General features: G+C 36.3%; 2 protein-coding genes and 1 long non-coding RNA gene across 3 annotated transcripts; 2 read left to right on the top strand and 1 right to left on the bottom strand.

Annotated features, from left to right (window-relative positions):
- Positions 1 to 23,187: 23,187 nt before the first annotated feature.
- LOC141403536 (uncharacterized) lies at positions 23,188 to 35,853 on the top strand. Its single transcript, XR_012412833.1, has 2 exons — positions 23,188 to 25,413; positions 25,522 to 35,853. It is a non-coding gene; the product is annotated as an uncharacterized lncRNA (long non-coding RNA).
- A 10,455-nt stretch (positions 35,854 to 46,308) lies between these two features.
- Positions 46,309 to 62,229, top strand: LOC141402965 (uncharacterized). Its single transcript, XM_073985092.1, has 2 exons — positions 46,309 to 46,578; positions 46,641 to 62,229. The coding sequence occupies exons 1-2, from the start codon at positions 46,309 to 46,311 to the stop codon at positions 47,235 to 47,237; spliced, it is 867 nt and encodes a 288-aa protein (XP_073841193.1). The 3' UTR covers positions 47,238 to 62,229.
- A 2,706-nt stretch (positions 62,230 to 64,935) lies between these two features.
- CaMKI (Calcium/calmodulin-dependent protein kinase I) lies at positions 64,936 to 67,436 on the bottom strand. The gene has a single exon (XM_073986103.1). The coding sequence runs from the start codon at positions 66,388 to 66,390 to the stop codon at positions 65,032 to 65,034; it is 1,359 nt and encodes a 452-aa protein (XP_073842204.1). The 5' UTR covers positions 66,391 to 67,436; the 3' UTR covers positions 64,936 to 65,031.
- Between the last annotated feature and the right edge of the window lie 4,653 nt (positions 67,437 to 72,089).

Below are 72,089 nucleotides of genomic sequence, written 5' to 3'. Positions count from 1 at the left end.
TACAGTTCGTGGTTCATACGACGTCGATATTCACCGTCAACTCAGATTGGTCCGTAGATCTTTCGAAGAATTTTTCTCTCAAACACGCCAAGCACTGCCTTATCTGCTTGCTCAAGTACCCAGGCTTCGGAACCATACATCAGCAATGGTAGTATCTGTGTTTTGTAGAGCGTTATTTTTGTTTGACGAGTTGTGGCTTTGTTTTTTGAAGTGCTTACTTAAGCCAAAGTAGCATCTTTTGGCCAATAGAATTTTTCTTTTTATTTCACAGCTGATGTCGTTTGTTGTGTTTACGGCGGTGACGAGGTATACGAAGTCTTTTACTACCTCAAAACTATAGAAACCAACTTCAACAGTTGGTCCGATCACAATGAAGCATTGCGCGTCGACACCAACAACTTGGTCTTCTCGCCGTTTACCGCCAGACCCACTTTAGCAGATTCTCGACAAATCGATTAGTTGTCAATGAGAGCCGTACCTGAGCGACATTTTTCCAGAACATTTCGAAGCTGAAAAACATCATCTTGTGGTACTTTTATAGCTGGTCTTAAAATAAAGGACGAAAAGGACATTGAAGGAAGCGAGTTAGAAGGTCGAAGTGCTGTACGAAAATAATACTCATTCGTTTCGACTGACGACATGTAATCTCAAAAATAAGCTAAAACAACAGTGAACAAAGATATAACGCTAATTCCTGAGGGCTTATAGGGTCTCCAGCAGAATATTCATCACGCCATAACTCGGAAGTTCGACTCACGGCGGATCTGTCCTTTGAGGTTCTTAATATACGCACCAAAGACATCTATCTCCAAAATGAATTATCTATTCCCCAGACTTTCAACTCCATTTCGTTGCACAGTGTTTTAACTGAAGATCTTGTGTCAGTTAGACTCATTTTACAAAGCCGAATTAGTTTGCGGGATACCAAATTCAGACATGACTTGGAATACCTTCGAACGTAGCGGGCTGTCGAATGCTGCTTCATAATGGACAAAAAGGTGGTAGGTGTCGATCTGCATCTCTTGGGTCTTCTCCAGGATTTGCCGCAGGGTAAATATCTGGTCAATGGTGGACTTGCCAGGTCTAAAGCCGCATTGGTATGGTCCAATTATTTCGTTGACCATGGGCTTTAGCAGTTCGCACAATACCCCTGACACTATCTTGTAGGAGATAAGGAGAAGACTTTTGCCCCTATAGTTGGAGCATAATGTCTTATCTCTTTTCTTGTGGACGGGATACAGGATGCTCAGGTTCCAATCGTCGGGTACGCGTTCTACCTGCTAGATGAAGCTAACTAGCTGATGCATACACCTTATCAGCGTGTCGCCTTCGGTTTTAAACAGCTCCTGCTGCCTTATTATTCTTCATCGGGTTTATTGCTGTTTTTACCTTATCTTTGTCGGGTGGTATACATTCAATACCATCTTCTGGGATTGGATCTGTGGTATCTTCGTCGACTTCGCTAGTATTGGATAGCAACAGTTTGGAAAAATGCTCTTTCCATATCCTTGGCACACTATCTGTATCAGTTACCAGATTACCTTGCTGGTCTCTACAGGAGGATGTGCCAGTTCCAAAGCCATCACTTTGATGTTTCACTCTTTGTTAGAATTTTCGGTCTTCATTCTGTCTCCTGTACATCTCGATTTGTTCACACTCCAGCTTTTCCATCTCTCTCTTTTTCCTGCGGAAAAGACGTTTCCCCTCTCTCCTTTTCTCCCGATACCTTTCGCGTGCGCTACGCGTTGCTACTGATTGTAAAGTAGTCCCATATGCCGCATTTTTTTGTTCGGTAGCAGAACGACACTCCTGGTCATACCATGGATTCCTTGGTGGAGGTCTGAGGTACTGATTTTGCGGCTGTTTGCATAGAGTGGGCAATGTTTTGCCATTGTCCTGATATGTTATCGGGACGAGGAGTGCTTTGATTAAGCAGTTGGACCAGTTGAGTGGAATATGCTGTGGCTATCTGTTGTGATTGCAGCTTACCGATGTTCAACATCCGTGTTGTGTCTGTTTGCACTTTGTTTGCTACGTTTAATCTGGTACGTACCTTTGATGCAACTAGGTAGTGGTCCGAGTCTATGTTTGCACCTCGGAACGATCGTACATCCAAATAAAGCTGATGTTGAAGAATTTTGCTTTTGATCGAATTGCAGCGAGTCTTCATTTACTGCACAGTGGTCCCACTTGAATGGAAAGGAGTGCCAAAAATAGTTCTAATCGAGCTAACGAAATTTTAAACATAGTTTTATAACGAGCCCAAAAGAGAGAGAAACAATTTTAATGGACGTAGGTCCACATTTGGGTTTAGCCCCCATATAAAGTTATAGCTCGATTTTTTTATATTTGGACGATTTTAGCCAAATTTTCCAATAGATTTGGCTGTAATTTTGCATTTTGTGTTCTGAGGGAACAACATACCACCTTGCAAGAAATGTTCAATATAGGTCCACGTTTAGGTATAGCTCAAATATAAACGTACCTCCCTATATTCGGCATTTTGACGATTTTAAACAGATTTTCTAACCGAGTTGGATGTACGTCCGTGAAAAAAATGTTCAATATAGGTCCAAGTTTAGGTATAGATCCCATATAAACGTACCTCCCGATATTCGGTATTTTGACGATTTAAGCCGAAATTTCCAACCGATTTGGCTGAAAAAATGTTCAATATAAGTCCACGTTTCGGTATAGCTCCCATATGAAAGTACCTCCCGATTTTCGGATATTTGGCGATTTTACAGGCGTGGTATAAGGGGAATAACTTACAGGGTGGCAGATGGTGACAGCTGGATTTCTTTTTATCGTAACCTAGAGACTTTCGCCTGTTTTTTAAAAAAATATGGACTTTCCCTTACGGGGCCAACATTAGTAAAACTCAACATAAATTTATAGCAATGATATTAAAAATAGCACAAAAGAATTTATTTTTAAGGAAAGAATTTTTAATTTGTTTATTCGTAAGAATATTGTCAATGCCATCAACTATAAGTATCATTTTGGAAATTGTACATTTACCTCTTAATTTTCTTATAATTTCACTCATAAGCTACGAAGGCTTCGCGGATCTTTTTTTTCGTTTTTAAGGCACCACATACAAATCTCAACTTCTTCGACTTACCTTGGCATATTACCGCTGTAAATTGGCAAAAATAACACTGGATAATAAAAATTTAATGTGTTTAGAGAATATTTATTTCAATCGCAATCAAATTTGTCGACATAATTTTTTCGATTTTTGTACACGGGCGGAACCACAGTGCACTGGGGTAAAGCTGGAGACCAAATGTTTTAACCTCCGACCAACTACAAATCCGCAACCAAACTCATGCTTTGAGTCATGGCAGCTACAATACAGTGCGTTACCTTTAGGTGTTGTTGTGACGCCTTTCCCGTTCCATCGTATTTCCTGTATGGCAGTAATGTCGGCCTTGTACTTTTCAAGTACATCTGAAAATGCGTAAACGGCACCTTCTCTATAAAGAGTGCGATCATTCCAGGTGCAGATTCGCAGATCATGGTCCTTAAAACGTTTGCGGGGTTCGTCTTTTCTTTCGTTTTTTCATAGTAGGCTGTTTTTCTAGAGGAGGGTTACTAACCCGACGCCCAAACCCAAGTTTTTAACGTTCTTATGGGTGAACGCGCAGCACATGTTAGCTTACTACCTTTAACGGGTGTTAAAGGCATTTCCCCAGGTGACACCACTGGGAGGTCAGTATCCACTTGAAAGAGGGACCAAGGTAAATCCTGGGCTTTGCCATGTTAAAGCCGGTCAGGACCGTTCCTTCGTATCTTCCATCCCCTACGTCATCCTTTTTGTACCCTCCACCATAGGATGGGGGTATATTAAGTTTGTCACTACGTATGTAACTACTCGAAATAATCGTTGTAGACCCCACAAAGTATATATATTCTTGATCAGCGTGCAATTCTACATCGATATAGCCATGTCCGTCCGTCTGTGGAAATCACTCTAGCGTCCGAACGGATTGACGTAGGTTGATGAAATTTTGGGAAAATATGTTATATTTACGTAGGACTTTTGGTATTGAAAGCGGGCTATGTAGGTCCACGCTTTCGTATAGCCCCCATACAAAATGACGCGTGACGCGTCGTCGTTTTAAGGAATTTTTAAGATATTTGGCCCATTTTACCACCGAATTGGTTGTAATTTGGTACTTTGTGTCTACAGAGGCCAAAAAATATCCCTACCAAAGTTGGGTTATATACATAGGTCCACGTTTTGGTAGGTATAGCCCCCATATAAGGCCCCATATAAAGTACGCGTCATTTTAATATATTTTGAATGTATTAGACCCATTTGATCACAGAATTGGTTGTAATTTGGTATTTTGTGTCTTCAGAGGCCAGAAAACATTCCTACCAAAGTTGGGTTATATAGGTCCACGTTTTGGTATAGCCCCCACATAAGGCACCTTATAAAGTACGCGTCATTTCAATACATTTTGAATGTATTAGACCCATTTGACCAAAGAATCGGTTGTAACTTTGTATTTTGTGTTTCCAGAGGCTAAGAAACATTTCTACCATAAAATGTTTATATAGGTCCACGTGTTGATATAGCCCCCATAATACAATATATCCCGATTTTCGATATTTTGAACGTTTTAGCCTCATTATCACACCGAGATGGCTGAAATTTGGTATTTAGTCTTCTTTAGGCGTACAAAACTTTCCCCCAGAAATTTGTACAGGATTTTAGAACTCGCTGTTCTGATTTATTTGATATATGTGTCGTGAATGTAGCCTACACAGCTTCACAGAAATCTGCATCCAAATACGAAAATTTTGTGCGAACATTTTTCTAAAAATCATATTTTTTCGGGCCTAATTTTTACAACTGACATTCGATTTACTCGTACTTGATTGCAAATTTTAGATTTTTACGTTGCGGATCTAATAAATCTTTACTCGTGAAATCCCATCTACTAAAACGCGAGATACGAGAAATTCCAAGGTAGGAAAATCGCCTAAAATTGTTTTCGAAAATATCGCGTATTTTATCGCGTATTCTGGGGGCCGTTTCCACTGCAATGAAAAAGCTAGTGCAGCATCTTCGTTTTTGCGGAAACAGTGATTTAAAAACTTCACTGATAAGGGAGCTACATTAATTTTATCCCAAAAAATAGTGTGTGATGCTACATCCACGGTTCCCGATTGATCGCCTTGAAATAGATATACATACGAGTATATCGATGTAGACTTTCGTGGTGACACTGAAACCGGATGCGGAACAAAATTTATTGTACTTTGCGCAAATTAGAGATGTTTTATAGGTTTTTTAATGCTTAGATGCAGCCGATGCTACATCTAAGCGTCCAAGTTATATTTCGAAAAATATATACAAATTAAAAGATATGGTCTTGCTGTACATGAAAATCACATACGGACAAAACGATTTTCATAATTACGCGATTTACACATATTTTAATAATGCATATAAGTTAAAAAGGTTTATTTGAACTCTATTTCCGTTTAAGAAGTCTAATGATTTATTTCAACAACCCGATAACTTTCCTCAATGGTAAATATTCTATGTGAATGTAGATAAAGCAAAATCCGCCAATTTTCTTGGCAGTTTCAAGAAAAATAAAAAAAGTACTCCTATAGAATTTTTCCAATATTTTCAACTCTAGAATGCATGTGAAAACTATTATTCCAAACCAAAATTTGTTTTTTGTAACACAAATATGTGCTTATTTTGGCTATAATATCCTAACTACTATCCCGATGATTATAAGTTTGATCTCATTTGATTCCCCGTGGAGTCTTTATTTAAAAATGTTATTTTTTTTGTAATTTTTGATGGGTAAATGGACCTTTATTTTAAAAAAATTCGGATTACATTTAAAATTTTGTAAATTTTTTCTAAATTCCGCGAATGCTGATAACATTTTACAAACATTATGCAATCTACTTAATGACGTTACTTCGTGATAACATTTTAGTGACAATTGTGCTCAATAAAATAATTAGCGTTTTTATAATAATTTTTTCTTAAAAGCAGAAGTAAAACCGCGATAACATTTGTCCGCAACAACCAAAAATTTGCACGCGAGCGGATTTGTACTGGGGAATTTTTTCTTAACCTATGTACCAAAAATCGTTTATGTAGCGCGAAAAGAAAAAATTCAATTTTTTGGAAATGGAATATGAAATAATTGGCAACATTTCCCATATACATAAGTCCCAATAAGCGGGAGAATTCGACATAAACATTTTTAACTTTAACTTTTAGTATTAGATCGCTTTATACCCTAGACAGACGGCAGAGTTGATTTGCGTTAAAAATTCCTTAATTTGAATTAACTTTTTACCCTGACAGACGATAGTTTCTGCATTTATGAAACAGCTGTTTGTGTTGTTTGTTTGTACCCAGCAGACCATTTCATAAAGTTTTACAAAAGTTCGCCAAAATATGCGAAACAAATATACATTCTTCCATTGACTTTTTCACTACGATAATGCAAAAATAAATTTAATTTATTCGCGATATTTGTGAGTCTTTTTAATATTAAAAAATGTCGCAAAACTCTAAAGGAACATTTGAAGAAGATATTATTTTCGATAGAATTGGTATGGTGGGTAATGAAATGCTTGTGAAAATAATAATTTTAAAAATAGATTTGATAGAAGGCGCGAAAAACGATTAGCTGCTATTCTATTCGAGAAAGACCACTACTCATTTGAAAGAAACGTTAAAAATTTCTGATTTGTTTTTCTTTTTTATTTTCTTAAACTTGGAAATTTGACAAAAGACAATTGATTTTCAATGTAAATTGCTCTCTCTCCTACATAAATATGGGCTCTCTTTTACAGAATTGCCATATTGAAATACCTAATTTCAGTTTAAATTGCCTTTGATTTTGTGCATTAAGAATGTGGATAATGCACGAATTAATTTGAATTAAGGCTGTTAATGCAAATTAACGCTGCCGTCAGTCTAGGGTATTAGGATAAAAATAGGGCATATGGACGATAATAAATCCTAAACAGCATCAATGGGCGAAAAATCCGACAATGTCCGTAAGAGAAACGAAAGGTTACAGACAAAATCTGTTGATAAATTTAAAATTCTCCTCGGTTTGACAATGGACCGAAGAAGTGAAGTAGAAGATACATATTTTGATTGTCAAGCATAAAGTCCATAAAAAGTTGTAATTTAAACTCATTACGACGGACCAAAAACAGGCAGGCTTGGATAGCATTCACACTGATATGGTTGCAGCACAGAGATACAGTGTGAATGTCGTACTTGTAGACCACCCCCCATCCATCGCAGCAGAAGAAAGCCAGCTGCCAAGGCAAACACGAATGGTTTTCGCCCAGTTAAGACCCAGACGATGCAGCCGCCTCAATTCATATTGGGCCCGAATTGACGCCACGATACCCAACACATGCCCAGCATGGGACCAAACGACACACTGCTTTTGTTTAGCTGCCCAGCTAACCCCACTAACCTGTCTCCTGATTAAGGACGCAATCAGTCCAGGTTGCGGAATTCTTGAGTCTGGATGCAGAGGAGTCAGAACCTGATAACAGAAATAATACAAGAACGAACATATTTGCGTTGCAACAACAACAACATCGACGGGCCAGCAACGCGGAACGGGGTCAGCTGGTATAAAATATTAACAATTAAATATTAAATATTTAGTATTTAATATTAAATATAAAAATAAATGTATAAAATATAAAATGTAGCTTATGGTTTACAGCCAAAAAATAAATGTATAAAATATAAAATGTAGCTTATGGTTTACAGCCAAAGCTTCTCGCTCCATATTAATATCATATTCACTATAACATTTATATCAATATATAAATAAAATATAAACATATTAAATGTATAAAATATGTATATAAAATATAAAATAAATAATATATTTTATATATAACATGTAAAATATACACATATAAAATATTTATAATTAAATATAAGTATCCGTTTTGGATTGATTTTTTTTACAAATAGATAATTTCTAAGTTGTTTTTGCTCGACCTTTCTCAATATTTAAGGGTATAAACGTTATTTTAGTCATAATAAGCAAAATTGTTTTTCACAGACAAACATTTTTGAGAAAAATGTCGAATTTTAGACTGGTCATGCACAGTTTTGTAAATTTGTTCTGCGCTTGTAGTCCCCAAATTCGAATATGTCTTGAGGCTAAATAGATTTATTGAAGACGACTTATTTTTCTAACTTGTATTTTACCTACCTAGGTTGTAAGCAATTTATAATTATGCTTAGGTGGTATAAACTTACTACTTATGCCTTCGAATGATTTTGCAGAGACACATCATCGTTGTCACATTTTGATACCAAAAACTTGGTCTGTCGAATTATTGTTTTACTCTCTGGCATAATATGGCATGTGACGCTTGTGTTCACATTCAATTTGATCTCCCCTCTGTAATGTCCCCCTTACCACAGTTTTACTCCACATTCCGCCGTTGGTATGAGAGAAATCACACCTGGACACAGTGGATCCACCCATTGGCCAAAAATAAAAAAATGAATGTCAAAATTTGGGTCCAACATCTGGCAAATCTGACAGCTATGACATGGACCTTTCTAAAAATTTATTAATTATTGTTTCATTCGAACGCGATCTTCTTAAGAATAGCTTCAAAAGTCGGAACATTTGACTAATATTTTTTGCTGTGAGCACTACCTATTTTTATACCCTCAGCATTTATGCTAACGAGGGTATATACACTTTCATACGGGCAAAATGTGCCTCATCGAAATAGTGGTTTTAGACCCCAAGTATGTTTGGACGAAATGTGTTTCAGACAATTTGGGGTTGATTGAGCAATGTCCGTCCGTCTGTCTGTCTGGCTGGAGCGTACGATAACTCTCGAACGGATGAACCGATTCGGTTTAAATTTTGGCTTTCGTAATATTTTGCCCAAACTTAGTTTATGTTCGAAGATGGGCTATATCGGTCCACTCCTTCCGGTACCTCCCCCACAAAAGTTCGAAAATGTTCGAAAAATTTGTGCGCACGATAACTCTTGATGGGAGTGACCGATTTGTTCCATACTTTACACATCCTAATATATCTACCAGATATACATACATAAGGTTCGAATATGGACTATATTTGTCCACTCCTTCGAGTACCTCCCACACAAAATTTTGGATAAATGTACTTTAAGACCCGCTCTCGAATCACTTTGATTTTTGTTGAAGCAACTTGCATTCGCTGCCTCATTTACGATGGTAAAAGTTTTTTTTTAGGGGCAAGTCCATACTTCTTGAGCAAACAGCCCGAAGTGTGAAAAAACCCCCTGTGGCACCATATGTTGCGGCTGGAAATCCACTTCCATAACGGTCAATGTCGGTCCATTCCTTTTAGTATCTCCTCCGCAAAACTTTTGATCTTTAATCCTAATCAACATTTTTGTCTGTTCAAACTCCCAAAATTTTTAATACCCCCTAAATACATACGTATTTTGGGAAAAAATTGCTGAGGGTATATCTCTATCGGCAAAGCCGACTGATACTTTTTTACTTGTTTTTAAGAATATCGGCTGTCGTTGTCGTTGCTATGTTTCCAAATGAAAACATTAAGAAAAATTTAACATTTTTGGAGATATGGTGCGAAATGTATACAAATTATGGAATTTTCAGATATATTATAAAATTTCTTTTTTTTTTTCATTTCTCCAAATATTTTATTTTGGCCCTTATCTACAAATTTGCTGCAAAGGTCAGAAGAAGATTTGCATTGGTTTCAGAGATATAGCCCCGAGTTGTTTAAAAAGTCGATATTTAACAATGTTTAGATGGGGCCATAAAATCCAAGCTGTATCTGACTCAACAAAACGGAACTAGGGCCTTTGTACTTTGGGTCTGTACTTTCAAAAAATCCTCACTTCAAATTATTTGCACAAGATTACCTTAAAAATGTTGCACAGTGTTATTTACCGAAAGAGATAGATTCTGATACCAGGATTATTTTTTGCTTTTAATATTATGTTACAAAAGAAGCGTTATAATTTGTTTTCTTAATTGTACGATTAGAAGTTTTTGGACTCGATGACAAACACTTTGATGGACTTAGTCCTATATAGTTTTGACAAATAACAATCGATCCATATTGAACCCCACATAATTATTCACTAATAATTATTTGAGAGACACTCCTCTCGATAGTTACCGCGCCCATAAGCTTTTTAGTTGGCCACCGTAGTATTTAGAGCTTTGTCAGGAAGCATAAACTTGTCCACGAAAAGTAGGATATCGCTGTAAACAAGACTACAAAATGTCCAAAGAATCATCGACCAGTCTTTAAACTGCAGTTATGTTAGACTTGTATAAGAGACCTGAAGATGTTGTCGAAACATATTCTCTTGGACCTTGATGCACTTTTGGAAGTAATCTTGCGAACCATATTAGGTTCGATTTTAGACCGAATCGGTTAGTCCCTTCGACCATTTTAGTGAACATTTTTGAACTTTTATGGCGGAGGTACCGATATGAGTTCCAACCTGCCAGACAAACAGAGATACAGACGGACGGACGGTGGTAAGTACTTCCATCTTGGCTGAAACGAATATCGTCCAAACATATGTGAAGTCTTAAATCATTATTTTGATGAAATCTATACGATACAATCCTAGTTTATATAATCTCGTAATCTAAAGTCTGAGGTTACAATTATACTTAGGTAATGATAAGTAAAAATCAAGTGACGCACAAAAATTCATTTGTCTTCATTATTTTCTCATACTATTTAGCAGCAACTTTGTCTTAAGCAGAATAACAAAACAAATTTCTAATTGGCTTTCAATATGTAGTCCACGAAGGACCGACCCTTCATACATTTTATTCAATAGATTTTTGTTTTATATATTTCCATTCCCATAATACTGAACTCGTTATTTTTGTTATAACCGGATGAGTTTTAAGCCTCGAGAGCTCTATACAGTTCGAATAAATAATAGACATGGGGTATATCCATTAAGGAATTAGCATTTGATAGTGGTATGATATGACATGAAGAAGTAATTCAGATTTTATTGGAAGTTTCTCTCAAAAACAGCATACAAACAAAAATTTTTAAAATATTTTCTTACAAAACTTGTTAATGATGTACATTTTCTGTTCAGAAACTTAAGAAAATATAAGTTTTAATTTGAAATCTTCAAATATACACACATTTTTATGAGAAAAAAATATAATAACTAGTTAGAGTAGTTTAAAAAATTTTGTTCGACCAAACCACGGCCCCCACCCCCTGCGTACGTCCCTGCTTCTTCCTTTTAAAGGGGCGAATAATATCTTTCGAACAAGTTATTATTTTTTTAATCGGTTCACAAATGGCTAAGTTATAGTGGTTTCTGTCTGAAAACCCCCACAAAAAAACTATAAGTGACGGTTTGACAATGGACCGAAGAAGTGAGGTAGAAAATACCTATTTTTGAATTGTCAAGCATAAAGACCACAAAAAGTTGTAATTTAAACTCATTACGACGGGCCAAAAACAGGCAGGCTTGGATAGCATTCACACTGATATGGTTGCAGCATAGAGATACAGTGTGAATGTCGTACTTGGAGACCAGCCCCCATCCATCGCAGCAGAAGAAAGCCAGCTGCCAAGGCAAACACGAATGGTTTTAGCCCAGTTAAGATCCGGACGATGCAGCCGCCTTAATTCATATTGGGCCCGAATTGACGCCACGATACCCAACACATGCCCAGCATGTGGATTGGGACCAAACGACACACTGCATTTGTTTAGCTGCCCAGCTAACCCCACTCACCTGTCTCCTGATTAACGACGCAATCAGTCCAGGTTGCAGAATTCTTGAAATAATATACGAGCGAACAAATTTGCGTTGCTACAACAACAACATCGACGGGCCAGCAACGCTGAACGGGGTCAGCTGGTATAAAATATTAACAATTAAATATTAAATATTATATATTAAATATTTAGTATTTAATATTAAATATAAAAATAAAAATAAGTGTATAAAATATAAAATGTAGTTTATGGTTTACAGCCAAAGCTTCTCGCTCCATTTTAATATCATATTTACTATAACATTTATATCAATATATAAATAAAATATAAACATATTAAATGTATAAAATATGTATATAAAATATAAAATAAATAACATATTTTTTATATAACATGTAAAATATACACATGCACAGTTTTGTAATTTTTTTCTGCGCTTGTAGTCCCCAAATTCGAATATGTTTTGAGGTTAAATATATTTATTGAAGACGACTTATTTTCTAACTTGTCTTTTACCTACCTAGGTTGTAAGCAATATATAATTATACCTAGGTGGTATAAACTTACTACTTATGCCTTGGAATGATTTTGCAGTGACACACCATCGTTGTCACATTTTGATACCAAAAACTTGCTCCTTCGAATTAGTGTTTTACTCTCTGATGTAATTTTAGGGATTCCTTGTGACGCTTGTGATCACATTCAATTTGTTCTCCCCTCTGTAATTTTCCCCTGTACTTCAGTTTTACTCTACATTCCGCCGTTGGTATGAGAGAAATCACCCTGGGTCTTGATTCTTTTTCTATGAAGTGAACAAGTAAAAAAGTATCACTAAAAAAACCATGTATTTACGGGGTTTTCAAAACGTGGGTGTATGCACCGACAAAAATATGGATAGGATTAAAGCTCAAAAATTTGCGGGGATATCGATAGATAGGGCCTTTTTACCATACTAGCCTACGAAAAACATAATATCGCTGTAAACAGGGCCACTAGGAAAACCTTCGGTAAAAATGTCCACAGGATCCTCGAACAGACCATTAACCACACAAAAATGTTGAATATTTGTGTGGTGGTACCCCAAGGATTGGACAGATAGGGCCCAAATTTGGACATAAACTAAGTTTCGACAATATTTAGAGATCCATAATTTGGATCAAATCGGTTGCTACGTCTATGAGATGCGCCTACCATTTTAGCGAATATTTTCGAACTTTTGTGGGTGAAGTACCGGAAGGAGTGGACCTATAAGCACCACCTTCGAATTACATCTAATATTCGAAGAAATATTACGATATCCAAAGTGTGGACGAACGCAGTATTCGGTTCCAGCCATTACATATTTGTCATAGGGGTTTTTTTGCAACTTTCGGGCTGTTTTCTCAAGAAGTATGGACTTGCCCCATGGGGCAATATTTTTATACCCTCAGCATTTATGCTAACGAGGGTATATATGTACACTTTCATACGGACAAAATGTGCCTCATCGAAATAATGGTTTTAGACCCCAAGTATGTTTGGAAGAAATGTGTTTCAGACAATTTGGAGTCGATTGAGCAATGTCCGTCCGCCTGTCTGTCTGGCTGGCTGGAGCGCACGATAACTCTCGAAATGATGAACCGATTCGGTTAAAATTATGGCTTTCGTATTATTTTGCCCAAACTTAGTTTAAGTTCGAAGATGGGTTATATCGGTCCACTCCTTCCGGTACCTCCCCCACAAAAGTTCGAAAATGTTCGGAAAATTTGTACGTACGATAACTCTTGAAGGGAGTAACCGATTTGGCCTATACTTTGCTTTCGAATCGCTTTGATTTTTTTTAACTACTTGTATTTACTGCGCCCTATACGACGGTACAAGTACATCAGGGGCAAGTCCACACTTCCTGAGAAAATTGCCCCAAAGTTGCAAAAAAAAACCCTATTACACCGTGTGATGTGGTTGGAGCGCAAGATAACTCTCGAATGAATCTGCCGATTCGGTCCAAAATTTGGCCTTAGTAATATTTTGTCCAAACATAGTTTAAGTTCGAAGATAAGCCATATCGGTCCACTCCTTCAGGTACCTCCCCCACAAAGTTCAAAAATGGTCGGAAAAATTGTTCGTACGGTAACTCTTGAAGGGAGTGGCCGAATTGGTCCATACTTTACACATCCTAATATATCTACCAGATATAGATCAGGTTCAAATATGGACTATATTTGCCCACTCCATCAGGTACCTCCCACACAAAATTTCGGATAAGTGCACTTTAAGATCTGCAATCGAATCACATTGATTTTTGTTGCAGCAACTTGCATTCGCTGCGTCAATTACGATAGTAACATTTTTTTCAGGGCAAGTCCATACTTTTTGAGCAAACAGCCCGAAGGGTGTAAAAACCCCCTATGGCACCATGTGTAGTGGCTGGAGATCCACTTCCATAATAGTCAATGTCGATCCATTCCTTTAAGTATCTGCTCCGCAAAATTTTTGATCTTTAATCCTAATCAACTTTTTTGTCGGTTCAAACATCCAAAATTTTTAAACCCCCTAAATACATACGTTTTTTGGGAAAACATTGTTTCAATATACACAGGCTGAGGGTATATCTCTGTCAGCAATACTTTTTTACTTGTTTTATTTGAGTTGTACTGACGATGCACTTGACTGCGTTTCAACAAAAGACCTGTACTAATGAAGACATTCAGAGCAAAGACGCTAAGCTATCCCAATTTTAATATTTTTAATTTTACCAGTCAAAAGCTTATACACAGGGGTAGTGGTGTAGGGTATCACATAGTCGGCCCCGACCCGACTATAGCCTGGGCTCACTTGTTTTCCTTTATAAAAGTTTTCATTTCACATTTTCATCGAAACTGCATTGAGCCCCTGCTCTGTTTGGATATTTGCGGGAAATTGTTTTTTAAGCATCCATTAAATATTTGTTGTACATCAACAATAATCTTTAAATCGATAGAATACCAAATATGGTGAAACCACCTAGCTCATAATCTGATTATTAATGCGATAAGTACGAAAGTTATCTTGATATAATGATATAATGCGCAGCAAACTATACCTGGAAGTAAAAATAAATAAATAAATGAGTGAAATTTTAATTGTTCAAAACTGTTTCAAATCACTAGAGAAGCCAGAAATCAGACCATTTGGTCCGTAAATAAATTTACAATGTCTACCTATAAGAGAAAGTATTGACCAAGTATGGGCGGTATGTCGACGCTGTTAATGTCGACAATAACTGGTTACAGCCTTGAAATTTGCCGTCTCCCTTATTTATACCCCTTGTGACCTAAATTGCAAAAAAAAAAGAAAATAGTTCACAATTTGTTACTAACCGATATATTAATGGGTATCTGAGGAGACACCACTGCGTCCAATTAGCAGCCATTAATAATATGCTGTTTGTCCGGACTACTTGAAGCGTTATTTAGAAATACAGTTTAAGTTCCTCCTTCGATAGACGAACATACTATACTTTTAGTAGTTTTTTTTTGTTTTTTGTTTGTTTTGTTGTTCAAGTACAAAATCAACCGCAACAGCAAAAACAAAAGTGGTAGCAAAAGCAACAAATACCACATACAATGAGGAGTATTTTATGTATTATTAAAACGTGTACTGCTATCAGTTAGGGGTCATAGTTAATTGGTGCTGTTGAACAAATATGCACATATACTTACCCAGTCAGACCGACCAGCCGACAGACAGACACACAGAAATCAAAAAATACACACAGATATACATCTATGACTAACTTTTTCCATACAAATTGATGGGTGTATGTAGGTTGGTTTGGTAGGTAGGTAGGAATATTTATTCGTTCCAGTGTTCATAGTACTTATTATAAACATCAACATCATCAATACTTGTTCGGCGTTGGTATTTATGTGAATATTATCGGCCGCAAACATTCTAGACATTATATGCCGCGTTACTATTCTTTCCTTTGTTTTTGCTTCAGTTTTTCTATTGATTATTTTTTAGATGTGTTTCATTTATATTTATTGAGATTTTTTTCCTCTCAACTGTTGGTTGGCTTCAGACATTGGCTGAATGGGCAGCTAGCTGGCAAATCAGCAAATACTTTGAACTCAAGAACCACAATAAATATAAACAATGTGAATGAATATTTATGAATTTTAGAAAAGGCCAATATTAAAGATGATAAGATAGAAATAGAGAAAATATATTAATAAAGCAAGAACGGAGTGCCATTTAGGAATTCCACAAGGAAGCTGCTCGGAAGAAGAACTTTGTAAGCACGCTTTATCTACGCTGTGACGACAAAAAACCTTGAGAGCTTTTAATGTCAGACCATGATCCTTAAGTATGAAAGTATACAAATTAAGTTGGCTGCGCTTAAATGGAAAGATGGCAAAGATCAAACAATTGAGCTCCAAGCAGGATTTGATGATTTGATTAAGATAATTTACAAATCACCGCCTCAGAGAACTGTCCATCAGATTCTCGGAGAACTGGGAGAATTTTCCAGGACAATATTACAGCTTTTGCCGCTCGCTACATACCAGCTGCTCGAATACCCGAAGTTGGACCAAATTTCCCAGCAGAGGCGACGGGACTAGCAAATGAACTTTGTAAACTTCGTCGTACGAACCCTGAAGACCCAAGAATTGGGGAACGAACTCTTGAAATTAACAGGCAAAATTGGTACTCGATTGAGTAAATTGTGGGCAATACGAGCTGAACTAGAAAAGTTTACGGCCAAGGTAATAAGTACTGTTGCCAGACGCCATTAGACATTTTTTTTTTTTTGAAAGTTTGACCGTTTTTGCCTAATTGTTCTCAGGACAGTTTGACATACGACCATGTGTTGTGTTGTTTACAGTGAATTGATTAAGACACCTCCAAAACAGGTTTTTGGAAAGCTTCAGCAACATCTTCTGGCGACGAAAATAATTGACCGCACCTTTTTTTCTTGATATTCGGAAATCAAATGAAGTCATTGGGTGTCAAGGCAGGGCTATAGGCGGGGATGACCCATCAATTCCACGTTTTGTCTGGTCAGAAAGGGGCTGCTTTGAAGCGATGTTTGAGAGATCGCATTGTCATGGTGCACAATGAGTTGTCTTCTCATCTTCGTTTTTTGAATTTCTCGAGAGACTTCAGGCAAGCAAATTGTAGTGTACAGCTCAGAATTAACCGTCCAAGTTGCCAAAGCTGTTTTGTTCGGGCTCATACGTATAGATCTAAAATGCATCATCTGTGACGATTTTATAAACGTCGATTGAAGCACTTCGATCGTATTTATACACAATTTTTTGCACAAATCGACATGAGCCTTTTTATACCCTCAGCCTTTAGTCTACTCGTAAAGAGGGTATATAAACTTTGATACGACCAAAAATGTGCCTCATCGAAATAATGGTTTTAGACCCCAAGTATGTCTGTACGATATCCGTTTCAGAAAATTTTGAGTCGATCTAGCAATGTCCGTCTGTCTGCCTGTCTGGCTAGTGCGCACGATAAATTTCGAACGGATCAATCGATTCGGTTTAAATTTTGGGTATATAAATATTTTGTCCAAATTTGATTTAAGTTCGAAGATGGGCCATATCGGTCCACTCCTTCAGGTACCTCCCCCAAAAACTTCAAAAATGTTCGGAAAAATTGTCCGCACGATAACTTTTGAAGGGAGTAACAGAATTAGTCCATACTTTGCACATCGTGACATTTCTACCAGACATAGATGAGGTTCCAATATGGACCCTATTGGTCCACTCTTTCGGGTACCTCCAAAACAAAATTTTGCTTACGTGCAGTTTAAGGCCTGCTCTCGAATCGCTTTGATTTTTGTTGCAGCCACTTGTATTCACTACCCCCATTACGACGATATATTTTTTTTTTCAGGAGTCCATACTTCCTCAGAAATCAGCACGAAAACTGCAAACAACCCATATAATACCATGTGTCGTAGTTGGAGCGCACGACAGCTCTCGAACGGATCAACATATTTCGTTCAAATATTGGGTCTTTCAATATTTTGTCCAAACTTAGTTTAAGTTCGAATATAGACCATATGGGTGCACTCCTTCCGGTACCTCCCTAACAAAGGTTCAAAATTTTTCGCCAATATTGTGGGCATGGGAGTAACCGAATTGAGCCAAACTTTGCTATTGGTAATATTACTTTCAGTCATAGATCGGGTTCTAATATGGTCCACTCATTTGGGTACCTCCCACACAAAATTTGGAAAAAGTATAGTTTAACAATTCCTCTCTGATCTTATTAATTTGTGATGCAGCAGGTAGCACTTGCGGCCCCTGTTACGACGTTGTAATTTTTTTTCGTGGGCAAGTTCATACTTGCTTAGATAATGACCCAAAAAGGTCCAGAAAATCCTACCGGCACCACCTAAACTGGCTAATGTGTAAAATAACCCTTTAAGACAGAAATCGTCTTGGATCATTCTGAATTTTGTTGCTACATGTAGTTTTTTGCGGCCCTTTCCATCCTGGAAAATGTTCCCAACAGCTAAACTGACAGAAGTACTGTGTTAACTTCTTTTCTTCGGGTACGTGGCTGAGGGTATATCTCTGTCGGTTCAGCTGACTGATACGTTCATACTTTTTTAAGCAATATTCAAATTGTGCTGGATCTAACGAAAAACCCCCATTTTTGCGGCTAGGTATTCATGCAATATATGTTAGTTGGTGGAAGAAATGCCCAAGGATGCCTCTATCTCACGGAATAACATGGCGATCTTACTGTGTCTTCAATTTATCCTTAACCACCAATGTTGTAGCAGAAGCCTGGAAAGACAGCCTAAGGCGAATGGTACAGGCCGATTTATCTTCTGTGATATCTTTTCTTCATAATCTCGAAGATTTTCTTCATAATTTAGAGAAAGAGTTTCCAATGGTACAAAAGGAAACCTCTGGTTTAACGAGCAGGCAGTACAAACGTACAGTGTGAACATCGTACTCGGAGACCACCCTCCATCCGTCTCAGTAAATGAACGAAGGCCCGATGCTAAGGCAAACAAATCGTACAATGCAGCCGCTTCAGTTCAAATTGGGCCCGGATTGATGGTACGATACCTAACACATGTCCTGCATGTGGATTGCGACCGCTCGTTACGATGTATTTGTTTAACTGCCCAGCTAATTTTAAAAGTAATATATAAAGTCCAGCTTGCAGAATTTTTGAATCTGGACCAGGCCTATGCAATGGGAGACCCTTTTGTAGTAGTGTGTGTAAACAGTTTTCACACCGACAATAAAAAAGAGTTCCAACATTTGTTCGTAATTTATTTAACAACGAAAAATTTGTATATTGGGAAACTTGAAAAAATCTTTATATTTTTAAACAAACACAATTACAAAATGTGTATGTATTCGGTGCCGAGGCCTGATCTGGACACAGAGAAACAGGAAGGAGACAATTGAATTCATGGTATGACCAGGAGTGTCGTGTTGCCACCGGAGAGAAGAATGTGGCATATAGGACTAGCTCTGCAATTAGTAGCAACGCGTAGAACACGGGAAAAGGAGAGAGGAGGAATGTCTTTTCCACAGTTAAACTGGAGAAATACCGGTGTCAGAATGAGGCCCGAAAATTATACCAACGATTGAAACATGGAACTGATGGTTTTTTTATAGGCAACATATGGTAAAAAGCAAATTTCTTTTGCAATTCCATTTGAAAAAAAATAAAAAAATGCGTGCACATCAACGATTTTTGGTGTAGAAGTAAAGGAAAAAAATTCTGGTTTCAAATCTGCTCGCGTTCACAAAATTGGACAATGTAGGTAAAAGATATAGCGGTGTTTATTATACCCTACACCACTATGTGGGGAGGGTATTATAAGTTGGTTTGGGCAAAAAGTTTGTAACGCACCGAAATACTGGTCGTAGACCCATACTTATATATACCAAAATGAATGTCTCGACGAGCTGAGTCGATCTGGCTATGTGTGTCCGTCCGTCCGTCTGTCCGTCTGTCCATCTAAACCTTGTAATCACGCTACAGGTCGCAATTTTGATCGGATCGTCACCAAATGTTGGGTGTTAATGAGGATCCCGGAGGGGAAGAAGCCTATTGTTTTTGGTGATGGTCGGATAATATTCAGGGGTCGGAATGGGCAAAAAACTTATTTGCGAAAAAAGTTAACGTTTTATTTCAAAGCGCATATCTCCACATCTATAAGGGGTATATCAAGCAAAACCTGCTAATGAAAGTAGAAAATATCTCCTTTACAACGATGTATAGTAGGTTGTCGTAGGTGGTCAAACATCGAAGATATCGCAATAGTCGCTAATACAACCCAACTTTTCATTTTTGCGATTTTAATTTTAATGACAAATATCACAGCTTTGGATGAAGAGCTTCCAAAAGCAAAGCCTGGCTATGAAAGTAAAATATCCCACCTTTACAATAATGCAAAGTAGGTTGGCGTAGGTGGCCAAATAACGGAGATATAGCAATAGTTGGTAATACATCCCATTTTTAAATTTTTTTCGAAATCGTGCTACAGGTCGTAATTTTGATCGGATCGCCACGAAATTTTAGTGGTTAATGGGGGTCTTATAGAGGAAGAAACCTAAAGATTTTTATCATGGTCGGATAATATTCAGGGGTCGGAATGGGTAAAAACTTATTTGGAGAAAAGGTCAACGTTTTATTTCGAAGCCAATATCTCTGTTTCTTTAAGAGGTATATCAAAAGCAAAACCTGGCAAGGAAAGTAGAAAATATCACCTTTACAACGATGAAAAAGAGGTTGTCGTAGGTGGTCAAACAACAGAGATATCGCAATAGTCGTTAATGCGTCCCATTTACCGATTTTTTTTGTAATCACGCTACAGGTCGCAATTTTGATCGGATTGTCACGAATTTTTTGGGAGTTGATGCGGGTCCCTCAGAGGAAGAAGCCTATTAAGTTTGGTGATAGTCGGATAATATTCAGGAGTCGGGATAAGCAAAAAGCTTATGTGGAGAAAAGTCAACGTTTTTTTTCTTATGCGAATATCTCCGCTTCTGGTAGGAGTATTCCAAAAGGTAAACCCATCAATGGAAGAAGAAAAGATCTCCATTATATCGATGCAAAGTATGTTGGCGTGAGTGGGCAAACAACCGAGATATCGCAAAAGTCAGTAATATATCCAATTTTTCCATTTTTTGTAATCACGCTACAGGTTGAATATTTGATCGGATAGTCACGAAATTTTGGGGGTAGATAGGGGCCCACAGAGGAAGAAGCCTATTGATTTTGGTGATAGTCGGATAATATTTAGGGGTCGAAATGGGGAAAAACTCATGTGGAGACAAATTCAAAGTTTTAGTCTTTGTGAATATATCGGCTTCTAGTAGGGGTATTCCAACGGCAAAGTCTGTCAACGGAAGAAGAAAATATTACCTTTACATTGGTGTAAAGTAGGTTGGCGAAGGTGGTCAAACAAGGGAGATACCACAATAGTCGGTAATGCATCCAATTCTTTCATTTTTTGCAATCACGCTAAAGGTCGTAATTTTGATCGGATGGTCTCGAAATTTTGGTTGCTTATGGGGGTCCAAGAGAGAAAGATGCATATTAGGTTTGGTGATATTCGGACTGTATTCCCTAAAAGAAATGTTTACCAGTGAAAAGCTTATGCACAGGGGTAGTGGTGTAGGGTATCACATGGTCGGCCCTGTCCCGACTATAGCCTTTGCTCACTTTTTCTCATATAAAGAAAAAATATTTAAATACGAGCAAAATGTGCCTCATCGAAATAATGGTTTTAGACCCCAAATATGTTTGGACGAAATGTGTTTCAGACAATTTGGAGTTGATTTAGCCATGTCCGTCCGTATGTCTGGTTAGCTGGAGCGTACGATAACTCTCGAACGGATCAACCGATTCGGTCCAAAATTTGGCTTTCGTAATATTTTGTCCAAACTTAGTTTAAGTTCGAAGATGGGTTATATCGGTCCACTCCTTCCGGAATGGAGTGCGCACGATTACTCTTAATGGAATTAACCGATTTGGTCCATACTTTGCACATCGTGAAATTTCTACCAGCCTTCGATGAGGTTCAAAAATATGGACTCAATCGGTCCACTCCTTCGGGTGCCTCCCACACAAAAGTTCGGAAAAGTTCAGTGTAGGACCTGCTCTCGAATCGCTTTGAACTTGGATTAACCGCCTTTCATACGACGGTACAAGTTTCATCTGGGGCAAGACCATACTTCCTAAGCACATAGCCTGAAAGGTGCAAAAATCCCTATGACACCGTGAGTAGTGGTTGGAGCGCAAGATAACTCTCGAACGGATCTGCCGATTCCGCCCAAAGTTTGGCCTTCGTAATGTTTTGTCCAATCTTAGTTTAAGATCGAAGATAAGCCATATTGGTCCACTACTTCAGGTACCTCCCCCACAAATTTTCAAAAATGTTCGGAAAAAAACTGTGCGCACGATAACTCTTGAAGAGAGTGACCGATTGAGTCCATACTTTACACATCCTAATATATCTAACAGATATAGATCAGATTTGAATATGGACTATATTTGTCCACTCCTTCGGTTACCTCTAGGCCTGCTCTCGTATCACTTTGATTTTTGTTGTAGCAACTTATATTCACTGCCCCCCATACGACGGTGACTGGAGGGCTCGAACCGAATACTGCGTTCATCCACACTTTGGATATCGTAATATTTCTTTGAATATTAGATGAAATGAAATTCGAAGGTGGAAGGAGTGGAGCTTCCGATACCTCCCCCACAAAAGTAAGAAAATATTCGCTAAAATGGTACTGTAAATATTGTCGAGACTCGGTTTAAAAAAAGCCCTATCTATCGATATCCCCGCAAATTTTTGCGTTTTAATCCTATCCATATTGTTTTGAAAACGCCCCCTAAATACGTACGTTTTTTTTTTTTTTTTGAAAAAAAAAAGTATTTCAATCCACACAGGCTGAGGGTATATCTCTGTCGGCAATGTCGACTGATACTTTTGTACTTGTCTGGTATCTAAATCTGTCGTTTTAGTGGCTAGATCCGAACGCGGAAGGGCTCATTAGATCCGTCGCGTAAAAACTTAACTAAAAAAACTAAATTCAAAAAAATTTAATTCATTTAAAGCAAATTGAATAACACTTGTACATTTTACACGCGAAAAACAGGATTTTTAAGAAAATTCATGCATCAAATATTGTCCTTTAGACTCAAATTACTAGGATGATGTACGGAGCACACTCATGAGATATTAACTCACTAGGTTTCAAATGTCAATTCCTTTGTGTATAAGTCAAATAAATCATGATTAAGAATGTTAACTCTGCATGGCTTTAGTGTAGATATTGAAATTCTGAATTTTCTTTCTATGCTTTGAAAAAGGTGACGACGTCCATCTGCAAAGCCTTTTCAACTTGAATAAATAAAACACAGATTTATTAAACATTTTTTCGTAATGTAATTTTTATTAAATTATTTTTCTGTTTGTTTCTTTTTTTCTCCGTTTATTGTTTGGTTTTCTGGGATTCTTCATTTATATTTCGCGAATTTGTTTCTTTTATCGTGTTTTTTTACTTTTGTAGTTTCGCTTTAAGAGGGAGTTAATTAAAAATTATTTACTCGGTATCGCATAATTTCTCGTTCCGTTATGGGTGAGGGAGGAGATTTTTCATTAATTCTTTTTTTCGTATTGGTTGTTCATCGTGGCTTTACTTTGTAAATTTTTACGGGGTTTTCACGGATATCTTGGCTGGCTTGCTTTCTTAACAATTATAATATGCAAAGTGTAACATTGAAATAGTTTGTTTATTTTACCGTTTTTTTGTTTATGTTATGTTTTTAATTTTTTTCAATCTTAATATTAAATTACAATTTTAATAAACCTTTTTTTCCAGCTTGTTTCTGTTTTTGAAGAATTTATTAAGTTTATCTATTTGGAAAGTGTGAGGGGTTTTCTTTTGGATTATGAAGAGTTTCTGTTCTTTTTTTTCTTGTTCTTTCTTTTTTTGGCTATAATAGTTTAACTGAAGTATTATATATTTGTTTTTAAAATAAAACTTTTGTTTTTCTTTTTTCGAAAAAAAAATGTTTGTCTGTCTCAGTTTACGGTGATAAGAAATCTTTATTTTCTAAGAGGGAAGAGATGGTTCGTTTAGGTGGTGGGGTTATATATTTTTTGTTAAATTTACAATATTTATTGGAAGGCTAGAGGAGATTATTTGTATAATTTTATGTATGTGGTATTTTTTGTTTTGTTTTGTAGATTATTTTGTTTTGTTATTGATTTACTATGCTGCTACTGCTGTATAAATGTAATATCAACTCAACAAAATAATTTTGTAAAATGCCACAACAACAAAATCGCTCGGGGGGATAATTTACTACATGAGTGGGTTTTAATTTAATTTAAATAAATTTCATTACAAAATAATTGATAGTGATCATACAGTAAGGTTAGGGGGCATGACGAGGAGGGATCGGGAAATCTTTTTGAATTTTTCTATATATTTCAACAGTCTTCTTCTTGTCTGTATTAAATTTTCTATTTGCAATAGTTAAATGTTTCTTTCATTTGTTTGTTAGGTGTGTCTGTTTGTGTGTAGTTGGTAGTAGAATAACACTTCAATTATTGTGTTTTTTATTTTTGGAAAATAAATTGTTGTTTTCTTTTCTATTTTTATTAGCAATAATAACATTCCGTTTTACGATTTATTTGGGTTTCGTTTGTTTTTTGCTGTGTGGTTTTTTTGTCTTCAAGTACGACACACAGGATGAGTGAAAAAAGAAAACATCAAAATAAATGTTTGAATTTTTTGTGGCTTTTCAAAGTATTGGGAATTTTCTTCATTTTCTTCTTCTCCATTATCTTCATATCTTGTAGTTGTTGGCTATTTGTTTGTATAGTGGAAAATGTTTATTTTTTATATTAAGTTGTATTTGTTTTCTATATTTTTGTGGCCTTTTTACCTGGCAATTGCATTGAAATATTTAAGAACAAATTGTTTTGTTTATATTAGACTAAAAATATACAAAAATCAACAAGGGAAATGCTTTCGAATATTGTAGGTTGGTTTGAGTGTGGTGTATAACGGATGGTGGTTTAATATAAAAATGGAGTCTCCTGAAGCAAATGTGTGTTGCTATTGATAGAATTTTCTACACATTAATTTAAATTTTTCGCATTTCTCTCATGTTTGCCGGGAGATAAAATTTAAATCCTACTTTTTTGTTTTTTGTTTGACTTATTAGAAAGAAAGGCATTATTCGTCATAGTTGCTATTAATTTAATTAATTCACTAAAATGACTTAAGGAATTGTACAATTTTCCAATGCAACACCCTAGGTCATAGTTGAGTCTAACTAATTATATTAATTCAAACGGATAAAAAGGTATCTGTTGGCTTTGTCTAAAGCGTTATCGACTATTATAAAATAAGCAAGTTATTAAATAACAAGTCGACCGGGCCGAACTTTTTACATCATCCACCATAAAATATTCTGAACTAAAATGGAATAATTCGTTACCTGTAAGGTGTAAAAATTGTTCGAACGATTTTTGGTGGATGAGTTTCTGGACCACTGAGAACCTCAAATGTCAAATTTCAGCCAGTTCGGTCAAAAATTGTAGCTACCGTTCTATGGGACCTGTACCATAACTTGGACCTATGTTAACGACTTTTTTGTGGTGAATTTTCGTGACCACTGAAAACATCAAGTGTCAAATTACAGGTAGTTTGGTCAAAAAACTTAGCTAAAATCCAAAATGTGGATCAATTTTGGTATTTTTTAGTGGAGAAATTTTTTGGTTATTGGGAACATCAAATGTCAAATTTCAGCAAATGCCGTCAGAAAATGTAGCTAAAAGCCTCAGAATACTTTAAATTGGGATGTACAGTGGACCTATCTCCAGTATTTTTGGTGCACAAGTTTTTTAACCTCTTGAAACTCCAAGTGCCAAATTGGACTAAAATCCTATATAGCCCGTCTTTAAACTTGATTTGCCTATGAAAAAAGACACTAGGGTGCAAAATTTTAGCGTTCTATCTCAATTATTGCGGAGGCTAGAGTGATTACCACAGACGGACATTCATAAGGGTACCTGGCTGTCTCCAGATCAGAAAACAAGAAATCAAATTGATCACGTTGTGATAGATGGAAGACATTCATCGAGCATGTTGGATGTACGTTCGTTTCGAGGAGCAAAGACAGACTAGGGCCACCATGTTGTTGCAGCAAAGGTACGTACCCGTACGGGCCACCACGTTGTTGCAGCAAAGGTACGTAAAGTGCGAAAAGATACAACACGAAAGTTAGACATCGGTAAGCTACAATCACAACAGATAGCCACAGCATATTCCACTCAACTAGTCCAATTCCTTAATCAAAGCACTCCTCGTCCCGATAACATATCAGCACAATGGCAAAGTATTGCCCACTCCAAGCAAACTGCCGCGAAATCCAAATGCGGCATATAGGGCTACTCTACAATCAGTAGAAACGCATAGCGCACGAGAGAAGTATCGCGAGAAAAGGAGAGAGGAGAAACGTCTTTTCCGCAGAAAAAAGAGAAAAGGAGAGAGAGAAAAGCAGGAGTGTGAAAAAGTCGAAATGCACAGGAGCCATAATGAAGTCCGAAAGTTCTACCAAAGAGTGAAACATCAAACTGATGGCTTTGGTACAGGCACATCCTCCTGTAGAGATGAGCGAGGTTATTTGGTAACTGATACAGATAGTGCTGTTGGTATCCAATACTAGCAAATACCACGAACACAGCACAGATGAAATCCCAGAAGATGCAATGGAATGTATACCGCCCGGGCAAGATGAGGTAAAGACAGCAATAAACCTGGCTGAAGAATAATAAGGCAGCAGGAGCCGATGGCCTACCAGCCGAGCTGTTTAAAACCGAAGGCGACATGTTGATAGGGTGTATTCATCAGCTAGTTAGCTTTGGAACCTGAGCAACCTGTGCCCTGTCCACAAGAAAAGCGATGAGACTGTATGCTCAAACTATACCGGCATAAGTCTTCTTCCTATTGCCTGCAAGATAGTGTCAGGGATATTGTGCGAACGACTAAAGCCTATGGTCAACGAAATAATTGGACCATTCCAATGCGGCTTTAGACCTGGCAAATCCACCACTGAGCAGATATTTAACCTGCGGCAAATCCCGGAGAAGACCCAAGAGATGCAGATCGAAACATACCAACATTTTGTTGATTATAAGGCAGCCTTCGACAGTCTCCTGCGTTCTAAGGTATTCCAAGACATGTCTGAATTTGGTATCCTCGCAAAGCTCATTCGGCTTTGTAAGATGACATTAACTGTTACTCGGTCATCAGTTAAAATAGGAAAGAACCTTCCCAAAGAGTTTAGTACCAAAAGAGGTTTCAGACAAGGAGACAGCCTTTTGTGTGACTTATTCAACATACTGCTGGAAAAGGGTATACTAGGAGAACTAGAAAACTTTCTGGCCAAGGCAACAAGCGACAGGGGTCATTTGACATTTCCTTTTAAAAGTTTGATAGTTTATAGCCTAAGCGTAGTCAGGCAGGTTGATATACGACCATGTGTTGGGTTGTTTACAGTGACTTAAAAAAATCACTTTGCAAAAAAAAAAGAATGGAATTTACTTGTGGACATTTTCGTCCGAACATTTTTCACAACTTTCGACGTGGATAATCACGGCAAGAGTGCATCGATCAAATTAAATCTTAGTATATCGATAAAGGACCATCCTATAGCTCTATGAAATACTGGTTTAATGAACTTAATCGTGGCCGACACTCGCCAAAAAACGAAGGTCGTGGGTCGAAGGGTCGACGAAAATCGGACGTTGTGCCAGAAAAAAATAAAGCCGTGGGTGAACGGATAATGCAAGATCGCCATGTTATATACCGTAAGATAGAGGCACCCTTGGGCATTCCTTCCACCAACTAAGATTTGATATTGCATGAACACCTGGCCGCAAAAATGCACTTTCTCGCTAGATCCAGCAAAATTGGTCAATCGCCCAAAAAACTCTTGTGGATTGGCGCAAAGAAATTGTGAATAAAAACAATAGCGATGCTTCAAACGACATTTATGATATTGCCACAGACGACAAATCTTGGATCTATGCTTAGGAGCCCGAAAAAAAACAGGAATCGGCCGTTTGGGTCTTCGAAAGCGAGCCAAATCCAATGAAAGTTTTTCATGGAAGAAAAACTTCGAAGCATATGGTCGCCTGTTTCTTCGGCAAAACTGAATGTGTGGCGACTATACGGCTTGAGAAATGTAGGAAACAAAAACAGGAATCGACAGTTTGGGTCTTCGAAAGCGAGCCAAATCCAACGAAAATTTTTCATGGAAGAAGAACTTCGAAGCATATGTTCGCCTGTTTCTTCGGCAAAACTGACTGTGTGGCGACTATACGGCTTGAGAAATGTAGGACGTTTAATTTTAAGTGTTACCCCACAATTTGTTTGCCTGAAGTCTTCTGAGAAATTCGAAAAACCAACAAGAGAAGACGAATCGTTCTGCAGCATGACAATACGAGCACTCACACGTTGATTCAAACCAGTGCCTGTTTGTCCGGACAAAACGTGGAATTGGTGGGTCGTGCGCCGTACAGCCCTGAATGGAAATCCAATGATTTCATCTGATTCCAGATTATCAAGAAACAAGGCGTGGTCCACGATTTTCCAGAAGATGTGTTCAAAGCGTTCAAAAACCATATTTTGGAGGTATCTCAATCATGTCACTTTAAACAACCCAACACATGGACGTATGTCAAATTGTCCTGAGTATGCTAGGCTAAAAACTGTCAAAGTTTCCAAAAAAATTTTAAATGACGCCTGGCGACACTGCGCGTTGCATAGGCCAGAATGCATTCTAGTGCCCCTCGTACGAGATGCGGATATTAAAAGTAATGTCTTTTCAAGAAAAACGCGATAGAAGTTGCGCCTCTACCCACAAAACTCCACTGGTTCTTCAGTTTGAACGGCCAATTTTGACCCGATCGACTTGAAATTTTTTTGGGGCATAATCTATACTAGCTATATTTCAAAGTGATAAATAGGGATAACACCTTGTGGCAGGTGGCTAAGATATATTGTTAGTGCTCTATGAACCATTCTATAGTTTTGACAACTTCATGTAATCTCCGTATCTAAGGCTTTACCTTTAAGGTACGCGTCATCAGAAATGATGATAGTCGAAGTTATTTAAAAACTTTGTCGTTTTTTTGCTTTGGGTATTAAAGCAACCTATACTTGTCTCCAACTCGTTGCTACGAAGTTGAGGGATTTGCATATGGCTTAAAGTTGCTATAACCATAGGTTTTTGCGCGATTTTTAGCATTTTTGGTAAAATAAAACCTGGCCCGAATATTTATAGGGCGAAAAAACGGTGACAGCTCAGGCAAAAATTATACAAATCAGAAAATGTTTTCCTTTACTGACTGAGACAACAAATTTAATAACAATAACTCCATTTTCTGCCGTGATTTTTTTGTTTTGGGGTACAGACGTGTAATTGTCGCTTAAATTTAGGGTTAATTATACCCTTAGCTTATAGGCTACGTAAAACTTCGAACGACAAACATTTACCTCATCGAAATAATAGTTTTGGACTTCAAGTATGTTTGAACGAAATCCGTTTCAGACAATTTGAAATCTGTCGGCTGGTGCGCGCACAATAACTTTTAGATGAATCTGTCGATTTGGTCTTAACTTTGCATCTTGTAATATTTTGTGCAAATTTATATCAAGTTCGAATATGGACTATGTTGGTCCCGAAATTCGGTAACTATTGCGACGGCCGAAGATTTTTTTCAGGCGACACTGAATCAAAAATGCACGTTGCGCGTTTTTTACGTTGGAAAACGTGTGGCTGCAAGTCTTCATAAACTTAATGGGGCATATTCTGGCCCAATACCATATCGAACATTTCACTGTGGCGGGAAACTAAACAGGAACCGGTTAGCCTAGAAATAAGGAGACGAAAATTTAAATGGATATGTCAAAATGCAGGCAAATTTAGATAAAACAAGTAAAAACGTGTTAAGTTCGGACGGACTGAACTTTTTATACCCTCCACCATAAAATGTTCTGAAGTAAAACGGAATATTTATTTTCTTTCCTCTCCACAATTTTAGGAGGAGATATTCCGTGATCACTTATACCTAAATAAGGTAAAAAAATCATAAAAAAATGTATTCAATCGGTCGGGAACCTTATATGGGGCTAAATCAAAGTATGGACCTATGTTTTTGGTGGAGAAGTTTTGTGAGCACTGGGAAACTCAAATGTCGAATTGCAGATACTTAGACCAAAAATTGTAGCTAAAATAAAAAAACGAAAATCGGGAGATACCGTTATATGGGGGCTCTACCAACACATGTATCTATGTGGAACGTTCTTCGAATTACAGATAATGGGGGCTATACCAAAACATGGACCTATGTTGACAGTTTTCGGTGGAGATATTTTGTGATTACTAGGAACCTCAACTGTCAAATTACAGGTAGTTCGGTCAAACATTTTAAAAAAAATCCTCAAAATACCGAAAATCGAGAGGTACCGTTATATGGGGGCTATACCAAAACATGGACCTATGTTGACGGTTTTTAGTGGAGATATTTTGTGACCACTGGGAACCCCAAAAGTGAGATTACAGTAGTTCGGTGAACATTTTTAGCTAAAATCCTCAAAATACCAAAAATCGAGAGGTAGCGTTATGTGGGGGCTACACCAAAACATGGTCCTATGTTGACAGTTTTAGGTGGAAATATTTTATGATTTCTAGGAATCTCAACTGTCAAATTACTGAAAATCGGGAGGTAACGTTATATGGGGGCTATACCAAAAAGTGGTCCGATATAGCCATCTTCGAACTTGACCTGCCTATGGAAAAAAGACACTCGAGTGCAAAAATATAGCGCTCTAGCTCAATTATTGCGAACGCAAGAGTGATTACAACAGACGGACATAGCTAGATCATCTTAGATTTTTATACTGATCAAGAATATATGGTAAAAACCAAAAATATTTTGCAAACGATGAATCCGAGTTTCACCCATTTAGAATTCGCGAACTGTTAATATATTCTGTATAATATTACTGAAATTCTTTAAAATTAAGTGTTTTAGGAGGGATCTCATAATGTCACCCTTAAAATTAATTTTCGTGGAAGCTGTGTTAGCATCAATGTAGAAAAATGGGTTGAAGCCAACAAGTTTTTTATGTTCCCTTCCGATTTATTGCTTAACCTTACATTTTATAGACCTGTGTATGCCCAGAGAAAGACTCAAAGAATACTCTATGGGCAATATGATACTAGTGTATCATTTTTCGAGAGAAATACCGGAACCCAAGCCATAACCCTTTTGCAACAATTCATCCAAAAGCAATACAATCACACAGGTGGAATATAATTGAATGATATCCAATTCCATAAGGGTACCATGATTTGAGGTCAAAATCACACGAATCCAGAAACAAGGTTCAGCTAAGGCTCATAATAACGAACAGAGGGATGGGATTTGACAGCATACCTTCATCGTCTTGGTATGCTGTCAAATCCCATGAAATTGCGTTCGGTTTTGGCAATTTCTGGAATTGTATTCCCATGATTAATTTTTGTTTTGTATTAAAAGAGTGAAAGAAAGTGAAATATTATTCCCGAAAATTATTTCGTCACATTGGACTGGATCAAAATCTCTTCAAACTCCACCTCGTGAGCACACAAACTGAAAGTACCGACGTTTAAAAATTGAGTTTTACAACGATATTTCAATGACATAGGGAATGTAAACAAAACACGCTTGTCGGCCATTTTGCATTCTAAATAGTTAAAGGTGACAAATTCACGATAGTATTGATTTTTTGAAACGGAAATATCGAAAAAATCTATCGATAGTTTGCCAGCTCTAGTTGTATAAGATATGATACAAAATACAGCTGAAACAACATAAAAAAGCATTTTAGAGTTTCAGAATGTTCTGAAGAAAGCTTTTCTTGGTTCAACTCCCAATAGTTCAACGGATACCGACCAGTTGTGCGATTCTCTAACTCATTTTTTGAGTTACCGACAAAAATCGGTAAAATTGAAATGTTTATAATTTCGCTAATTAACGATATTTTTCGGCAAGTTAGCGACGAATAAAAAGTAGTTGTAAAGTTCTACCGATAGTAACAGTGTTGTCAACATTTATATAAACTTTTCATTCATACTTTTGCGTTTTAATGTTACCGATTTTTGTCGGTAACTCAAAAAATGAGTTAGAGAATCACACTACCGAATTCTAGAAATTATGTAAAATTTTCTATATTTTATCGATTTTGTTGCTCTAGATGGAGTCTTTATATGTGGTTTGTTCAATAGATAAGTCCTGCTAGTTACGGCTACAATATAGTTTTAGCCCGGTATAGATAAGGCCATAAAATCCGAACTGGATCTGACAGAACAAAACCCAACTAGGGTTTTATAGTCTAAATGTGTACTTTCAAAAAATGTTTACAAGAATTTGTTTGCATTTTCAGTGTTGCATAGCGTTATCATTGATTTTTAACTATCACAAGGGCTCATTGCCCTATTAAATGTGTTCATTAATGGAATGAAATAATGTTATTAAATAAATGAAACATCGTTATTGCAATGAACACTTGCATTATTGTAATGCATGAATTTGGTTTTAATAGAAATAAGTGAAACATTAAGAACATTTGTGCAATGAAGCTTTGCGTTGGTTTGACATTAATGGTCGATTTTATTGATTTAATGTAAGATTTCATTCGTCTTATGAAGTTTTTTTAAGTACACATTATGTTATAGCCCCAGCTAACGCCATTCGACATACATAATTTCAAGTTAAGTTAAGTTAAAGTTTATTGAGACTCATATAAAAAACATTACAAATGGTATTGTGAAACAAATACATAAATAAAGAAACTTAAAACTATAAGGTATTATTTTAATTTCCATAATATGTTTATGTTAACAAATTGTGATAATGTCGGTGTGAGAAAATGAATACAAAGTTACTTAGAAAATGTGCTTGCTCCCGGCACATCCAGTATCTCGCAGAGCTTTGTCTGCTAGGAAGTTGTAGTAATAATAATAATAAAAACATTTACCTTAAAAACTATCTTACAAACTAAATAAAAAAAAAAAAAAAAACTAACCCCTGTGTATACCGGGAGTAGGAGAGTAATAATGCCAATGGGCGACAAATAATTTGTATTATTCCAATTAAAATTTTCTTCAGAAATCAAGATGTTTTGCATCACGTTACCTTCAAAATTACTAAGTCTTTGAACAAAACTGAATAAAAGATCAAGAGCATAATCCGAAATTTTGGTGATTGAGGAGGACTCATATAAATATTCATTCGAAAATCTTTTATTTTCTGATTTATAATTCTTCCCTATGCATTTCCGAATTATGTTTCTTTCAAAAACCTCCATTTCCCTCATTACTGTAGGCGAAATGGTAAACCATATTGGAAATGCATAGAGAAGAATTGGCCGAATACTAACTTTATATAAAAGTAATTTTGTTTCTACTGGTAAATGCTTGTTACATAATAATTTTGAGAAAGAGTGTTGCATTTTTCTAGCTTTTTGCAGACTCTTTCTAGCATGAACATTAAATTTTAGTAACTTATTAAAATTCACTCCAAGATATTTCACACTATCTTCAAAACAGATTTCATTCCCTTGTAAGAATAGCTTAAGTTCCTTACTCTGTGGGACAACAAAATATTTGCATTTACCAGACGGGTTACGTATACATATAGCTTTACTTTTCGATGTATTAATTTTGATTCCCCAGTTCTCATAAAAGGAATTGACGTGCTCTAGGTGCGCACTCAAATTTAAAGCTTTTCTCATGGTGTATATAGTATAGAAAGTTTGACCCAGCGGAACTTAATGCCGTTTTTAGTTATTATACGAAAATGTACATAATTGATTAGTTTAGTTATTTTTTTAACGAAATAAATGGGAAGAAATTTAAATGTAAAAATTCATATAAAAAAGCCGGAACTTCTGGTTTGAAAAATTGATGAGCATTTTCATCAATCAATCAATCAATGGTATGAATTGGTTTATATAAAGAATACTCCATCTTTATTTAATATGTTTTTAGCGTTTTTATGTCATAGGGGGTGGGTGGGGTGATAGTTACAACATTTATTAAAAAATAACAAAAAGTATTTTTATTCTTATTTTTCATTTATATTTCTTTATTTATTAAATGTATCATCTTAACTACTATGTAGTTATTTACGTTCTTTAAGATATTATTTATTTTTATTTCTATATATAAGTACAATAATTAAGTTTTATTATCTTATTTAATGTTTTCTTTTTTCTGTTTGTTTTAGAGAGCATATAAAGAGAGTAATTGTGTTATTAAAGAGAGCATAGTAGTTATCTTATAGCTGCATATTGTAATAAATAAAGGATAACGATAGAGAGCATAGAACATAAGTTATAGATTATAGTATAAAATAAAAATTAACATAGTTTAGAATTGTGTTTTTTTTTAAGATAATTTGTATGAGATTTCACAATATTTAGTTTTCTCCTTTTTTAATTTTAAGTAAGTCTATTAGCTTAGTATAGTTTGTAAGTTCTTTTTCCTTTTTTTTTTACTTTAAGTTTAAGCAAAGTTATAAAAAATTGTGGAAATTTTTGTATATATAGTTTTATATAGATTGGAAATTTTTGTATATTATGTACCTTTATAATTTTTTTTATATTTTTTGTAAGTTTGTATATATATTTTTCTTATGTTTTCATTAAATATTTATAAAGGAAAAAATTGTAATTGTTGGTTTGTGATTTTTGTTCACCTTTAATTAATTGTTTTTTAACTTTTACTTTTATTTTATAATTATAATGTGTGTGGTGTATGTAAATACAAGCAGGTGCAATTTTTGTTCTTGTTGTATATGTCATGTTCTTTCTCTTTGTTTTTTGTAATGCCTCCGCTAGTGTTGTCATTGCACTTTTTCCTCCCAATATATTGGCTTTTTAACAAACTATGTAACTGTGTCATGATGTTGTTGTTAATATTTAATAAATATTATTTTTAGTTATTTATGTTGTTTGTTTTTTTGTTTCTTATCGTAATTTGTTGCATTGTATGTTTGTTTGTAAGTCAGTTTAGTTAAATCAATTAAATTGTTTAGTATGCGCATTTCCTTTTCACAATGCATTGCTGCTACTACATTTAAGTTATCAAAATTGTAAATTCTTTTTTGCTATTGAAAATCAGGGTTTGAAAAGAGAGACAAATCCTAAAATGCTATGCCTTACAAATAATGTATAGAAATGACTTTCGAGACAAAACGCGTAACATATGCAGATATATAGATAGTAAGTAGTAATATATTCGACATCGACCCTATGTTTTAAGTATGAAAAGATTTTTTTCTATTCCTTTAACTGTAAATCGAGATAAGTTATAGTCTCTAGATATACATATATTATATAAAACGTATATTTCTTTGTTATTTATGAAATTCCTTTGTCTTTATTTAAGTGTCTTTCCATTAAAAATCTATCTATCAAATTAATATATTAATTAATTAAATTAATTTCTATTTTCAGACAAAAAACGTGTTATTTTTTCGTTTCTTTAGAAAGAATTTCAATAAATTTTACTTCTATATCATCACACATAAATGTATCACAACGAAACAAAGCTTTATTCTTGGCTTTGTTCTTAAATATGGCACATTTCTTGCTTGTCGTTGGTTATAGAATTGTTTTTGTTTGTTTGTCAATCTGCATACACCAATTATATTGTTTATTTTCGAAATATTTGTAGAAATAATTTTTGAATGCAGCAATTAAATGTTGTTTACAAATGACATTCATAAAAATTTTTCTTTTTCAACACAGTCAGCTTGGCGACAAAAAGAATTTCTACAAAATTTAAATTCACAAGTATTCAACTACTTTACTTTTGTACTCTTCTCTGCAATAAATCAAAATATTTGCTTTTCAGTTTTGCTGCACGTGAAAGTAATAACAAAACAATTTAAATAGTTGTCGATTGCCAATCGAAATGAAAATATAAGATGATAGGAGGCAAATGACATCGGGTAAGTAAAAACAAAACTTACTTCTCTCTATAAAAAAGAAGACATTTTCTATGGATACAAGAAGGTCCCTTCTGTACCTAGAAGAAGGACTCTCCTATACATGTGTAGGTGTCTTCTATACATATGTATAAGAAGGTCTCGTCCTCACACAGAAGAAGAGCTCTTATATACATAGAAGAAGGCCTCTTCTATACATAGAAGAAGGCCTCTTCTATACATAGAAGAAGGCCTCTTCTATACATAGAAGAAGGCCTCTTCTATACATAGAAGAAGGCCTCTTCTATACATAGAAGGCCTCTTCTATACATAGAAGAAGGCCTCTTCTATACATAGAAGAAGGCCTCTTCTATACATAGAAGAAGGCCTCTTCTATACATAAAAGAAGGCCTCTTCTATACATAGAAGAAGGCCTCTACTATACACAGAAGAAGGCCTCTTCTATACATTGAAGAAGGCCTCTTCAACACATAGAACAAGGCCTCTTCTATACATAGAAGAAGGCCTCCTTTATACATAGAAGAAGGCCTCTTCTATACATAGAATAAGGCCTCTTCTATACATAGAAGTAGGTCTCTTCTATACATAGCAGAAGGCCTCTTCAACACATAGAACAAGGCCTCTTCCAAGGCAAATTTATATAAGGTATTTACATGAATTACAACAACTAAAAAATTTACAAAAACAACATTGTTGTTGTTGAAAATTAATTGTCAAAGAAAATATTGAATAACAAGGTCGTTCCAAAAATTTTCTCAGGAAAAACATAAATACATTTTGAAAATCCTCTAAAATAGAACAAATTTGAATCAAAATGTAAATATAAAGCATTCAGAACTGTCGTAGGGCATTTTATTACACGTTTAGGATGAAAAGCAGTATTTTATGGTAGCAAATTTCGAAATTTCAAATTTCATGAGTAGACCCTATTACATTTTGAAAACTAAATTTACAAAAAATGTAAGAATACAGCTGATTGTCACTTCTACCTTATATGAATATGCCTTGGCCTACCATATATGAATATGCCTTCTTCTATACATAGAAGAAGGCCTCTTCTATACATAAAAGAAGGCCTCTTCTATACATAGAAGAAGGCCTCTTCAACACATAGAACAAGGCCTCCTTTATACATAGAAGAAGGCCTCTTCTATACATAGAATAAGGCCTCTTCTATACATAGAAGTAGGTCTCTTCTATACATAGAAGAAGGCCTCTTCAATACATAGAAGAAAGCCTCTTCATTACGTAGAAGAGGTCTTCTTCTATACATAGAAGAAGACCTCTTCTACACATAGAAGAAGGCCTCTTCTATACATAGAAGGTCTCTCCTACACATAGAAGAAGGCCTCTTCTATACATAGAAGAAGGTCTCTTCTATAAATACCCCTTTCGTACATTGAAGAAATATTCTTTTATACATAGACGAAGGCCTATGCTATACAAAGAAGAAGGCCTCTTCTTAACATGGCAGAAGGCCTCCTCTTTACATGGAAGAAGGCCTCTTCTTTACATGGAAGAAGGCCTCTTTTATACATAGGCGAATACCTTTTCTCTTCCTTCTATGTATAGAATAAGATCTCTCCTAAAATTTTGTGTGGGAGGAACCCGAAGGAGTGGACTGAAATAGCCCATATTCCAACCTGATACATGACTGGATGAAATAATATGATGTGCAAATCCTGCACCAATCAAAAACTCCCTGCGAGAATTATCTTGTGGATTTGACATATTGATTGGTGCCGTCAGGGTTTCTGGGAACTTTTAGGTCAATATCTCAGTAAGTATGGACTTGGGGAAGGAAAAAAAATTGTACTTCACTCATAAACTTAAACTTCTCGGGGATACCCGAAGGAGTGAACCAATATAGTCTATATTCGAATCCGATCTATATCTGGATGGAATAATACGATGTGCAAAGTTTGGGCCAAATCGATTGCTCCTTTGGAGAGTTATCGTTCACACAATTTTACTGATAAATTTCGAACTTTTGTGGGGGAGGTACCCGGAACAGTGGACCGATATAGCCCTTCTTCGAACTTAAAATAAGTTTGTACACAATATTATGATACCCAAAATTTGGTTCGAATCGGTTGATCCGTTCGAGAGTTATCGTGCGCACCAACCAGACTGACGGACATGGCTAAATCGACTCCAAATTGTCTGAAACGAATTTCGTCCAAACATACTTGGGGTTTAAAACCGTTATTTCAATGAGGCACTTTTTTGGTCGTATCAAAGTGTATATACCCTTTCTAATCTAAAGGCTGAGGGTATACAAAATAGTAAAAATTAGTACATTCTTGCAGTTCTGGAAGACACCACATGTTGGAATTAAACAAACCAGCTCAGCATTGCAATTATCTGCAATAAAATCGTTAAGAAAAGCGTATATAGGTACAAAAGCTGATACAGTTTCTTTAAGCTTTAGAGAAAAGAATAGTACGAATTTGCGTACTGTCGGGCGTACTGTGAAGATCTCTTCTATGTATAGTAAAATGGCTTCCCTATGCAGAAAACAAGGCTACCTCCATGGATAGAAAAAGACATATTTCATGGCTAGAAAAAAGGCACCTTCTATAGATCGAATTTCTGGACCTTTTTTCTATAGACCTATCTTCTATAGATGGAAGAAGACTTCTATGAACAGAAGAAGATTTCTTCGATGAACAGAAAACGGTCTCTTGTATGAATAGAAGGTCTCTTCTGTGAATAAAAGATCGATGAATGCGTCTTCTGTGAATAAAAATGCATGTTCTTAAGACAAGAGAATGTTCTTCTCTGAATAGAAGAATACCTCTTCTGTGGACAGGAAGAGACGAATACCGGGTAGTCCTGAAGCTACATATAGTAGAAAGACAAGCTCCAGAGAAACACGAAATTTGATTGGCCAATTTGATTTGATTAGATGGAGATATTTGGAGAATTACCTAAGTTTTTAATACCTTCTAATAAAATAGATGGAACATGTCAAAATATATATTATTCATATTTTATAGTCTGCCGTAATTTAAGTCTCATAACACTTTCCTATTTCGAGTTTTAACGTTTTAATACAATTTCAACTTAATATACGTGTCGTGTCTCTGCACTTAAATAAGGCATAGCATTTTCAAAATAAACTAAGCAAATAAAACTGAACTTGTCGTGATTTTGTTTATATTTATTTTTGCTACCTTAGGTAGTAGAATATTAACTACATTACATAATAGTAGTAGTAATAATAATAAAAAACAACAAGAAAATAAAAATAATAAATAAAATATGCAAACATCACATAATAAACAATTACACCCAAAGATATTTCAACAAAGAAATAAAATCTATTTTGTTAACAATAAGAAATGCCAAACGAAAAACTAAGTACATTAATTACTCGTTTCTTTCTCTGCGCTGTTGCTAATAAAATGAAAATATTTAAAATTGTAATAAACTACAACTACACCTAACTAAGAAGCTACAGTGAGAGAGTGAGCGAACGCTCTACAGCTACAATAATTTTTTAAGTATTTTAACAATGAAAGGCTAAGCTTGGAACACAACACCACAAGTCATTACAAGCCAAGCAAATTTCAAAAATGAAAATTGCAAAATCCAATTTGCTTGCTTAGTAATGTTTTTATGGAAATTTTGCTAATAAAAAATAAGGGCTTCTCCTCGTCCGTTTGTACAGTTTCCTATTACAAATTTGTTTTGTTAGCCCTTTGGCAAGAACAAAAAATTGTTAGAGGTAGCAAGCGGAGTACGGTATGCATGTAAATGGCGGCGATAGTAAAAAAAGTTACATTTTAAAATGACTGGCTAATAAATTCGAATTTAATTTCAAATGCTAAACATTTGCTTGTTTTAAGCTTATTATCTAATGCATTTTTATGTTCATGTTTTCTTGTGAAATGATAATAAAAGAGAGAAACATAAATTAAAAGAAGAACAAAAAAACAAATTTAATTACATTATAAATGACTTCTGATCCTTCTAACTAAGCAATAACGATAATTACTTTAATTAATAAACAAAATTATGATACTTTTGTCTTCCTAAAAACTATATAAAAATGTTTTAAAAACAACTTTAAAAAATATTGTTGTATAGTTTATTATATATTACTATTCTCAGGTATATAACCGGTTTGGAATCTAATTAAAATTCGATGTTAACAATCCTTGATTATGGTGTATACATTATTTTATTTATATAGCAACATTTTATTTTAACAAAATTATATTACAAGACTAAATTAAGACACTATTAATATATAGAGAGATGTGAAAGAAAGAGAGAGAGAGAGACAGAGAGCTATAGTTTTGATAATCATTAGTTTTTTTTTACGATACTACTGCCACAAATCACCAATCCATTAAATATTAAGATTTCCACATAATAAGTGAGTTTAATCAGACTTTGGCATGCCAATTTTAATGTGTTCTTCATTAGAGACGAAAACAAAGTAATTTCTTATTTCTAGCTGCCTTATAACAAATTTGCTTTGCAGCTATTAAATGTTTTGTTCTTTGCCCTTTGAAGTAAGTTTAATGTGATTTTGACATGTGAATTTGCATTACGACCAAGCAACATCTTAACCTTGCGTATCTTGCGTCAATGGCATAACCTTGGCGTTTGGCCTTATAAAATCCCCAAGTGGCAAGTTCAATGTATTTTACTAAATGCCTACTGTACTGGCATGAAGTTAATGAAAGGCTGGTTAAAAAATTGCCCAAATGGAAATTAGTTGGTCGGCTGGATTATTTTAGTTAAAATGACAAAAAATGTCTTAAAACTAACTACAAAATCATATAGTGTTTGATAAAATCTTTTTTAAGAAATAAATACATTATAGACAATGAAAATTCGATTGAAGATAGTTTTGTAGAAGGAAGAGATCGATAACAAATTATAGTAAATATGGGCCTACTTCTCGCATACGTGATCACCTTATTTCAATCGACATTTTCAGTATTTGGATTACGGCATCCGTTATCGAATACACTTTTGAGTGGGATCTTGCGAGTTTTTGCCCCCGCCACACATTTGCTGTCGTAATGATTATTTTTGTGACATAAAACGAAATTTAATGGAAGATTTTGTAATAAAACTAAACAGAATCACATGCTAAATCAAAGTGTGGACCTATGTTGATAATTGTTGGTGGAGAAGTTTTGTGGGAACCTCAAATGTCGAATTACAAATAGTTCGATTAAACGTTGTTGTTCAAATCCTCAAAACACCGAAAATCAGTAGGTACCCTTATATGGGGGCTATACCAAAACGTGGACCTATGTTGACAGTTTTCGGTGGAGATGTTTTGTGACTACCGAAATCTCAAATGTCAAATCCCCAAAATACCGCAAATCGGGAGGTACCGTTATATGGGGGCTGTACCACAATGTGGACCTATGTTGACAGTTTTCGTTGGAAATATTTTGTGACCACTAGGAACCTCCGTCATAGCCGGTCCCAAGCCCGGTTGAGAAAGGACGAGGGAGTGGCTTAGTGTCCTGAATTGGCTGAAATATGCGTCTCAAGGAGTAGGAGTATGGATTAGTGGGAAAAAATTACCTCTGAAGTACTAGTCACCAATAACCCATACATGTAAAAAAGACTTATTACTGAAACGTCAAGAAATGAAAGAAGAAATCCCTCAAACCCGACGACGACCTTTGGCTTCAAAACAAGGATTATGATTGCAACATGGAATGTCAGAACACTCTCCGAAAGATCCAAAATTGAGCAAGTATGTAAAGAATTTGAAAACTACAAAATAGACATTCTCGGAATGTATGAAGTGAGATGGCTACAAAACGGCGCACTTCCCTTGCCAAAAGATTTTAAATTCCTTTACTCTGGTAACCTACACCATCGAAAAAACGGCGTCGGACTGCTACTATCATCCAAGGCAAACAATGCTCTAATCAAATACGCAACTATATCTGATCATATAATTCATGCCAGATTCCACTCTAAATTCCGCAAAATCTCCATATTCCAGTGCTATGCTCCGACCGAACCCGATGAAGAACACAATAATGATAAATTTTATGCCGAATTGGATGCAGGAATTAACTCTGTCCCATCTGGCGATATTAAAATTGTGTTGGGTGACCTAAATGCTAAAGTAGGTTCGAACAACCATAACCTACGCTCTATCATGGGTCAACATGGTCTGGGAACCGATAGAAATAATAATGGAGAACGTTTAATAGATTTCTGCACACGTCACCGCCTATTTATTGGTGGTACCAGATTCCCGCACAAAGACATACATAAGTACACATGGGTCTCTCTCGATGGCCGATACAAAAATCAAATAGATCACATACTGATTAGCAAGTTGTTTGTTGGCTCCCTTATTGATGTAAAGACACGAAGAGGTGCAGATATTGACAGCGACCACCTGCGGCACCTTCCGCCTCCGTCCAGCAGCCATTGGAAAAAATAAGAGCGCAGTAAAATACAACACTATTAAACTACAGGATCCACAGACAAAAACTCTCTACAACAATGTCTTACATACAGCACTACATGGCCCAAATACTTCTAAATAGGCTTTCCCCTGTGGAGGATACATTTTTGCGTAAAGAGCAGGCGGGTTTCAGGAGAGGACGATCATGCAATTTTCATATTTTTATTTCTTTTCCGTGTTGAGCTGTTATGACCTAAAAGGTACATTGAAAAATTAGGAATCCACCGAAGTCCCACACATTGAACCATTATGCTGCGTTTCACGGGTGGTTAAGTCCGATAATCAGGCATATCAGAATGTTATTTTAGTGGTTGGACGAAGACTCAGCTTGGAAACTAGCATTTATATCACAAATCATTCGAATTTATTTATTTTAATGTTACTTATTTTATTCCAAACCTTTCCTATAGTCGCCCCACATTGGGCGCCATTATAACAATCTCTTGTCGATTGTATATGAAAACACATGCGAGGATTGGTGTAGACTGCCGGATCGACAAATTGGCTTAGTTCCTCGCTTGTGTTTTCATATACAATCGACAAGAGATTGTTATAAAATTAATAATGTGTATGTTATGTTAATATTTTCAGGGCCTGTCTGTGTTCATCGCTCACTCCGGCTTTATGGAAGGAAGTCACTGTGGCATACATCCCCAAGGCGGGGAAGTCAAGCCATACACTTCCCAAAGACTATGGACCGATCAGCCTGTCTTCCTTTCTTTTGAAAACTTTGGAAAGACTGCTGGACCTTGGAAGAAGGGCCAGGCTTGGAAGTAGTGCTATAAGTTCTGCCCAACATGCCTACACCAAAGGTAAATCGCTGGAAACTGCACTGAATGAGGACGTGGGCTTCATCGAGAGGAATATGGAGGGATCAAACTATACGTTAGCAGTCTTTCTCGATATAGAATGTGACTTCAATAATGTAAAGCTTGAATCTATCCATAACACACTCTCTAACCTTGGTATTTCCTTTACATTGATCAATGCTTAGCAGCAGGATAATCAATTGAAATATCGGTGAGACTTCCATTCGGAAGTCTGTTACCAGGGGCACACCACAAGGTGGCGTTCTATCGCCACTGCTGTGGCTTCTGGTGATTAACGAAATACTTAAGGAATATGATGAACTACGATTAAAAACGATTGCCTATGCCGAAGACGTGGTCATAATGATCAGCGGTAAGTTCCCGCAAACATTATCGGAACTCATGCAAGGAGCTCTAGTCAAATTATCAAGATGGGCGCACAACAATGGAATTGGTGTGAATCCGTTTAAGACTGAGCTGATCCTGTTTACCAAAAAGAGGAAAGTCAAACCATTCACACTACCAATGCTTGATGGGGTTGTGCTGGAGCTGTCTCTAGAAGCCAAGTACCTCGGCATCATCCTGGACCATCAATTAACATGGAAAAGGAATGTCGAATAACGTGCCAAGAGAGGTCTAATAGCACTCCATTCTTTCAAGAACTCTATAGGTAAGAGCTGGGGACTGAAACCACAGGTCATCCATTGGATTTGTACGACCATAGTACGCCCAATCCTTACCTATGGTTCTCTGGTACGGTGGAATGGCTTGAATAAGACAACACCTCTTCATAAGTTAAACACTGTTCAAAGAGGGGCATCACTGTTAATTACCGGTGCTATGAAAAGCACTGCACAGGCAGCACTCAACGTCCTACTTGATCTTCACCCGTTGAATCTTGTAGTAAAAGAGTTGGCAGCCAAGAGTGCTCTCCGTCTCAAAGAGACAAACTCATGGCCCAACACTGATTATGGTTATGCCTCTATCTTACGACGATCCGGATTTCAACTGGGATCGGTGGTAATCAGTGATTACATATCACCACAGTTACACTTCGACGAGACTGATGTACGTATACCCCACAGGGAGGCCTGGACCCACAATTCCCCACCTCTACTCGGTATAGAGGTTTATACCGACGGCTCCTAGATGGAAATGGGAATAGGAGCAGGCGTCTACAGCGATACCCTCAATTTACGGCTCTCATACAGGTTGAATGAGCATTCTAGTGTCTTCCAGACCGGAATCTTTGCAGTTAAGAAAGCAGCAGAGTTGATAAGCAATAAAAAAGGGGGCATAACTGGACCGGTGACTATCTACGTCGATAGTAAGGCTGTCCTTAAATCACTTAAATCCCACTCAATCAAGTCTGCTGCGGTCTTGGACTGCAGGAAAGCTCTGAAAGACCTAAAATCAATCGTTACCTTATGCTGGGTCCCGGGTCACTGCAGTATCGAAGGCAATGAGATAGCGGATGAGCTGGCACGTAGCGGATCTGATTCAACCGAAATTGAAATCGACAACTCTATCCAGCCACCCTTGTGTCATTTCATGCGGCAGCTAGAATAAGTTTACCGGGACAAGGCTGGTCAGATTTTGCAAGGTATCAAAGGCAATCTGGCCCAACCTATCTCAGCGAAGAACTATATCCCTTCTCTGCATGAAGAAATCCGATCTGAAATTAATGGTTGGAACAATCACAGGACACTGCAGGATAATATCTCTGACCTGCAGATGGGATAGAGACGACACTACCGACTACTGCAGATTATGCGAAGATGAAGAGGAAACGGAGACGATTGAGCACTTATTATGTCGTTGTCCAGTGCTCATGACCAGGAGACTTCGAACGGTGGGTGAACACACCACAACATCTGTGACAACGTTCTGCCAAGTCGAGCCGACGAAACCGCTTCTTTTGGCCAAAGGCTTAAAATGACTTCAACGAGAACCAACCAATGCGCCTTAGCGTGGCAAACTCTCCTCTCTCGCTCCTATATCTAGAACATCCTTTTCAATGACTTATCTGTCATTAATACTCTTTTACTCCATTACCTTGTTTAATTCTTTCTTTGATACCTATTCTTCTTTTCCATGTAATATACATTTCTTCTATTTCAAACCCCCTACAGGATGAACACAATGGACCACAAGGTCTCCGAGTGAAGTGGCTGTTTAATATGACAGCTACGCGTCCTTTAACCTAACCTAATAATGTGTAGGTTAATCTTTTTAGTCTGTATAAAATTATTTGAAATTTTATAAAAAAATAAATTTGCACGTTTAAATCCAAGAATACTGACGTTTCCATCATTGCCGTGTCGTCATTACCCTGCGTATTTTCTAACTACGGTAATGACAAAAATAAAAAAATGGCCCATCACTAATTAATGCATAGAATTGTCTTATAAAACAGTATAAACCGAAAAATATTTATTTTAACCCATTTTCGCACTTTGTCGTCTTCGACCCCAAAAATAAGTATTTTCGCAATATTCATCCGTGTGCGAATTTATTTATTTAATGTCAGTTATTTATTTCGATTTTAAATAAAATCCTGTCCGAGACAGTGGTGATTTCTAGAGTTGAATGGTCCATTTGCCACAGAAATTCGCCATGATTTTGTTCAAAACAATTTTGTTCTAGATACAGCGTCCAAAAATTCAAATATGTATATCAACGAAAGTCTGTATTTTGGAACTACGTCAATTGTTATCATTAATAATGCACTTACTATAAAATTTAACTGTTTCAAATGTTTAGTCCTTTTTTTCGGAAGCTTAATGAAATTAATTACATGTGTTAGCATTTAAATAGTTGCATTAACATTTTAATTCCCACATCACTTTAATTTACGTTAACAATTGTTGCGAAAGAAATATTTTGAATTAAAATTGCTTCACATTTTTAGAATGTAGGGCATTCAACTTTTAATAGAGTCATCCATCAACTGTGAATCCTCAGAGTGGAAAAGTACAAAATTAAATTTTGAAAATAACTTGTATTCTAGAATTTTAATTTGAAAATTCTTCGCAAATGATATTTATTTCAAACTTATAGAAAATGTAGTTTGTGCTCACTAGGAGAAAATAAATATTATTTGTGAATTCTTAATTATGAAAAATTTTAAATAAATTTGAAATATTGTTAACTTTTAAGTAACGTCCATTTTATGGTCGACATAATCGTCCATCGGAGCAATTAATTCGGTTAACCATGGATCGTTTTCGCACTACGTTTACTCTATATGATAATAGGCATCCGCAGAGACGTCGAACAGTGCGCATCGAAGAAACAATTGCCGCTGTAGAGCAAAGTGTTGAAGAGGACCCGAATGAATCGATTCGCCACCGTGCACAGCAATTGGAGCTTTGTCCATCAACTTTATGGAAGATTTTGCGCAAAGATCTTGGCTTGCGACCTTACAAGATCCAGCTTGTGCAAGAATTAAAGCCGCGAGACCATGCAATGCGTCGTGATTTTGGTGTATGGGCCGAAAATGAGATTGATCTCGATGCTGATTTTCATCGCAAAACTTTGTTCATTTTTGGTTGAATGGCTACGTCAACAAGCAAAATTGCCGCATTTGGAGTGAAGAGTATCCACATAAGACCCTTGAGACACCATTAAATCCACAAAAACTGACTGTTTGGTGTGCTCTATGGACTGGTGGAGTCATTGGGCCATACTTCTTCCGAAATAATGCTGGAGAGGCAGTTACCGTTAATGGAGACCGGTATAGAGCCATGATAACCGACTATTTTTTTCCCGAATTGGATGGCATGAATGTGGATGAGTTGTGGTTCCAACAAGACGGCGCTACATGCCACACAGCGCACGTCACAATCGATTTATTGAAGGAAACATTCGATGAGCGCATAATTTCGCGGAATGGACCTGTCAATTGGCCACCAAGATCGTGTGATTTGACACCATTGGATTATTTTCATTGGGGATATGTGAAGTCGCTCGTCTACGCCAACAAACCAGAAACGTTAGGGGAATTGGAAGCCAACATTCGTGGCGTTATTGCCGACATACGGCCCCATATGCTCGAAAAAGTGGTTGAAAATTGGACCTCTAGAATTGGCTTTATTCGAGGCAGTCGCGGCGGCCACATGCTCGAAATCATATTTAAACATTAATGGCATAAAATTATCCTTCCAATAAAGCCAAAATGATGGACATTAAAACGATTTTCTTGTGTTTTATTTCAATTCGAAGTTCTTTACCACTAAAAAAACACCCGATATTAAGGTCTACAGTGATAATAACAAATGCATTTTTTGACTATAATCGACATATTAAAGCCTTTTTTTAAAAATAATCAACGTATTTGTAATGCCTGTCCATGAACTGAGTGTTTTCGTTCCTTCTATCCATGTATAGTCTATATTCCTAATGAACTTTAAGTGAATTTTACCATAAACAAAATTTGTTAACAAATTTATCACAATTCCCTTTTGTTTGCCACAAAATCGGGTCATTGCTCCAATTGTTGGCATATCAGAACATTTTTACACATAAATTAGAACTAAATTGTTAGCAGCAGCCTTATCAAAGTGGCAAGGTTCTTTTTGGCATTTAACAAACATTCTTCTTTGTCCAAAAGAAAAACTTTAAATAGACTATGTAGACAGACCTAGACAGATACAATACAATAGAATTTATTTTATTTTTTGCTGTTTTGTTTCAAATTCTTATCTCCCAAAAAAAAACTGAATTAAAATATAAAAAATGAGCACGTCCAATTTATATTGGTTTGTTTATATGTATGTTGTCTACCACGTAAATAATTGCGTTTTTTTATGAATAATCTTGATAATAGAAATGTCTATATGTCAAAATACTAGTAACTAAGCTTTCTAAACGCTTCTGTTTAAATTTTTTATTTGTTTTCTGTTATCAACGTTGATCATTTCGTATTTTGTAACGGCTGAAAATGATCCAGGCAAATGGGAATTTTTTGATTAAAGAGTATATTAGTTCTCCCAAGGTGAAGAATAATGTCATTATGTTTTGAAATTTAATAAAATGTCTAACCACTTGGGAAGCATAATAAAGGTGACAAAAATGATCACGTTATAAATACTATATATCATGGCAAGATCTTATAATATTATTTAGATTCTATATAAAGTACTTCAAAAAAGTAGATGCCTCCAATCATTATCATACTTGGGCGTAATGGCCAATGAGCTAAAATATTCGATATCGATAAGGGACAAATACAGTCGAAATCGCTTATAACGTCGGTCAAGGGACCGACGAAAATCAGACGCTATAAGCGATAGACGTTATAAACGATACTTATAAATGAGGTGAAATTATATTATGTATAGTGAATTTTGGGTATAAAAAAGTTGTTTAATTACTTTTACATCTGACGGCAATTGGAATTCTGGTTCTGTAGAATCCTTAATTTCTTCGTTAGAATGGTCTTCATCTTCCAATATTAAGTCGTCATTATACGTGGCAGATGTGAAAACATTGTCATCGATGGCAACTTATTCGTCAATATCTTGTACGTGTTGGGAGACATGAGAATGAAGATAAATTACTTCAGAATCGTTCTAAGGACCATTAACAATCCCGCATAAGACGTTACTTTATTATTTCGTTATTTCGTACTGTGTTCCTTTTCTGTTCTTGCCAGGATAGTGGATATTTTCCGGCAATATGATTTTAATGATTTTATTACAGATGAGACATTGGGTGGCTAAAATTCAAGCTTAATTGACTTGATAGCTCCTCCATTCTGTCGTCCAGCTGAGTTTGAAAAACTATACAATTTATTGAGAGAAATGTTTCTTCTTCGTATGGTTCGACGTTATAACCGATAGCAAAATTCAAATATTTCACAAAAAAACCGACGTTACAACCGATATGACGTTTAAAGCGATGACGTTATAAGCGATCTTCATTTGTGAGGAATATAAAGGGCAGAAATTCGGGACTTTTGGATTTCGTCGTTATAAGCGATATGACGTTATAAACGACGACGTTATAAGTGATTTCGACTGTATACCGCTTATGTTGCCAGTTCTTAAAACGTACTTCAAAAAAGGTGATTAGAACCTTGTCAGTAAGGACATTAATACTATGAATTAAAAAAATTGTTAGCTAGTGATTATGAATATGTTTATGTGAGCAGAAGAAAAAGCCGGGCACGATTAAAGAAATTTCTACAGCAATAAATGCAAATGAACCCCCAACTCGATGACGGCTATTGGCTCACGGAAAAGGATACGAATTGGACAATGGAACGTAAGAACGCTAATAGAGACTAATCAAGACTAGCGCAGCTTGAGAAACAATTAAGCAAATGTAACATAATTATCCTGGGAATAAGCGAGATGAGATGGATCAAAAGTGACAAAATCACGACAAAAATGAAAATGTCATGTTGCATGGTGGTAAGTATTCGAAGCATGAGTGCGGTTTGGGTTTCTTGATAGCTAAACAATATGGTCAATCTCTCAAATCTTGGGACCCTGTCCCAGTTCGCATCGTTACTGCTGTATTTTATACCAAAGCAAAAAAGTGCATTACTTTAATCCAATGCTATGCACAGAGGGAACAGATTGAAGAAACAATTAAAGACGCATCTACACCAGACCCCAAAAAGGGATATAATAATGCTCACCGGAGACTTCAATGGAAAATAGAAAGCAACAACGCTGCGCTGAGTGAGATTATGGGAACACGCGCAATGGGTACGATGAACTCTAACGATGAAAGGTTTGTTGAGCTATGTCCAACATTTGAAATTGTAAAAGGAGCCTCAATATTCCCTCACAAAAACATACACAATACACACTAGCGCTGTTTCAACATGGCGACTTCGAGTTTATAGGCGAGGGGTATAAGGTAGTGAAATCGCTGTATATGGTTTTCTGTGTTTCCGATGTTGCCTCTTCCTATTATTTGTTTCAAGAAACTAGCTAGTGTGACCAAGGACTAATGAAACTACTAGAAACTCAATGGATCACCTATGTATGTATCAGCGGCAAATGTGGAAGAAGCTTAGAAAAGACGTACGCTCCATAAGAGAAGCAGATGCAGCGACCAGGAACTAGTAGTAGCCACAATAAAAATAAAACTGCAAAAGATTTTTCTAAGGAACAAATCTGGATAAAACGACGCCTTACAGTACGATTACACTAGAGCTTTTTGCAGGGTTAACCCACTTCGAGAGGATTTATTTGACGTTTGCGCTGTGGAATTGACATTTGAAATCCAAACGCACTGGGTTAATCCGGTTAAGTGTAACGCAATCTTGCGTAACACAGAACAAAATTACGAAGTCGGCGAAACATTAGAAAAATGTGTACCATCGGGCAATTAAACATGGAAAGAAACCCAACCTACACTACAACCTGGAACCTGATAGAGAAACGGAACCAATTAAAAGAAGTTGAAAAAATCAGCCAGAAATGATAAACGTACATATCTAAGGACCCTAGCCAGCCAAGCGGAGAACTCTTCCGAAGCCAACAACATGCGAGAGCTACATCAAATAATCGGTCGAATATCAAATAGCAATAAGCACAAAAACCAACTGATCCAAAGACACCAACGGAAAACTGCTTACACTGCGACAGAAAAAGAAACCCGAAGAACATTGTAAAACAATTCTGCAAATTTATTTTTATATATATATAATTGTCCCACAAAAATCCCAGACGGGACAAGGGAGACTTCTCTCATATCAATGAGCGCACCCCGATTCATATTAGCTCAATGATATGGGACCTACTGTTTATCGCCGAGTCCGAACGGCGTGGCTTACGACACCATTTTATAGAGAAGTTTTACATGGCTGAAATACTCAGGAAATGTCGCCAACATTACTGAGGGGTATTTTGCCACCGTTGAAAATTTTGATGTTGCCTGGCCGGGGAATCGAACCCACGACCTTCTGCGTGCAAGGCGGGTGTGCATACCATTGCACTACGGTGGTACTCAAATTTATTTTTAGAAAAGAATAATAGACGATACAACACCGACTTCCATCATTTCGCAACACTTGAAAATCTTCTGTTCGTATGCGAATAAATCTGGAAGAAACTTGGTCATCCAAGATCCAAGCAAACGTCCCTCTTTCGTACTACGGAGGTAATATATAAATTTCAGATCTATACCGTACCACTACAGATCTTCTATGATATTGTCGGAAACACTTTCACAATAAAATAAGTTGTCGTTTGGCAATCATATTTGACAGAATCGTAAAGTAACTCGATTATTAGATGCAACAAGAGTCCAATCTACAAAAAAACCATTTAACATATTTTACAAGTGATCTTGTCAAGTAACCCGTCTTCAAGTTGGGGCAAACCTCTACACTTAAAGAGGCTCAGTGGAGGGCAGCCACTTTTTTAGCTCATTGAGCGCAGCGGCCATAATATCAACAAATAAGCTGCTCACTATCACGAATATTATTCCAGTCGAGGTAGAAATAAAGAAACAGAAATGGGCTTGTATCGGAACCATTTCAAGACGTCCCGATAATGATATCACGAAATCGGCACTGCAGTGGAACCCACAGGGTCACTCAAGACCAGATTGATTCCGAATGTCATGGATTAGATGTTTTAAAAGAGACCATGAAACCGCGTCCAATGTATCCCTACCAATGGAAGAAGATGGAGAGAATTTTTTATCGCCCTATGTTCAACATTATATATATAAAGACGAGCATAGAGGGAAGTCTAGGCTGGGAGTCTTTGTTGACGGTCCACATTGGTCGCAAATGTGAATTCTTTGGCCAATAGTCAATTTTTTGACATTCTTCTTTTGAGTTTTTTTTTCGCAATATTGAAGTAAACACTCCAAAACAACAAAAGCAATGATTATTTATTCCAAATTTGCATTTACCGTCAAAAAGTCAAAGTAGAGATTTGTTTATTGTTTTATCGAGTTAAGTGCGCCGTAGTTTGTGATAATTTGTGGGTTATAAAATCGCAATAAGTAAAAGTGTAAAGGTAAAACTCAAATATGGAGAAGAAAGAAGAATGTAATTAGAATCATTTTCCAAAAAGAACAGAAGAAAAATAAGGTCTAAGAACAAAGCTATCAACATATTTCTGGAACACTCTTAAATTCTTACATTTTGTTTCAATGGTAAAATTGTTATGGACCGAAATAATTTTGATGTTGGAAAAAAATCAAAAATACTTTGATGTGTATACTTTAATAAAATAATCATTTCAAGGTGCGATTCGTTCCGATAAATGATGCACAATTTTTTCAGGCTACATCAAATTTCGAAATATTTCATATTCGGCTGGTACAAAATTAATTCTAAGAAACACAATTTTGAACCGATTTTCCTGAAAACTAGGGGTTTTAATTTTGAAAGTCCAGAGAATATTTCAACCAAAAATTGTCGACATAGGTCCACGTTGGGGTATAGCCCCCATATAAGGGTACACCCAATTTAAGGTAATTTGACAATTTTAGCCATATTTTTAAGCCGATTTAGCTGTAATTTTGCATTTTGATTTCTTAAAAGATATGAACCATAGGTCAAAGTTTTAGTTTAGATCCCACACAATGGGATCACCCTGTTTAATATATTTTAACGGTTTTTTGGAAATTCAGGGTGAAAATAGTTCTGAATTAATATTTTGTGACAGTAATTATAAATAAAACTAAATATTAATAAAAAGGAGCGTACAAATAGTTTTGGTCAGAAAAATTGGATTTCGGACCAGTGTGCGGTCGTAAGGAGGACTTAGACGGCCAAAAAGTGGTCTTTATAGACATGCCGAAGACATTTTTTGTGGAGAACGAAAAGCCGACTAGTAGTGCGATTCTGTAACTAGTTAACGACAGAATTACCGACAATTATCGATAACTGAAAATTTTTAATTGCTTATAATTTCGATAATTAACGAAATTTGTCGGTAAGTTACCGACCAAAATAATGTCGCTAACCCCTACCGATACCGCAAGAGTTTTCAATTTTTCATTCATAATTTTGCGTTTTAATTTTACCGATTTTTGCCGGTAAGGGAAAAAATTACAGAACCCCACTACAGATGTGAGTCTTAGGGAAAGGAAAGTCGGGTTTCGATTAATCGGCTTCTTGCCGCAAAAAGTCTAAAAATCGTAGTCGACTTTTGTCTGGCGGTTTTACAAAGAAACAACTTTTTCCCAGCTACAACTTTTTCTTTAACCCCATTTCGATAGGACTTGTGGTTTCCAAGCAAAATAGTGAAAACCTAAAAAGCTCCTAAAAATGTAAACTTGAATCGCGATTTATTTATCTATGAACATTGTAGTTTCAGAATCCGCAAAAACTTCCCCGGTGTAAGCGGTTTTTACTTTATGTTAGTTAATGCTCACCATGTATGACATTGTTTTATAAGGAAGCGATACAGTCAATGCGTTGTGCCAATATGAACTTAAATATCTCAATAACAGTAAAACATCGAAAATATCATAATGGTCAATCTTGTAGAGAATTTTCATAGCTACAACATTTTCTTTAGTTCCATTTCGATAGGACTTGTGGTTTCAAAACAAAATCGTGAAAACCTAAACAACTCCTAAAAATGACAACTTGAATCGCGATTTATTTAAAAAACTCTCCGGCGATTTTTTGTAGTCTTTATAAGTATACTTTATAGACGTGCGGAAGGAATGTTTGTTTGGGGGACGAAAAACCGACCAGAATCGAATCTTATAAACGACGAGAACGGATGCTTTTTCGAAGACGAAAAGGGAGCCTTTATAAGCAAGTCTAGGCTGAAATCTTGTGAAGTTTCTTACCTTCATGTCTTGCCTCTGTTTTTCTAATCCCCAAGCCAAAAAAACTGGTTATGTCAGTGTTTTTACTAGGTTATCCTGCAAAAAAATCCAACAGCGTCTGACAAAAAAGGATTTTTTGCGGTGCAAGATCTGATCCTTAGCGGCTCTGCGTTTCACTCCAGGGCAGACTACTGCAAATTACACATATATCCATATGGGCATTACGATAGACCAGTGGCATTTAAATTAATGCATAAAGTAACGCTTGAACTTGAATTAATGAACCCTGGGTCTCAATTTTACAGAAATAATATCTGAGCAGGTGTCCAAATGTTATTCTTTCGATATTATTTAGCAGTCATTATGACAAGATGGGAATTTTTTAAAGTGGAAACAGGGCGGAACGTACACCAAAGCATTCAACAAATAGTCGGTGAAGGAGGAAAGGAAGATTCACATTGAGAGATCAAAATGAGAACGTCTTTGTACAGAGGGCATCAAGGGACTATATAATACCCAAGCAGAAAGTGTAATATGTGGTGGCAATAATGTTGTTCCTCTTTTCAGAAACCAGATACTCATTCCATTCCAAACGATAGAGAAGAACACTGAAAGGTAAAATACGTGCCCTGCTGACGCAACAGCGGAATCTATATGTGTGTTCGTTTACTTAAAATTTGTACAAATTGTTACTGGATGTTGTTCGTTTACTCTGCAGTACAATGCAAAAGACCTTGGTCGTTTACAAGAAGTTACTGGACTTGTACAAATTTGTACAAATTGTTGAGTAAACGAACACACCTTATGTTGTCTGAATTTGTTATAATAGAAATGCTCTACGATTATAATTTTTCCACAAACATACCAGAAGACATCTCTCATGTCATTGAGTGCACCCCGATCCATATTACCTCAATGAAATGGGAACTACTGTTAATCGACGAGACCGAACCGCGTGTCTTAAGACACAACTTGTAGAGAAGTTTTACATGGGCCATGTCGGCCAACATTACTGAGGGTATTTTTTTTTTTTTTTGAAAATTTGATATTGCCCACCGAACCCACGACCTTCAGCGTGCAAAACGGGTATGCATACCATTGCACCACGGTGGCACACATGCTTCTCCGATAACCCTTTTTAAATCTGCCAATGTCTGTCGTAATTGCAGGGGAGAACAAATGAGGGAACTAGTGTCAAAAGGCTTTCCTGGAATTCTCACAAATTTCCTGGCAAACAATCGTAAACGGAATACGTGTTCTTATTGCATGAAATATGAACCTTTGGCCCACATTCTTTTTATTTATATCAAGTTCATTTTCACATTGTGTCCACCCTTGTTGGAAATTATGATAGCCTAATGCTTCCAAGAAACGTTTTTCTTCATATCCTCCCCCACTTTCTGCAAAGGTCATAAAATATATCGGCCGGCATGGCTGACCATGGCTCTGGTTATTTACAAATCTACATATTTTATCCATAACAGAGCAAAGCAAAATGTATAAATTATAATTCCCTTTCTATTTGAAACGGAAATATTTCCCATTTACATTCATTCACCCATATTTTATGAATATTAGACAGAAAACACTTTGCGGAATGTCTTCCAGCAATATGGCCACGTGATAGAAATCCCAAACAAAAACCAAAAAAAAAAACCTTTGACTCAAAGACACGATAGAAAAATTGCACAAAAAACCCCTTCACTTTCAAAAACACAAGATCTATGGAAATAAAGAGTTGAGACTAAGAAGAAGGAGAAGAAGAAAAAAATGCCGGCATTATTTGTTGCCTGCCGGCCTGGCCTTCTTTATTATGTTTTCTGGTCTTTGTCGTTGTTTAGAGGCAACCTACAAGAAATTACAGCCTAATAATGAAATGGCCAATAGCATGGGTTTTTGGGGATGGAGGGAGGAAGGGAGGAAGGCTTTTGTAGCACCCAATGTTTTATTAGTCTCAAATCAAATAAAACACTAAACCCTTGTATAAAGTATGAAGTCATGGGTAAATAAATGCTCAATTGTTGTGCATGATGATGATGATGACGACCACGGCGACGACGATGATGGAATGAATGTTGTATTGCTCGCTCGATGTTGCTTATAGTTTTAACAAGCTAATATAAAGCCGAAATCGAAAACATATTTACTGACAAACGATGCCTTTTGGCACTTGTTGTTTGTTTTGGCCCTGGTGCTGGTTGCCTTACACACTGACAATATTGAAGTGTTAGATAATTGGAAGCTTTTAGAGGCCTAGCCTATTATTTCTATGTACATACATATCTTTAAATGAAGTGGAGACAACAAAACTTGAAAGTCATATCCCCATGTAAGCATGTTTGAAGTTTGCACACGTTTAAAGTTTAGTTTTATTAATAAAAATAATTCCAAATAAAAGACAATTTTTGAAAAAAAAGTGTTTAATTGCCATGACTTCAAAGCGATTGGCTTTCCAGCTTAACTCAAAAGCTGCAAAGGAATAAAGGGCAGGTGTGCCTAATTCAAATGCTGCCCTTTATTCCTTCCTTTTGGGAGCCATATTTTAAGAATAAAATATCACCACAATTTCCAAAACCACCGACCAAAGTTAACAAAAAAATATACGCCGTACAGTAACAATTTAGTGTATGACCGATTAAAGCTAGCTAGAAATTAATCCCCTTAGACTTGACGAACAAAGAGTTTTTAAGAACTCTGCCAATTGCTTCGTAGAAGACTTTACGCAAAAAAAAAAAAACATCTTTGTCTTCGTTTTTTATTGTCCGGATTTGGTACTGACTTTCTATTTTTGTATGAAATACATAAAAATAAAAAATTGTTCCGTAAAATGATACTCTCGAGCATTGTATTGTGTTTTAGTTTGCGACCTTTTCGTTTGTGATTAGATTACACGTTTACCGGTTAATAAAAACATCAACTGTTTTGATAGTGGGTGTGGTGTAAAACAACTAAACGAAATGTCTTTAAGTGTGTTCATCTCTTGATTTAAATGTTTTGTTGAAAAAAAAAACTTCAAGTTGAAAAAAGTACAAGTCGAACAATATAGAATAAGAATTGAACGGATGATAATGGCTTCCATGGAAGGACATTAGTCTGATTTGAGTACACTCTCTTGTGGAGTTCCGCATAGTTCGATTTTGTCCTCCCATTTATTCAGTGTTTACATGCATGACTTTCCGCATTAGGTGAATAACTCTTAGGCAGATGATTGTCTTTTATATGCCACGCAGTGTCGCCGAAGGAAGTCCTGTCCAAAGTCTCGCACCATTTAAATCATGTAGAGAAATTTTACACAGAGTGGGGAATAAAAATGAACTCGTCAAAGAGCGAAGCAATTTGTTTGAGAAACGCTTCAGGAAAATGTAAGAGGTGGGTCGTGTCCGAGAGTAAGTCTTTGAGACTAGTTTTAAATGGTACAGAAATAAATACCTTTCAGATATAGTCTCAAATACTTGGGAGGACGTTTCAACAAACTTGTTAAGTTTAATGAGAATGTGAGAAACTCTATGGGAAAGGCAAAGCATATTAAGGCCTTGCTTAATGTACAATTTAGTTGCAAAGCGTTGTCTGTAAGGACAAAATTGTTATTGTACGAGGGTCACTAGACAACTATCAGGCTTAGACAACACGCAGTGTCGTCAGGTCTCATTTATTATTTTATCTCATTATTTTTGGCAAGTTTGACAGTTTTTAGCCTAAGCGTACTCAGGACGGTTTAACATGCGACCATGTGTTGAGTTGTTTACAGTGGCTTGATTGAGACACCTCCAAAATATTGTACGTTTTTACAGCATTTTCTGGCAAGTGCTCCTATTTTTTGAGTTCATACGCATAGTTCCATGATTTGTCACCTGGATCCATCTTATGAACGTCTTTTGAAGCACCGCGATCTTATTTTTTTGACATTTCTTGCACCGATCAACACGGGGTCCAACGAGAAACCCCCATTTTGGCTGCCAAGCATTTATGCAATATCAAATGTTAGTTGGTGGAATAAATGCCCAAGGATGCCTCTATCGTACCATATCTAGCATGTATAGCACGGCTTATTTTTTTCGGGCACAACGACCGTTTTCGGACGACCCTCACGAACTTCGTTTTTTTTTTTTTTGGCTAGTGTAGGCCACGATTGAATTTATTAAACCAGTTTTTCATAGTGCTATAGGATGGTCCTTTATCGATATACAAAGATTTAATTTGATCGATGCACTCTTGTCGTGATTATCCACGTCGAACGTTGTGAACAATTATCGGACGAAAATGTTCACAAGTAAATTCCATTTTTTTTTTGCAACGTGATTTTTTCAAGTCTCTGTAAACAACCCAACACATGGTCGTATTTCAAGCTTAGGCTAAAAATTTTCAAACTTTCCAAAAAATGTCAAATGACGCCTGGCAAATCTGCGTGTTGCCTAGGCCAGATAGTTTTCTAGTGAGCCTCGTATGGGGGTGGGAGGTTTAAATAAATAATAGGTTAAATATTGGTTAAGTTTAGTAATAAGATAAAATAAGATGAGACAAGCTCTCACAGAACTCTGATTGGATCAACCTATAAACCAACCAAAGATGGAATGAAGCTATTGATATACAGTGACTCTCACAACTAACCGGACACATCCTACGTAAAATTTCTTCTTATGATATCTAAACGAAAAATGTAGATAAATGGTTCGTATTTCGCATGAAAATAAAGGAAATTTTATTTTGTTTTCGACAACAAAAAAGAACATAAAAAGCCAATTACACGGCAAAAAACTACAAAATGTAACACAACATAAAAAATTCATTCCACACGTTCTACTGGACATTTAAAAAAGCTTATAAATAATCATATTTTGTTGCATATCATTAAGCGGATATAACAGCCTCTAGCCTCTTTGGTATTGAATCAACGAGATTTTTGCAAATTTGTGGATCCATATTGTTCCAAGCTTCTAGAATGGATACCTTGAGCTCCTGGACATTGGGGTGCTGCTTTTGGTAAATTTTTCGACCAATTTCTTGCTAAATGTGCTCAATAATATTTAGATCTGGGGATTGCGAAGGTGTATCTAGCACATGGGGACAGTTATATATTAACCAAGATAGGGCCACCTCCGATTTATGTTTGGCATCGTTATCTTGGTAAAATATAAAATTATCTTCAATCGCCAATTTGGCACAGGACTGCTTTACATTTTGCTTTAAAATATCAACATATTGAAAACGATCCATTATACCCTCCACAAAATGCAAGTTACCCATGCCCTTCGACGATACACACCCCCAAACCATGACGGAACCACCACCATGCTTAAAAGTAGGTATGGTATTTTTTGGCATGTACGCTTGGTTCGGTTTTCGCCATACAAACCAGCGCCCGTCTGAACCCTGCAGGTTAAATTTACTTTCGTCTGTGAAAAGTACCTTAAGGATGAATAAAATTAGTTAGAGAATAAATTTAAAACCCATAAAGAGTCGCTTACCCTCTCCCAAAAATCATGAGACATATTTAAATGTTGCTTAGCAAATTCCACACGTTTTTTCCTATTCGTTTCAGATATGTATGTTTTTTCCACGACAGATCTACCATGTAAATCGAAGCTTCTAAGTGCTCTCCGAATAGTTTCGTTAGAAACGTCTTTATTTCTGTTTGTTTTTACCATATTTTTGACTTTCTCTGCTGAAATAAAGGGGTCTTTTTCAACTACTCGGCGAATAAACTTCTCATCTTGTGGCGTAAGCTTCTTTCCTTGCCCTGCTCTGTCTTTATTTTGTATCCTGTTTTCATTGTCAAACCTTTTAATAATATCGTGGACATTCGATTTGCTGATTTTTACTATATTTGATATCTCTCTTATTGATTTATTTTCTTTACGAAGCCGTAAAACAAGTTTTCGAATCTCAATAGAAGTATGAGTACGAGAAGGCGCCATAACGTCTTGTTCTTGCGAAAAAAATCACTAACTAATTTATGAAAAGCATATAATATCCCATAATAATCACTAAACAACAAAAATAAAGTGATCGGTCCCGTTTAAAAGTCCCGTTACTTTAATGAAAACCATATGATTCTGACTTGTCCGGATAGACGAGTGAATCGAATTTTGTACGTTGGCTTGTAAATCGTTAAATTGTGACTTGTAAATAATAACGATTTTTTCCACGTTATAAAATGAAATTTAATAAAATTTCCTATATCTTGATACATAAAATTTTCCATTTAATATAATTTCTCAATAAGTTATGAAGAAAACAAATCCGACATTGCAAGTGTCCGGTTAGGGGTGGGAGTCACTGTATTTATCACATTCGTAAAAATTCTTTTAAATATAGAACTCTGGATGCGAAACTAATCCTGGGGCTGCATTCTTGTTCCATGAAAATTTGAAAAGAAAAATATTTTCTTTATAATTTTTTTTTATTTGAAATTGTTTTCCTTTATAAAAGTTTCCATAGAAACAGAATTGATCCCCTGAACAACATCAGTGTACTATTAATCACACCAACTATGAGAGTAGCGCGTCTTGACGGCATAACCCGATGGCGTTCTCAACACCGCGTTGATTATAGGCGTACAATTAAAGCACCTTATACAATACCAATTGGTATCTACAACAATTGTGTTCAAGTGTCTGGCCCGAGTCACCTCTTTCGTTTCACCCTCTAAAACTCCTGTCTATCTATGGCTTAAACCGCCGATGAAACTCCACGTTGAAGCCGAAGACGCTATCTGCAGTATGGGTACAACAACAGCCACCAGTACTACTACCAAGGGGCCAACACCAACTACCAGTCTATGTTCGAGGATCTAGGGGCAACTGGCACTCGTGTTTCAGAGTATATTCAGATTGTGTTGAAGTGTTTGGTCCTATTTACCATCTTGGATTGATGTAGAGCACCATTAAAAGCTCCTGCCGTTCTATGGCTAAGACAGAGCTTCTCCACATTCGAATCGAAGACGTTCACGGTTTGGGTGCAGCCACTGACACCATGATACTCCCACAAATGGGCCGACACCAACTTCCAGGTTTCAAAATAAAGACTATGCCACGGACTCGTACGCAAACATCACCAGGGTGCGAGCATTCAACCAACAACGCCAAGGTTAAGTGTATTCTCCAATGTCATCTAATAATTGTCAAGTGGAAATGCTGCCGGTATCGATGTTAAATTGCCACAGTAATGATAGGAAGATAGACCACGTTTTTCATAAACAAGCAGATTATGTATGTTGAGAAACTTTCGAAGGAATTCAAAAAAGTGGCAGATCCAAGAGTAGCTGGTGAAGAGTGCTGAAGAAAAAATATCCTTACATCCAGAATAACTATCATGAAATACAATTAAACCCGGTTTGGCGTTTAAGTAATGAAGATAATATCCAGCCTGGTGAATTGAAAAATCTCAGAAATTCTCCCAGATCATTAAAAAATGGAACGATACGCGCTTCAACATGGTATGACCAGGAGTGTCCTCCTGGTACCGAAAAGAAAAATGCGGCATATAGAGCTACTTTACAATCAGTAGCAACGTGTAGCGCACGAGAGAGACATCGGGAGAAAAGGAGAGAAGAGAAACGTCTTTTCCGCAAGAAAAAGAGAGAAATGGCAAAGCGGGAGTGTGAAAAAATCGAGATTTACAGGCGCCAGAATGAAGTCCGAAAATTCTACCAAAGAGTGAAACATCAAACAGATGGCACAGGCATCCTTCTGTAGAGACCAGCAAGGTAAATTGGTAACAGATACAGATAGCGTGCTCAGGATATGGACGGAACATTTCTCCAATCTGCTGGTATCCAATAGTAGCGAAGACGATGATACCACAGATCCAATCCCAGAAGATGGTATAGAATGTATACAGCAATCAACCGGCTGAAGAATAATAAAGCAGCAGGAGCCGATGGCTTACCAGCCGAGCTGTTTAAAACCGGAGGCGACGCGCTGATAAGGTGTATGCATCAGCTAGTTAGCACCAACTGGCAGGAAGAACGCGTACCCGACGATTGGAACCTTAGCATCCTATGTCCCGTCCACAAGAAAGGAGATAAGACTGTATGCTCCAACTATAGGGGCATAAGTCTTCTACCTATTGCCTATAAGATAGTGTCAGGGATATTGTGCGAACGACTAAAGCCAATGGTCAACGAAATAATTGGACCATATCAAAGTGGCTTTAGACCTGGCAAGTCCACCATTGACCCTGCGGCAAATCCTAGAGAAGACCCAAGAGATGCAGATCGACACATATCACCTTTTTGTCGACTATAAAGCAGCATTCGACAGTCCCCTCCGATCAAAGGTATTCCATGCGATGTCTGAATTTGGTATCCCCGCAAAGCTCATCCGGCTTTGTAAGATGACTTTAACTGATACTAGGTCCTCAGCTAAAATTGGAAAGAACTTTTCAGACAAGAAGACAGCCTTTCGTGTGACCTATTCAACATTTTGCTGGAAAAGGTAATACGAGATGCAAATGTTAAAAGAAATGGCACAATTTACACCAATAGCCACATGTCACTTGCTTATGCTGATGACATAGACATCATGGGACGATCAGTAAAGGAAGTAACTGATACCTTTAGGAAGGTCGAAGCAGCATCTGCGAAAGTGGGTCTAACGGTAAACGGCGAAAAGACCAAATTGATGGTGTCGACGCGCAAAGCGTCCTTAGAGCTCGGACCAACTGTGGAAGTTGGTGCCTACAATTTTGAGGTAGTTAAAGACTTCGTCTACATCGGCACTGCCATAAACATAACAAACAACATCAGTTGTGAAATAAGAAGAAGAATTGTATTGGCCAACAGATGCTACTATGGTTTATGTAAGCAATTTAAAAACAAAGCCACATCTCGTCAAACAAAAATAAGACTATACAAAACGCTGATACTGCCTGTGCTAATGTATGGCTCCGAAGCATGGGTACTTGCGCAAGCAGATAAGGCAGTGCATGGTGTGTTTGAGAGGAAAATTCTTCGAAAGATCTACGGGCCGATTTGCGTTGACGGTGAATATCGACGTCGTACGAACCACGAGCTATATCAGCTATACAAAGACATGAATATAGTTAAACGTATCGAGATGCAACGATTGCGTTGGCAAGGCCATATCATAAGAATGAGCAATGATGAATCCGCTAAAAAGGCGTATGAATACTTGCCACATGGCGGTGCACGCACACGCAGAGAAAAAATATGATTGATCCAACAATATTCGAAGAGCAAAATATGTATTGTAAAGATATTGTTAAATTCCAAATGTAGTATTGTCAATCCAACAATTGGGTTTTGTTAAATCCAAAAATAGTTTTTGTCAACTGGACAATAGTTCTCTCTTTTCTTCGACAATTTTTTCTCTTCTCTCGCTATTCGATGCCGTGTTGAAAAAAAACAATTATAGTGAGTTTTGTTTGTATGACATGATGCCTTTATCTTTGTTTTTGTGTGTATGTATACCAACAATGAGACTCTTGTTTTTATTTGTTTCTGTTTTTGTTTCATTCTTCTATCTTCATTGTGCTTTGAGGTTTGGTGTTATACCGGAGTTTGTTATGGTGTTTAATTATTCCTTATGTTGTGGTGGGTGCTTGTGGCTTTTTGTTTGTCTTTGTTGTCAGCCAATGCAGCAAACCATGTATTGGGTTCATCAATTATTGCAATATTATACGCGACATTTATATCCAAGTTATGTGGAAAGTGTATATGAGAAGTATATACACTCACATCAAAAATTTCCGGGCTGGTTTTCTGGGTTGACAATACTTTTTGTAAACAAAATTAGATTATGATAGTTCCTACAATAGGTATTGTTAACGATTTTTACAATATTGCGGAAATTCGAAAGTTGTTTTTGTTTTCTATGTTTGGAACAAAAGATGGTATTTTTGGATTTGGATTACAATGTTTGAACAAAACAAATACATTTTTGGAACCAAAACAGATATTTTTGTTCCAACAAAAGCAAAAAATATTTTTTCTCTGTGTGCAGAATCGGCAGTCCTAAGCTTCGATGTCAAGCGAAAAACAGACAGGAATGGAGATATTTTCTTAGTTCGGTCTATGGAACAAATGTTCTATAATGGGCCAACTATGTAAGTACGATTTGCTTATGCAAAATTTCATTAAAAGGAAATTGTCCTGTGAGCATGTTAGTAGTGGTCTTTTTTATGAAATAAACATCGATAATTTATCTTAAAAAATTAAACTTTTCTTTGAATACCAAAATAACACCTCTTATTGGAAATCCCTTTATTATGGGACTGATTATAAAATTTAATTAGAAATACGGAATTTAATTATTTCAATGTTAACTTATCTTTTTAACTACTCTTCATATAAAGATATAACAAAAAAGAAATTTAATTGCTCTCCCTCTCTCTCTTCTTTAATGTGAAACTCTCTAAATATTGTTTAGTTACAGAGTACAAAATGTGAGGAGACTGAATTTATGCTAAAAAAATATATAAGAATATGATGGAATTTATGATAGAATTAAATAAAAAATATATTGAATGGAATAAAAAAGAATACAAATGGAGTTAAAGTACCTATAAATCCTAAAACCAACAGAGAAATATGTAAATTCTCAAAACTTTCGAAACCGTATACAAAATATTGGTGTTCTATTTACTTAAAATCGTGTAATATAAAATAAAAAATAGTTAAAACCTGTTTTCTTTTGTATAATAAAAAAAATAACTTAAATCCTTGCCCTGATTTTCAATATTCAACAATTTGTTTTACGTAAGCCCTTAATATAAGAATTGAATTTTTTTTATATTATTTTTGTTTCTCTTCAAAATTAAAAAAAACTCTTAATGATTTTCTTTTTTCTTCACTTTTTAGGTTTTAAAATATTTTTTTTTGTTATAGAATAGTAAGTATTTGCAATGTATATAAGTGCAGTTATTGATTCGATTTGATTTCTTTTGTTTTTCCTAAAAATTATAATAATAGTTTATAATAAATATATATAATTATGAATGTATATATATATTTTTTTGTTTTGTTTATGTTTGTAGTTAAGTATGTATATATAATATAGTAGTATATATAATCATAATATTTTGTTGACATCACCTTTTTTTTGTATGTAATTCTTACTTAAATTGTTTCTTAAATGTGCTGCTTAGTTTGCTTTTGTTTTGTTCTTGTTGTTGTAGTTATTAAACCGTTATTAAACTTGCTATTCAAATTTATAATTTGTTTTACTTATTTGATTGTTTACTGCCATTGTGGCAGGACGCTGCTGCGGCGACATGAGAGGACGACGACGTTGATGATGAGATTCTTTGGCTTTGTTGAAAGTCCATTTGCGCTGATGATGATGACGGCGATGGCGATGTTTTGTTAGTACACGCATTGGGTTTGTTCAACAGATTTGTTGAACTACTGCCACTGGCATTGTGACAGGCGGAGGAGGACATTTCAACATCGCTACTGCCAACCGCCAAACTGTCTTGTGACATTTTACTCTCCTTTAGCAGATTCGACTTACTCTCATTGGAACTAAGGGCCATACGTTGCATTTGTCGTATGACAGTGGCAGCCAAGTAGGCTTGCTTCCAACGCGATTTGGCAAAATTCTTTTTAAGTTGTTCTGAAACCGTGGCATGGATATTTTTATTGCCTGCAGCATTGCCAGAAATCCAGGGATGGGCTAATGCCTGTTTGCAGGTGTAACGTTTCTCCACAGAGACGCACATGAGATGACGTATGAAGTCCTTGGCCGAATCACTGATGTCATCCCAATATGGTGAGTCAAATTCGAATTCACCCTTTAGTATTTGGGCAAAAAGATTGGCATCATTTTCATCGTAGAATGGCGGATAACCACAGAGTAGAATATAGGAAATTACACCTATACTCCAGATGTCGACAGCCTTGCCATAGGGTCGCTGGGCCAAGACCTCCGGGGCCACATAGCCGGGAGTGCCGCAGGCCGTGGCCATAATACCAGAATCTTCCATTTTGGAGAGACCAAAATCGCTAATCATAATTTTGCTATCATCATCGGGACTGTAGAACAGCAGATTTTCTGGCTTCAAATCCCTGTGCACAACACCCTGTTCATGCATATAGTCAACGGCCTCTAGAATTTGTCGTATCAAATCGGAGGCATCCTTTTCCGTGTAGGAACCCTTTTCTACAATGCGATCGAATAGTTCACCACCTGTTACCAGTTCCATAACCAAATATATTTTTGATTTATCCTCATAGGTTTCATACAACTGTACAATATTGGGATGGGTTAAACGTTCGCCGCTGCGGGTATCGGCCTGCGTATCATTATTGTGATGATTGGCACTGAAACGTCTGAGAACACGTATTTCATTCTCCAATGATTCCTCCTTACCCTTTAGGGCTTTTTTGTCAATAATTTTTACCGCAAAATGTTGGCCCGGGTTATCCTTGCTTTCGGCAAGGCGTACCTCGGAAAAGGCGCCAGTACCCAATAGACCATGTAAATTGTATTTATCCTCTATGGGTATGGTTTTATTAAGTTCCTTGATAAATTCTTTGGATTTGGTTTTTTTGGCCGAATCCTTTTTGCCAAAGAGCGGCATTTTGTGAGGAAGTGCGTGTGTGGTTGTCTGTGTGATGGGGTTTGTTTATTTGTGTGTGAGTGTGGTTGCTCTTCCTTCCCTTTCCGCTGCTTGTTAATTTTCCTCAGTCACCAACGATGTATGTGTTCACACTTTTCTTCCTACCCTTCCTTTCTCTGCTGTCTAGTGTTCCAATTATTACGATATTTTGCTTCACGCCTTCCTTCCTTACCCACTAACGTCAGCCAGCAACGTATAACCGTTGTATAGAGTTTGTATGAAAAATCCCTTTGAGCTTATTATAAATTACAGAGGCCTGGCTGCTGCTACTGCTACGCCAGCTCAAAAAATCCGACAAATGGCTATGATGACGGACACAGCGGCAACAGCAAATGTTGTGTGGTGCTGCTGGAGAATTTTCCGTTTTGTGTATGATTTTTGTTTCTATTTTATGTTATTTGTTTCTTTTGTTGTTAACACTTTTTTACATTTTTTTCATCTCTTCTTATTTTTTTCGTCATACGTCGTCGTTCTATGGTATCGATTTTAATTCACATTCATATACCCGTTAATTTTACATTCAGATACACCATTCTTGGGATTTTTTATTTTTGGAATATTCAATAGATTTCTTCTGTGTGTTTTGCCAATATTTATTGCAAATTTTTGGTGTATAACTTTTTTTCTAGTTGCTGTTTTGTTGGTTTTATTTCCACTTTGCACTCAATAAACCAGTTAACAGATATTAAATCAATCTCGTTTTTGTTTTAATAAAATCGTTTCCGTTTAATTTTTTTCTTCCAATAGGAAATTTTCCTCCTTTTTTTCACTAATGATTTTTTTTTTTGCTTATTTGGTGGTACGTCACACACGCACAGGAAAATTATATATCTCTCATCCGTACCGTACCGTTTTGATTCGTTCCGTCGTCTCGTTGACCGTGTACTTTGCAGCGCCGAGTAGAGTTAATGAATGTATGTCGTACGTTCGTCACTATCAATTCTCCTCCAGTCAGTGAGTGGTGAGCGTAACAGAAAAACAAACCCAAACACAGTTGGCAAATAAAAACAACTTCATGACAGCAGCAGAGAAAGAATGCTCCCCAATTCAACACAAATACCCACAAACAGAATCCAATCAACCAATATAGATGGTGTTGCCAATCTGCTGCATTTACATTTGACAGCAACAATGTACTCTATCTAGGAGAGAACGTCAAAACAACCGAGAGAGAAACTAGTTTGATAGCCAAACGGCAGAGAGTACAATTCATATTAAATTGCATTTTCCCTATTAACAAGGGGGTGAAAGAGATTGTCAGTTATATTGAAATTACATTCGTTTTTCTCTCCCTCTCCGTCTACCTCCCCAGTCTACTATATAGTGGTTGTTTACAAAATTGTTCAATTAAATTCTTCCATATGGATACTTTTACGTTATAGTCTAGTATGGCAGCTCTTCTCAGTCGTTCTCAAATACCATACAGATTCCAATTAGATGAATCGCTCGTATTGGAACTTAATTGACACCATTTGGATGCATAAAATCTGTTAATGAAACGAAATTTCAAATTAATAATCACATAAATTAAATAAAATCACATATGCGTGTGTAGACATTTGAGTTGTATATTATTAAAATACAGAACTAAACTTTGACAATAGTTAAGGAGGGAATTCCAAGAATTAAAAAAACACCAAAATGTTAATTTATGATGAAACAAAAAAACCTAAATATGTAAAATTGATGATGCACCAGGACACCATTTTGAGCAGGGATGTTCTACAGTTGTGTATTATAAAAAAAGTATGCAGGATGGACATGAAAGTATGCCCATAAAATACATTCATTACATTCTTAGTAGATTCACAAGGATCTTCTGCATAACCAATATTGGGGGACGTATTACATTTAGAATGGATTACACTGTGCAACAAAATGGAGCTCAAGGTCTGGGGGGTGGAAAATTCCATTGGAGATGAAAGCCCTTGGTGAGTATATACAGAACCCCGAAGGACAGATTCGCCGTGAGTCGAACTTTCGCGATATGGCGTGATGAAGTTTTTGCTAGAGACGCTGTAAGCCATCAGGAATTAGCGTTATATCTTTGTTCGCTGTTGCTTTAGCTTATTTTTACGATGACATGTCTTCAGTCAAATCGAATGAGAATTATTTTCGTAGAGCACTTCGACCTTCTAACTCGCTTCCTTCAATGTCCTTTTCGTCCTTTATTTTAAAAGCCGCTATAAAAGTACCACTAGATAACGTTTTTCAGCTTCGAAATGTTCCGCAAAAATGTCGGCCAGAAAATTTTAGGTGCGGCTCTCATTGACATCAACACGATTTTGTCTCGTTTTCGTGGTCGTTTTGTGCATTTACCCTGTTTTTGTTCAGAAAAAGGACTATATTTTGTTTTTTGTATATTCGTTACTACTAAGCATATATAACATATTTTCGAGTCTCTGGGATATATTTTGATGGCGCTATTGAGTCCTTGTCCAAGATCCTAGTAATAATTTAACGTAAGTAGCCTTTGGTTATGTTGAATTCGGGATCGACCATCACCGTCAACGTTGCTGAACTTATCGTCCTCTTCTAGCAATTGCCTTATTATAGGAACACTGATTTGCTGTGAAAATTGATTAATTGAAAATGCAGAATATATAATTCATATGCCGAGTTTGACGTGTGGTCAAAACTTTTCCATGAAATTCATACGTCGTATTGGACGTGGGGTCATTTTTTACATAGGATACTTACGTTAGTTTGGAGGTGGTGGTAAAATATTTTCTATGCCACAGTGACAAGAACTTGGACGTGGGGTAATTTTTACACCATCGTAAGCATATCTCCTCACTTGCTAGTCATATGACAACCAAAACATTACTGCCTACTTACGTTAAGGAAATATGAAGATACAGAGAAAATTAGACCGATCGCTCAAATCATTTGAAAGTAATTAACCAAATATGATCGAAGGGTAAAATTTACCCCTACCTCCACAGTTAAAGGTTAAGAAGGAATACTCCTCCGATACCCTCCAGGCTATGATATACATGTATCTTGCAATTTTCCTCAAAACAAAATGCAATTGAGTGAACACACTGCGTAGTGCGTGTAAGGGCGAACCCTACAAAAACAAGCACATTAAAATTTCTCCGTCTATACATTTATTAGCCTATGATTTGCATCACAGCTCATCACTACCAAACTACAACTGCTCGATGTCTCGTCTACTAGTTTTCGCACCAATTGGCATACGGAATGTTGACCGAGGCTATCGCCAAGTCCTTCCCTAGCTTTACTTCCAGTCTCACTACTGTCGTGCCAGCGTCGCTTTATTTATGGAGTTGAATAAGATTTAGACTTTTTACCTACAATACATGTTCTTTTTTCTTTCCAAATGGCGTGCAGAAAAGGGAAATCTTATATTTGTACGTGCTCTACTTTGGCTCTTGTAAGGAACAGAACAAGTTCGGCAGCCGCCGCTTTGGAACGATTAATTTTTATATTCACTACCCAAAGACACAACCCCCACTCGAAATATAGCTCTCCTTTACAGTCCTTAATGTATTTCGCGCTCTCACTGTTCATCGTGAACTTAATAACGGAAATCATTATATTACCTATCCCAACAATTAATGACTTTGACACCATTGAAAATCGCTGCCCTGACCAAGGCGGTCTTGCCGCATCCACATCCTTAGAAGTTATGACCTTTATCTGACGACATATTCATTTCTGACCTCTTACCTGAAGGTAGTGGAGTTTTTGCCTTAGGCTACCTTTGCAGGCCATACCAGCTTGGACTTCTTAAACTATATGGCGAGCGGCTACATTCGCATACGAAGTCGAGTGACTGCCCGAATGACTTCCACCATTTTCTTCGAACTTGTCTGTGGATTCCAGAAGACCGCACTATTTTCACACACACCTGTCCTGAATCGTTAATACTATCAGCCACCTGTAGTGTGATTCTCCAACGCATTTTTTGGTTTAATTAAATTAAAACGTAAAATTATGAATGAAATGTTATAACAAAAGTTGCTATCGGTGGAACTTTGCGACTACTTTTATTGGTCGCTAAATTACCGAGTAATATCGTTAACTACCTAAATTAAAACGCAAAATTATGAAATAAAGGTAATTTGGTAATACTGTTGTTTTGGCGATAAACAAAACTAAAATATTCTTCCTCCGTGAACTAGTTCCGTTCTTTCCCGAGGGGCTGGAATTGTTTGGTGCCGCCGAGTTTGCACGGATCAAAACCCTTCCAGCTTCCAAAATAACTGTTTTACAAAAATGATTCGAAACCATCCCAAACCGGACAAGGGAGACTTCTCTCATATCAATGAGTGCACCCCGATTCATATTAGCTCAATGATATGGGACCTACTGTTTATTATCGAGTCCGAACGACGTACCTTAAGACCCCACTTGCAGAGAAGTAAATTTCGCCAACTGAGGGGTATTTTGCCACCGTTGAAACTTTAATAAAGAATATTCCAATGGAATATTTTTATTTAAATTTGTCCCAATTTTATGTGGATCACAACACACATCTTTCACATAAATATAAATAAGGTCAGTTATCATTGCAGAGGTACAAAATATTATCAAAATTCTTATTAAATGTATTTTTTTAATAGATAATTTATATGTTTTGTGTTAATGAGATAAAGTTTAACTAACAACAACTTTAAATTAAATACTACTGGTACACACACACAGTGTTACAAAATTGTCAAATAACTAACAACAGTGGCGAGCATTTGTGTAAGAATGTCTATTACTTGGGACTTCAAGAAAATAGTTCATTTTTAAATTGTAAATTTTATAAATTTTTCTAATTTTGATTAGTTTTATTCATGTAGATAACGGTACATTTTGTATGCCCTTTATAAATCTAAATCCAGTATAATAGGTAATTTATATCCCGTTTAGACTAGTCATTTTAAATCGACTCGATTTCTAAATCCAACTTTCAAATCCTAGTTGTTTAGACTAGTCTAAAATGATATAAGATGCCAGTCAGCTGATCTTTGTTTACGTATACATACGCGAATTTGCAAAAAGAATTGCTTGAAAATTAAAAATGGAATATTGCAAAAAATAATCTGACAAATTTGCTATTAAATATGTTGCTTACAATTTATATTAAATTAAATCTACATCCATTTTATTCTTATTTAATATTTTTTATTTTTCCGCTTCTGTTTGTTTTTGTGTGTTTGTGTTTACAGTTATTTGAAAAATGTAAATAATAGGGTTATGACTTTTTTACAACCTCACATCCCTGTGTCATATTTCGATGAGCTTTTGCATAAGATTAGATAAAATGTTAATTACAAGGTGATTCTAAAGAAAAAACGCTCATGCACAAAAAGCTTTTAAAGTTTTTATAGATGAGCTTTTTGGAAAAAATTTGGAGTCACTTTTAGCACATAAATAACTCAAAACAATCGTTAAAGCTACACGACATATCCAGAATGACATACGCTTTTTTTCTCACCAATTTTGTCGTCATATTATTACATACATATAATTTTATATAATTTTATATATATAATTTTATATGGAAGGCCAAAGTTTCGTTGGAGGGAACAAGTGAAACGAGATATCACAAAGCTACATATCCCAGATTGGGAAAATACAGTAGCAAACAGAGAGGATTGGAGATTTTTTCTTAGTTCGGCTTATGGAACAAATGTATATATAGC

Source organism: Musca autumnalis, unplaced genomic scaffold (assembly GCF_047663935.1).
Source record: "Musca autumnalis isolate F117 unplaced genomic scaffold, ASM4766393v1 scaffold_4, whole genome shotgun sequence".
Lineage (NCBI taxonomy): Eukaryota > Metazoa > Arthropoda > Insecta > Diptera > Muscidae > Musca > Musca autumnalis.
This window is presented reverse-complemented; position numbering and strand designations above follow the sequence as displayed.

Bases quoted from the DNA above. Each gene is read 5' to 3' on its own strand.
- LOC141402965 (XM_073985092.1), top strand. From the start codon at position 46,309: ATGGATCGTTTTCGCACTACGTTTACTCTATATGATAATAGGCATCCG. The intron at 46,579-46,640 runs GTATGGGCCGAA...TTTGTTCATTTT, and splicing joins CAATGCGTCGTGATTTTGGT to TGGTTGAATGGCTACGTCAA.
- CaMKI (XM_073986103.1), bottom strand. From the start codon at position 66,390: ATGCCGCTCTTTGGCAAAAAGGATTCGGCCAAAAAAACCAAATCCAAA.